At 42.7% G+C, this 60,079-nt stretch overlaps 2 protein-coding genes across 2 annotated transcripts; both read left to right on the top strand.

The window, feature by feature from the left end:
• Positions 1-1,945: 1,945 nt before the first annotated feature.
• Positions 1,946-20,645, top strand: LOC141105828 (trypsin-like). The gene is made up of 5 exons (XM_073595960.1): positions 1,946-1,991; positions 5,158-5,311; positions 9,361-9,614; positions 18,955-19,091; positions 20,480-20,645. The coding sequence occupies exons 1-5, from the start codon at positions 1,952-1,954 to the stop codon at positions 20,627-20,629; spliced, it is 735 nt and encodes a 244-aa protein (XP_073452061.1). The 5' UTR covers positions 1,946-1,951; the 3' UTR covers positions 20,630-20,645.
• A 22,018-nt stretch (positions 20,646-42,663) lies between these two features.
• LOC141105829 (trypsin-like) lies at positions 42,664-48,694 on the top strand. The gene is made up of 5 exons (XM_073595961.1): positions 42,664-42,724; positions 44,090-44,246; positions 46,126-46,379; positions 47,219-47,355; positions 48,529-48,694. The coding sequence occupies exons 1-5, from the start codon at positions 42,685-42,687 to the stop codon at positions 48,676-48,678; spliced, it is 738 nt and encodes a 245-aa protein (XP_073452062.1). The 5' UTR covers positions 42,664-42,684; the 3' UTR covers positions 48,679-48,694.
• Positions 48,695-60,079: the final 11,385 nt, after the last annotated feature.

Below are 60,079 nucleotides of genomic sequence, written 5' to 3' on the forward strand. Positions count from 1 at the left end.
ATGTGAACAGTGTTGCCAATCCCCCGAAGTAAAATTTACTGGCAGGACCCCAAAATTTACAAATGCCACCAATTTTTTACTGGCAAAAATCATGACATTTACTGACAAAGCCACATTTTTTTACTGACGCTGCAAAAAAGTACCTACAATGCCTGTTTTCAGTGCTAAACAGTGCAAATATCAATATTTAAACTATAAACAAATATAAAATATAGCTAGTGCTATTAGCAATGTGTTTATATTAAACAAGAGACGAAAAACATATTTCTTCATTTACATGGTTCAGGGGGTCAGAGGCTGTGCGGACATGGTACAGGGGGTCAGAGGCTGTGCGGACATGGTACAGGGGGTCAGAGGCTGTGCGGACATGGTACAGGGGATCAGAGGCTGTGCAGACATGGTACAGGGGGTCAGAGGCTCAGGCTGTGCAGACATGGTACAGGGGTCAGGGGCTCAGGCTGTGTGGACAATGGACATGGTACAGGGGTCAGAGGCTCAGGCTGTGCGGACATGGTACAGGGGTCACAGGCTAAGGCCGTGTGGACAATGGACATGGTACAGGAGTCAGAGGCTCTGGCTGTGTGGAAAATGGACATGGTCAGGGGTCAGAGGCTCAGGCTGTGCGGACAATGGACATGGTACAGGAGGGGGTCTATCTCTGTGGATGGCTCTGCTCCTGCATGGTCACTCTGTTTATCTGTCCTCCCTCCTCCTCCATACTTGGGTCAGGTTATAGGTAGGTCACCGTCATCACAATACACAATCTGAGGTCTGACTGACCTGGATAGATGGATGGTCAGTCAGTGCTCCGTTCCGGAATCCTATCCAGGCCAGGCACAGGCATCATCGACCTCCCCGGACCCCTGCTGTTGTGAGGCACCGCCGAGAACAAGCACCAGCCATTCAAAAATGATGCCAGGTGGCGAAATTAAATCACTGCGCATGCGCCCGCCCGTGGCACCCAACCGAGCATGTATGAGTTCTCCTGAGCTTGCCAAGCTTCGGAACGGCGCATGCGCAGTAGCGAAGTCGACCTGCAGCCATCTTTTTTTTACGGGCACTGCTGCCTGTAACGGACATTTATGGGAGCCCCGAAAATGGGGTGTAATTTACGGGCTGCCCGTAATTTAAGGGACGGTTGGCAACACTGCATGTGAAGTGTCTGAAAAACATCTGGTAAAGAATACATCTGCCAACAGCAAAGAGAAAAGCATGTGGATTACAAATGTATGAATATGGCCATATTTGCAAAGTCAAACCTCAAAATTAAAGGTCAAATATGGTGGTTTGAACATATTTTACTCATTTATTAAGACAAAGACTATAAACACACATTCAAGTCAGATACACTGGAAGTATTTTATATTAATATTTGATGTTACTATTTGTAGGTGGAGGCTCTCATTTTTGCTAAAAAAAAGGGTGATGGTTTCCAATCTTAGTGTGCCATTAGAGCAATGACTTGTCCCCGTATAGCTCCATCTGTGGTTTTAATTAAACAATTGGAGCCTCAACACAATCATTTTCTGTTGTGCTGTGTTTTAGCTAACCCATAACTTTCTGGGAGTTCTTCGTGGTACATTAAATGTTTATTTGTAAAAAAAAAAAAACAATTTAAAAATCATATAAAAAGAGCTAAAATAAAATAACCCCAAACCATTAAAGTTTGTCTTTAATTTAAGAAAAAAAAATGAACAAAAAAGAAAACTGGACTTTTAGTGTATATATGTTGAATGAGTTCAAGGGGCATACATTCAAGGTTCTAAATTATTTGTTTATTAGATTGTCCTTGGTAAATAGTCCTTCAACTCTCTAGTATACTATTTTTACATTGCCTTGTACAACGATAAGTTATCAAAAGTGTGAGGGCAGTTCAAGCTGAAGTATTTAATTTTTTTGGGTATAAATACTGGCTGCTACCACCGTCAACTCATCTGGCGTGGATTGCACCATGAAGTTCCTCCTGATCTGTATGCTCCTCGGAGCTGTTGGTGAGTTCTCCAATTTACTGCTCTCTGAACATTAGTTCTTCCTCATGTCCAAGATCTCAAAGTATTTTTTTTTAATGTTGCACTGCTCCCAGACATTATATAAGTGTGTCCTTTTTTCTCACACTTTTTAAACTGTCTTTAGTAATATGTCAAGTCACTTTGTCTTTTTGTTAAAAGTCAACTCCATCAATTTTTTTTTTTTTTTACATAGAACAGGGAAAGGTTAAAACCCATTTACATGTTACATTTTTTAATCTGGGTCCAATTTTAGGTGATGGCTCCCGCTTTTTGTCCCATAAATAACTGTATAGGCATTTAGAGGAAATTACTTTCAAGAGAAACACAATTAAAGGCAAAACATTTTTTTTCATCATTCCAGTGTATCTAAAGCAAAAACTTGTTTTAGTGTTGGATAAAGTTATTTTTCTCTCTATTCCTTTGGGAGATATTCCACCACTTCCTATCCCAAGAATGCAACAGAAAGTGAGGAGAAGTCACTCTAAAGTGAAGGAAATTCCCCACTTAGCCAGTTGTCCCTGGAAGTTTTTTTAATTGCTCTCTGGATACCATTTGAGGAGATTGCTCTAACTTCTTATTCCAAAGATATCTGTATAGGCACTTAGAGGAAATGACTCCAATAACAGGCTGGGATTCATTCACTAAAACTGGAGAGTGCAACATCTGGTGCAGCTCTGCATAGAAACCAATCAGCTTCCAGGTTTTATTCAAAGCTTAATTGAACAAGCTGAAGTTAGAAGAGTTTGCACTCTCCAGTTTTAGTAAACCAACCTTATTTTGTCCTGTGAGGCTCGATTCAGACCTATGCATGTTGCTTTTGAGCCTTTCTGCAGTGTTTTTTGCGGTGCTTGCCGCATTTTTGAACTGCGTTTTTGCTGCGTTTTTGCCGCTTTTTTTTTTTTTTTTTTTACAGTTTTTTTTTATGCTGTATACAGTGTAAAAAAAAAACCTGCAAAACGCGGCAAAAACGCAGCAAAAATGCTGTAAAAACGATGTACTTGCGTTTTTGATGCTGGTCCATTGAATTCTATTACATGCAAAACACTGGATTTTGCATGAAAACTGACCCTTTCCAAAAACGCAGAGGCACAAAAATGCATTGATGTGAACATGTTCCATAGGAACCCATGTTAAAAAATTCCCATGCATTTCTGCAAAAATGCAAAATGCATCAAAAAACGCATTAGTGTGAATGGAGCCTTAGGGATTTTTTTCATTTACAAAAGTTTTATTGTCATACAAACCAATATTATAGGTTTACAATAGAGCATTATAGCATATAATATACAAAACAAATCAGGGCCCAGAAGCCGTCTCCAGCGTAATGGAGGCAGGAATCGTGATCCCATGTAAACTTAAATGAAAAAATTCTAAGAACCAGTTGGTCCAGAACCCGGGCCATGCCTGGCTGCTTGCAAACCTGTAACAAGGGCGTACAATACACTACAGTTGAACCTGAAATTTAGCATCCTCGAGAAAAGTAAAGAAAAAGGTTGACTGAAAAGAAAGAGGTGATCAAGGAGTGGAAAAGATAAAAGAGTAGAGCAAAAAGAGAAGGAGGGTAGAGGATGAAGAGAGGCAGAAAGAGGAAGGGGGTAGGGGGGTCCACGGGGTGTGGGCAGGAGGAGTCCTATATTGATAGTAATGTTACATCAAATCTTGATGGGTGGTGATATGCAATCCAGGGTTGCCAGACCTTGAAAAACTTGTCATGCATATCAGAAAGAACAGCCGTCAGTTTCTCGTCAACCATGACATCATTCAGGCGATTTTTGACTGCCTCAAAGCTGAGTGTGGGGGTTTTCCATGCTCTCGCAATCGTCAATCTAGTTGCAGTAAAGAGATATTGGGCTAGTTGCCGTTCCGGACGTAGTAATTCAACAATAGGCTTACCAAGGAGAGCTTCATACGGGTGCCTTAGGGATTTTTTTTAATCATTTCTCAAAAGCTCTAGAATAAAGATACAAAAAAAAAACAATGAGAACATAAAGAAATTCTAAATGTTTCCACTCTAACCAAAATATAAATTTCAACTAGATGCCTTAATAAACATAGCCTTAGAGTTATTTAAAGTGTACATAAAGCAAAAACTTTTTTATGTATTAAATTATTTTTTTTAGTTTTGGGTAGCATATGAATGACATTTTATTTTTCTCTGTGTCCAATTGGGGAATTATTCCACCACTTCCTGTACCACAAACGCAACAGGAGATTAGCGTAAATGACTTCCCAGTGTTGGTGACTGTCGTCACAGAACAAATAGAGAATCTCCCCATCTGAAGCACAGACAGCAATAAAACATAACTTTCTGCTATAAAACATACCCAATAAAAAAATGTAAAAAAATCTAATTTCTTCATCAATTTAGGCCAATATATATTCTATTACATGTTTTTGTTAAAAAAACCCCCCAATAACCCCATATTGATTGGTTTGCGCAAAAGTTATAGCGTCTACAAACTATGGGATATATCTTTTAAATTTGTATTTATTTATTTTTTTTACTAGTAATGGTGGCGATCAGCCAATTATAGTGGGACTGCAATATTGCGGTGGACAATTTGGACACTCACTGACACTTTTTGGGGACCAGTGCTAAAAAAATCCTGCGTAGCAGAAACACAGGATCTCTATCTTCCCTTATCCCAGAACGGCGATCTGTTTACATTGCTGTTCTGCCTGTGTCTCGAATAATCGGTGGGTCCCGGCTGATTGGCTCCCGCTGTATCCAATCACAGTGGGAGCGGGTCGCCAGTGGTGTCCATGCGTGCCCCAGACCCAGAAGTGCAGAATCATGTACAGGTACGTGATTCTGCGCAGAGGAGCTGCTGCCCCATAGTAGATGTATGTGGGTCAGTCGGCAAGAGGTAAACAGAGGTTGAAACCCTTCCCACTCCATTCAAAACTTAAGAGATACACTAATTACAAACACTGCAAGGAGAAAAGTGCAGTACACAAATCAACCAATAAGAATCCATCTTTTGCCAGTTTGGCTTTGGCTTTTGCAAAGTGGATTCTGATCCTATATGTTGCTGCACTTTGTATTTACCACTTACATCCTTGCTTTGCTTATTGAAAAAACACAATTGGAATATGAAGTAAATTTCATAATGTACTCAATATGTTTGACCTCTCCTCTTTTCTACAGCTGCCCTTGATGATGATGATAAGATTGTTGGGGGATACACCTGTGGTTCACATTCTCAACCCTGGCAGGTATCTCTGAACTCTGGATATCACTTCTGTGGTGGCTCCCTGCTTAACAGCCTGTGGGTGGTCTCTGCCGCTCATTGCTACAAGGCGTAAGTTACCTCTCCTAAATATATAATGGCAATCTATAGTGTGTTTTTAGTGAGAACATAGCTAATGTATAAAACGGGTGTACTTCATTGGCTTCATATGCACGTTATTACAAGATGTAAGTTACTCAAACTAGGTATTTATAACACTTTTGGCAATTAAGCTTGAGGAACACACTGTTATCTGTCTTTTCATAACTCCCCAGAACTTGGCTGATAATACACTATATAGTCAAAAATTGGCTGATACCTGACCACAGCACCTGCCTATATGTCAGTGATTGTATCATTCAGAGGCGACACCAAAAGTATGTGAATACCCCTCCAATTAATTGAGTTCAGGTGTTTCCAATGAAGGATATAGTTAATAGTACAGCATAGAAAAACATTTTAGACAATTGTGCATTTCCAACTTGTGGTAACAATTTAGTGAAGACCCTTTCCCGTTCCAGCATCACTGCCCCTGTGCACAAAGCCAGATCCAGAATATAGTTTAATGAGTTTGGTGTTGAGGTATTTGAGTGGCCTTAGCTCTACTGAACACCTTGAGTTCAAATTGAGTTGAGTTTAAATTCTGATAATAAGCCAGGAATTGTCTAACATCAGGAGCTGATCTCACAAATGCTCTGGCAAATTGGGAGAGGGGTGGGGGCATAATTCCATATTAATGTTCATGACTTTGGAATGGAAGTCCAACAAACTTACTGCCAGGTGTTCACAAACTTTTGGCTAGTGCAAAACACAATATCTTAGGAGTTTCTGAGAATAAACGTGACATGGAATGTGGTTGGATGGTAAAATGGATATGAATAGGTCCACAAATGATGACCAATGGGTGATGTAATGACATCATCTTGAGTTTTGCCATTTTTCTTAAGTACACATTATCGTTTACATTTCAAACTGGGCACAATCCGCTTTAATGCCCTTACAGCATTAAAAACATTGGTTGACTTAAGCGGTTTATTCTCAGTACTAAAACTTAACACATGTGTCTAGCCTGCAGGGTCGGTGGAAGGATTTTTGTCTACTTAGGCAAAGGTGCATTTTGGAGCCCCCACAAACCGTCCCCCTGCCACCCCCCTCCCCCCCACAATGCAAACCCCCTCCTCACATTGCACAAGAGGTGGGCAGAGGCTGTGGGCATGGCACAAGAGGTGGGCAGAGACTGCGGGCATGGCATAAGAGAGAGAAGGTCAGAGACTGCATACATGGCACAAGAGATGGGCAGAGACTGTGGGCATGGCACAAGAGGTGGGCAGGGACTAGGGGTGCAACGGATCATCATTGATCCGTGATCCGTACAGATCAACCTCTGCGGATCGGGACACCCACGATCCGCGGATCGCTCTGTGGCCTCGGCCATAGGAAAGGCCGCGGCTTCGGCCTAGCTCCGGAGCAGCGGCCATCTTGGTACACCCGGCGGCCGTTTACCACGTGATCGCTCCGTCAAATGATGGAGCGATCACTTGTAACAAACCGGCGTCATGACATGACGCCGGTTCCTCTCTACCCTCTGTGTACTGATCTGTACAGTGGAGGGGAGAGTTCGGATGGCAGCAGTGCCAATATTCTGCAATGCCCTGAGAATACTCTGCAATGCCCTGCCAATACTCTGCCATACCCTGCCAATACTCTGCAATACTCTGCCAATACCCTGCCAATACCCTGCCAATACCCTGCCAATACTCTGCAATGCCCTGCCATTACTCTGCCATTACTCTGCCATACCCTGCCAAATACTCTGCCATACCCTGCCAATACTCTGCCATACTCTGCCAATACCCTGCCAATACCCTGCCAATACTCTGCCAATACCCTGCCAATACCCTGCCAATACTCTGCCAATACTCTGCCATACCCTGCCCATACCCTGCCAATACTCTGCCCATACCCTGCCATACCCTGCCAATACTCTGCCAATACTCTGCCATACCCTGCCAATACTCTGCCATACTCTGCCATACTCTGCCATACCCTGCCAATACTCTGCCAATATCCTGCCAATACCCTGCCAATATCCTGTCAATATATGCACCAATACCCTGCCAATACCCTGCAATACTCTGCCATACCCTGCTAATATATTATTACAGTGGGGGAGATTGTGGATATTACAGTGGGGGAGATTGTGGATATTACAGTGGGGGAGATTTTTTTTGTTGATCCGAAAATGATCCGAACCGTGACTCCTGATCCGAGGAACGATCCGAACCGTGAGTTTTTTGATCCGTTGCACCCCTAGCAGGGACTGTGGGCATGGCACAAGAGGTGGGCAGAGACTGTGGGTACGGCACAAGAGGTGGGCATAGACTGTGCGCATGGTACCAGAGGTGAGCAGAGACTGCAGGCATGACAGAGGTGGGCAGAGACTGTGGGCATGGCACAAGAGCTGGGCAGAGACTGTGGGCATGGCACAAGAGGTGGGCATAGACTGTGCGCATGGTACCAGAGGTGAGCAGAGACTGCAGGCATGACACAAGAGCTGGGCAGAGACTGTGGGTATGGCACAAGAGCTGGGCAGAGACTGTGGGCATGGCACAAGAGCTGGGCAGAGACTGTGGGCATGACACAAGAGAGAGACGGTCAGAGACTGCAGACATGGCACAAGAGGTGGGCAGAGACTGTGGTCAAGGCACAAGAGGTGGGCAGAGACTGTGGGCATGACACAAGAGGTGGGCAGAGACTGTGGGCATGGCATAAGAGAGAGACGGTCAGAGACTGCAGACATGGCACAAGAGATGGGCAGAGACTGTGGACATGGCACAAGAGCTGGGCAGAGACTGTGGGCATGGCACAAGAGAGAGACGGTCAGAGACTGCAGACTTTGCACAAGAAATGGGCAGAGACTGTGGGCATGGCACAAGAGAGACGGTCAGAGACTGCAGACATGGCACAAGATATGGGCAGAGACTGTGGGCATGGCACAACTGAGGGGGCGCTTTGAGAGGAGAGAGGACTTGCGCCGGGGTGGTGGTTTTCAGATTTTACATCCTTCTTCCCCCAGCACAAGTCCTCTCTCCTCTCAAAATGCCCCCCATCCTCTTACCCCCCCCCCCCCAAATCACTGCCAGTATTTATTTCCAGCTTGTCTCCCTCACCTTCCTACTGTGTTCCCCCCCCACAAGTGTCATCTGTATTTTGTGTCATAATCACAGACCTCAGATCAGCACAGAGCATGCTCTTATGTCTCTCCTCCTCCTGTCTGTGTACAGGAATACATCACAGCCGAGGAGACTCTGTGAAAGGCAGGCGGTGGACAGGAAGAGATGCCGGGTGCCATGCAGAGCAGAGATCACGGTGTGTGGGACACTAAACACCCTGCATAAGCAGCGGGACTGGTGACACTCGTGCCCATACTAGCATGCTCCTGCTGGGCAAGTGACTGGAGCCAAGTGCCGGAACCCACCACCCTGGCGCCCTCAGGTGACTGCCTGAACTGCCTTATGGTGGCACCGGCCTTGCTAGCCTGTCTAGTTCTGGCTGCACAACAGAATTCCTTTTTCACAGGAAAATAGATCTTGCATTAAGATTCCCTTGCAGTAAACATAGTTTTAACTTGCCATATCTTCCATCACACAAAATCTCACTATAAAGTAACATACTCTGGCTTTACTAAGATTTTCGAGATATGAGTGAGACCATCATGAAGGTAGCGCTCTCCTACTGTATATGGAGAACAATTACAGCATTGTCATAACAGCTCTTGAGCTTTATAATTTCTCAGGTACACACAGTCACCCTTTCCTAGCCAGATTGGCTTTCTGATTTCATCTCTCATGATGGAAACAAACTTGAGTGTCTGTTTAACTATAATATAGAACGTTAAAAGTTATCCCTTAATATGCTTCAAAGAATAGCATACGATTGATTTTCTAACTTTTTACATATCACTGAAATAGGAGCATGTACCAACCACTAGTAGTACATGTTCCATACTAAGCAAACCTACACTGCTGCTTAATTGAAAAAAAAATTACTGGCTTCTAGCCAGAATTCCTTTGTTTGAGATACAAATGTAAACTGATTATATTGAATTTGTCTCTATACAGGAGCATGCAGGTCAGACTCGGAGAGCACAACATCGCTGTCTCTGAGGGCACTGAGCAGTTCATCAACTCTGCCAAGGTCATCAGACATGCCAGCTACAACTCCAGAACCACTGACAATGACATCATGTTGGTCAAGCTGGCCTCTCCTGCCACCCTCAACTCCTACGTCAAGACCGTGCCTCTGCCCAGTGGCTGCGCTGGCGCTGGAACCAGCTGCGTGATCTCCGGATGGGGCAACACTCTGAGCAGTGGAAGTAAGTAGAAAGAAAACAACTTTGAAATATATAGTGCCTTGAAAAAGTATTAATACAGCTTGAAATTTTCCACATTTTGTCATGTTACAACCAAAAACGTAAATGTATTTTATTGGGATTTTATTATTATTATTATTATTATACAGGATTTATATAGCGCCAACAGTTTACATAGCGCTTTACAACTTGAGGGTAGACAGTACAAATACAAGACACTTTAATACAGTAGGAATCAGAGGGCCCTGCTCCTTAGAGCTTACAATCTAAGAGGGAAGGTCAAGAGATACAAAAGGTAATAACTGTGGGTGATGTGCTGATTGAGAAGATAAATGTACAGTTGTTAGGTGGGGGCCAGATAGGCTTCTCTGAAGAGATGAGTTTTCAGGGATCGTCTGAAAGTGGATAAAGTAGGAGAAAATCGGATGGATTGGGGTAGAGCATTCCAGAGGATGGGAGAAGGCGAGCATGGGATGAGGTGACAAAGGAGTTTGAGAGCAGGAGGTCTTGGGAGGAGCGAAGAGAGCGATTAGGTTGGTAATTTGAGACTAGGTTAGAGATGTAGCTGGGGGCCAGGTTGTGGATGGCTTTGTAAGTTATAGTTAGTATCTTGAATTTAATTCGGTGACTGAGTGACAGCCAATGGAGGGATTGGCAGAGGGGTATGGCAGATGCTGAGCGATTTGTGAGGTGGATGAGCCTGGCAGCAGCGTTCATGATGGATTGAAGTGGGGATAGCCTATTTCAAGGTAAGCCAATGAGGAGGGAGTTGCAGTAGTCGAGGCGGGAGATGACCAGGGAGTGGATTAGAAGCTTTGTGGTGACATTGGTTAGGAAGGGGCGTATCTTGGAGATGTTGCGGAGATTGAGGCGGCAAATTTTGGATAGTGATAGAATGTGGGGTCGAAAGGTTAGTTCAGGGTCCAGGATTACACCTAGGACCTTGGCGTGGGGAGATGGGTTGATAGTTGAGCCGTTGATATTGACAGAGAAATCAGGGAAAGTGGCACCTGAGGGAGGAAATACCATGAGCTCAGTTTTGGATAGGTTGAGTTTGAGGAAGTGATGTGACATCCAGGCTGATATGTCTGCTAGTAAGTTGGTAATGCATGAGGAGGCAGATGGAGAGAGCTGGGGGGGGGGATAGATTTGAGTGTCATCAGCGTAGAGATGATATTTAAAGCCGTGGGAGGCAATCAACTGACCCAGGGAGGAGGTGTAGATTGATAAAAGGAGAGGTCCAAGAACAGTACCTTGGGGGACCCCAACGGAGAAAGGAAGAGGAGAGGAGGAAGTAGAGTTGTAAGTGACACTGAAGGAGCCGTGGGATAGGTAGGATGAGAACCAGCGAGGAGTACAGTCACTGAGACCAAAGGAGTAGAGTTTATTGAGGAGGAGAGGGTGGTCCACTGTGTCAAAGGCAGCAGAGAGATCCAGGAGAAGTAGTACAGAATAGTGTCCACTGGTTTTAGCTGTTAGTAGGTCATTTGAGAGTTTAAGGAGAGCAGTTTCCGTGGAGTGTTGAGGGCGAAATCCGGACTGAAGGGGATCAAGAAGTTTATTCATGGTCAGATGGTCGCTTAGTCGGTTGTAGACCAGTCTTTCATGAAGTTTGGAGGAGAAGGCGAGTAAGGAGATGGGACGTAGGTTGTTGAGATTGGTGGGGTCAAGTGAGGGCTTTTTAAGTATGGGGGTGACTAACGCATGTTTTAGAGAGTTTGGGAAGATGCCACAAGAGAAGGAGAGGTTGAAAATGTGAGTTAGAGAGTGTAGAATCGAGTCAGAGGGTGAGCCTAGCATGTGCGAGGGAGCAGGATCTAGGGGGCAGATGGTTAGATGAGTGTTAGATAAAAGTTTAGCAACCTCAGTAATAGTAGCAGGGTTGAATGAGGGAAGTAATGATTGTATCTGTGGACATGGGGTGTTGCATGGGGGAGGTTTTTGCGCATTGGCGATCTCCTCATGGATTTTATGTGATAGACCAACACAAAGTGGCACATAATTTTGAAGTGGAAGGAAAATGATAAATGGTTCCAATCCACAGTTCAGGTGGGAGAATCTGTCCACAGGACAGCTATTAGTTGAGCACCCCACAAATCTAGCCTTTATGGAAGAGTGGCAAGAGGAAAGCCATTGTTGAAAGAAAGCCATATGAAATCCCGTTTGCATTTCGCGAGAAGCTATGTGGGGGACACAGCAATCATGTGGAAGAAGGTGCTCTGGTCAGATGAGACGAAAATTGAACTTTTTGGCCTAAAAGCAAAACGCTATGTGTGGCGAAAAACGAATACTGCCCATAACCCTGAACACACCATCCCCAGCGTGAAACATTATGGTGGCAGCATAATGTTGTGGGGATGTTTTTCTTCAGCAGCAGGGACAGGGAAGCTGGTTAGAGTTGATGGGAAAATGGATGGAGTCAAATACAGGGCAATCTTAGAAGAAAACCTGTTAGAGTCTGAAAAAGACTTGAGACTGGGGTGGAGGTTCACCTTCCAGCAGGACAACAACCCTAAACATACAGCCGGAGCTACAATGGAATGGTTTAGATCAAAGTATATTCATGTGTTAGACTGGTCCAGTCAAAGTCCAGGCATAAATCCAATTGAGAATCTGTGGCAAGACTTGAAAATTGCTGTTCACATACACTATCCATCCAATCTGACAGAGCTTGAGCTATTTTGCAAAGAAGAATGGGCAAACATTTCACTCTCTAGATCTGCAAAGCTGGTAGAGACATCCCCAAAAAGACTTGCACCTCTAATTGTAGTGAAAGGTGGGTCTACAAAGTATTGATTCAGGGGGGCTGAATACAAATGCACGTCACACTTTTCACATATTTATATTTAAAGCATTTTTGTGTTGGTCTATCACATAAAATCCCAATAAAATACATTTACGTTTTTGGTTGTAACATGACAAAATGTGGAAAGTTTCAAGGGTATGAAGACTTTTTCAAGGCACTGTAGTGTCATCTTGCAGGTAATCTTGAAATGCATGTCAATAATAGGAATGAGCCGAACACCCCCTGGTTCGGTTCGCACCAGAACATCCGAACATGCAAAAAAGTTCATTCGAACACGCGAACACCGTTTAAGTTTATGGGACACGAACATGAAAAATCAAAAGTGCTAATTTTAAAGGCTTATATGCAAGTTTTTGCCCTAAAAAGTGTTTGGGGACCCGGGTCCTGCCCCAGGGGACATGTATCAAATAAAAAAGTTTTAAAAATGGATGTTTTTTCGGGAGCAGTGATTTTAAGAATGCTTACAGTGAAACAATAAAAATGAAATATTCCTTTAAATATCGTGCCTGGGGGGGGGGGTGTCTATAGTATGCCTGTAAAGTGGCACAGTTTTCCCGTGTTTAGAACAATACCGCAGCAAAATGACATTTCTAAAGGAAAAAAAGTCATTCAACACTGCTTGCGGCTGTAATGTATTGTCGGGTCCCAGCAATATAGATGAAAATCATTGAGAAAAAATGGCATCGGTCAGCCCCCCCCCAGCCCATTACAAGGCTCTTTGGGTCTGGTATGGATATAAAGGGGAACACTGTACCCAAATTAAAAAAACAAAAAACAGAACAGAACAGAAGTATATATGCTATACGGCCTGCTCTATATACTCTGCAGAAAATTGGGCCTTAGGTGTTGGTGGTGCCAGAACACGTTAACCCCTCACAGTTACTCTTCGTTGGGTGCAGGAACAGGCCCTGCTGTTAAATATTATTTCAAAAATTGTAATTACATGTCCGTGTTAAACAGGGGCAGAACAATTTAGCCTTGGGTGGTGGTGCCACAACACTGTAAGCCCTCACAGTTACTCTTGGTGGGTGCAGGAACGAGCCCTGCAGTGAAATATTAGATCAAGAATTGTAATTACATGCCCCTGTTAAACAGGGGCAGAAAAATTGGGCCTTTGGTGGTGGTGGTGCCAAAACACTGTAACCCCTCATAGATACTTTTGTTGGGCGCAGGAACGGGCCTTGCTGTTAAATATTATTTCAAAAATTGTAATTACAATACAGTGCAGCCATAGTGCAGTTGCTACTACTTTTCTGGTGGTATACACAGTACACAATACAGTGCAGCCCTGGTGCAGTTGCTAATATTTTTTTGCTGGTGTACACAGTACACAATACAGTGTAGTGTGGTGTTACAAAACAAAATATACATCATGTCCGGAATGAAACCAAGGAGAGGCAGACGCTCACAGGCCAATAATAGAGGGCAAGCAGGCTCTGTGTCTACAGTCAACAGTGATGGTCGTGGATATGGTGCATCCTCTGCAGGTGGCCATGGGGCACGCTTTTCCATTTCTCTGCTGCTGTCCGTGTTATTGAGCTAGAACATGCAGAAGAGTTGGTGGAGTGGATAACAAAGCCGTCCCCATCCTCTGCCACCCAGGCTCAGAGTAGTTTGCCTTCCTATGCAGCTGCCAAAGCGGCCTATTCCACCAGCTCCTTGTCCACAGTCACTCCTTCCGTAGCCCCATCATCATGCACGGAGAAGTCCCCTGAACTATTCGACCACAGTGTCGGGTACATGCTGCTGGAGGATGTGCAGTGAATTGAAGGCTCCGATGTTGGTTCCCAGGTTGAGGAAGGGAGTAATGTGAGCCTAGAGAGAGGGGGTGTCCAAGAGGGACAAGAAAATGCCAGTCATGTTTCCCAAGCTGCAGCATAGTGCCAAGTTTGTTCCAGTGACGAGGAAGGAGGGGATGATGAGGTCACTGACTCTACTTGGGTGCCTGATAGAATAGAGGAGGAGGAGGAGGCACAGCTCCAACAAGGCAGGATGTCCTCTAGGGGCAGCTTAAGGACAGCCACCCTACTGCATCACACCGCAGAGCTCTGCAGGTGCAGGGCACTGCTGACTCCCCGCTGATTTTGAAAAGTTCCTTGGTGTGGGCCTTTTTTGACACGTGTGCAGCAGATCGCACCATTGCTGTTTGCAACCTATGTCTAAAGCGGATCAAGCGTGGCCAGAACAGCAGCCGCTTGGGAACCACATGCTTGACCAGACATATGATGACCTCCCGTGCAGTCTGTTTCCCGTATACTATATTTGAGATTTAATATGTCTCAGATATGATTTGGGTTAAATGAGAGTTCTTTGACCATGAGTGAAAGCTTTAACACAATAACAACATTTATTGGTGAGTAGTTGAAAGTCTATCTAATACACAACCATCTATCTATAGTCTACACACCAAGGAAGAAAATATTAGGTTAAAATAAGAGAATTACATGAAGGAATACAGAGTATATTCCTTAAAGCATTCATCTACAAACATATTTAGTTACAAGTAAAATGCAGACCTTTCCCATAATTATCCTTTGCACCAAGGTTCCATTCTGATGGCTGCTCTCCCATAAAAGTGTGTGTTTCCCTCCCATCTAGTCTGTGTATATCATTACAGGCTGATGCCTCATTGGTTGGTATAGCATGGCTCTGATTGGTGAGCTTCCCTATTCCTGGTTAAGGACTGGCTAAATCTGCAATCCCTATACTTTGCATAAGTCATCCCCCTTTAATGCAAATCCTTGTGACTATTCTGAGCAGGAGATTAACTTGAATTTTCCTGGGAAGTTAAGTATTGATTACTAGTTGGCCTCCCTTCATTGCATATCCCAGCATGGGATCCTTTGAAGTGAGTATTTAAAAAAAAAAAAAGAGGTTCGGATCCCATTGTTTGTATACACAAACCTAGGCATCGACTTGTCTGGTCTACCAGAGATTTATGTGAAGATAATATGTTCCGCCCTACATAGATACAAGCTAAATTAGATATATTCATAATTATAATATTTTACAGCTATTAATGGAGATTTAACATAAACTCATAAGGAAACAAGTCCGTCGGCAACAGCACTTGACCCACATCAAAGAAAAAAGCAGATTTCTCCTTACTCTTCATCTGGGATCTCCAACCCTACTATAACTCCAGTCCTCTCAAAAACCTGCACTGAGAGGAATTAAGGTATAGCAATAGGTGTCCCAAGTACTTGCAGCCAATCTGCTAGCAGTACACCACCTTGCGATTTTAGCAGGCAAATTTCCCTACCCCAGTTGCTAAACCATAAAAAGAAATTTGGTCCCAGCCATCCACATGCTCAGCGTCTGAATGCTAACGTGGCCAAATTGCTAGCATTGCCTTTTCAGCTGGTAGACTCTGTCCCCTTTCATGAATTGGTAGAATGTGCTGTACCTCAATTGCAGGTTCCAAAACGCCATTTCTTTTCACGGAAGGCCATTCCGGCTCTCTACTGGCATGTGGAAGGCAATGTTTTTGTCTCGTTGGACAAGGCAGTCAGTAGTAAGGTGTATTTTACCACTGACTCATGGTCTAGCAGGCATGGGCAGGGATGTTACCTTTCTTTCACGGCGAACTGGGTAACTCTGCTGGCAGCTGGGAAGGATGCAGGACAGGGTTCAGTATTGTTGGAGCTTATTCCGCCACCACGCCTCCAAAATGCTAGTGGTGATTCTGCCACAGCTCTCTCCTCCACCCCCACCTCTTCTTCTTCCTCTACGGCCTCTTCTGCAGATTTGTCCTCTGAACCAGCGGTGCTCCGTAAGCATTCAAGGGGCTATGCAAGTATTCAGGCAAAAAGATGCCATGCGGTGCATGAGTTACATAGTTACATAGTAGGTGAGGTTGAAAAAAGACACAAGTCCATCAAGTCCAACCTATGTGTGTGATTATATGTCAGTATTACATTGTATATCCCTGTATGTTGCGGTCGTTCAGGTGCTTATATAATAGTTTCTTGAAACTATCGATGCCTCCCACTGAGACCACTGCCTGTGGAAAGGAATTCCACATCCTTGCCGCTCTTACAGTAAAAAACCCTCTACATAGTTTAAGGTTAAATTACTGCTTAGAGGACAGGAGCAACACTGGGGCAGAGATTCTGTTAGCTCTGCAGGGGCAGGCTTAGAGGTGGTTGATGCCACACCAGCTTCAGCCAGGAATGGTTGTATGCGACAATGGCACCAACCTTCTCTTCACCCTCCAACAGGGACACTTGACCCATGTTCCATGTTTGGCACACGTCCTGAATTTGATAGTGCAGCGGTTCTTGAGCAGGTACCCAGGCTTACAAGATCTCCTGAGGCAGGCCAAAAAAGTCTGTGGTCATTTCCACCGGTCATACAATGCCAGTGCTCGGTTGGCTGACAGGGAATGCAACCTGCCCACCAACCGCCTCATTTGCGACATGTCCACCGGGTGGAACTGAACGTTGGCAATGCTGCAGCAGCTGCACACGCAGCAGAGGGCCATCAATGAGTACCTGTGTGAGTATGGCACCAGGACAGGGTCAGAGGAGCTTGGCTTCTTTTCGCCACACCAGTGGCTACTGATTAAGGATGCATGCACTGTCCTGTCACCATTTGAGGAGGCCACGAGGATTGTGAGCAGTGACAATGCATGCATCAGTGATACTGTCCCTCTTGTCTTCCTGTGGGAGCACACCCTTCATGGAATAATGGACAGGGCACTTGAGGCAGAACAGCGGGAGGAAGAGGAGGACTTCCTTACCTCTCAAGGCCCCTTTATCTAGATATTATTCCTGCGGGCCCGCCAAAAACACAGGAATAAGAGGAGGAGGATTGTGTCAGCATGGACGTGGAGGATAACACTCATCAGCAGTCTTCTAGGGATGGTTTTCAGTCCCCAGAAACCCAAGGAGTTGTACGTGGCTGGGAGGAGGTTGTTACTGATCATGTGATCTTTAGTGACCCAGAGGACTCAGAATTGAGTGGCTCTGCAAACTTTCACAGGCTTTGCAGAATCAGGGAGGCCATGCAGCTTAAGGACCCTAGGATTCGAGGTATCAAAGATAGGGATCATTACTGGCTGGCAACCCTTCTTGATCCACGTTACAAGGGTAAGGTTGCAGAACTAATCCTGCCTTTGCAGAGGGAGCAGAGGATGAAACATCTTGAGGAGGCCTTGAAGAAAGGTTTTTGCAATGCATTTCCTGGTGCTGGACAACGTATTGCTGAGGCTTTGTTCAGTCAGAGGAAGAGCGATGGAGAAGGTGGCCAGCTGACTGATGCCTTTAGACAATTTTTCAGTCCTCGGTGCCAAGGTCTGATTGGTTCAAGCAACCATCGCCAGCGTCTGCATTACATGGTGCAGAAATATCTAGGGGCAAGAGCAGACTTGGAGACCTTTCCAACAGAGTATCCACTGGGTTACTGGGTCTTGAGGATGGACCACTAGCCAGAACTTGCTCAATATGCAATTGAGCTATTGGCCTGTCCTGCATCCAGCATGCTTTCTGAATGCACATTCAGTGCTGCTGAAGGGTTTGTAACAGATCAAAGAGTGTGCCTGTCCACAGACTCTGTTGATAGGCTCACATTCATAAAAATGAAACAGTCTTGGATCAGCAGCTATCAAGCACCGATTTGATCTGGGATTCCCTGAAGACTGCCAATGCTGACTATCCTATTTCTCCCCAATCTTGATGATGCTAGCTTCCAACAATATTTTTGGTTTAGGGCACCACCACCACTGCCTAAGGCCCAATTTTTCTGTCCCTCTTTAACAGGGGCATGTAATTACAATTTTTGATCTAATATTTCACAGGAGGGCCCGTTCCTGCGCCCAACAAGAGTATGTGTGAGGGGTTACAGTGTCGTGGCACCACCACCAAAGGCCCAAATTTTCTGCCCCTGCCCCAGCAGCAGAAAAAAAGGACAAGCGTGCCCCACAGCCACCTGCAGAGGATGCACCATGTCCATGACCAGCACTGACTGAAGACACAGAGCCTGCTTTCCCTCTTTTAGTGGCCTGTGAGCGTCTGCCTCTCCTTGGTGGCCTTTCAGACATGATGGGGATTTTGTTTTGCAACACCACACTACACTGTATTGTGTACTGTATATACACCACCAGACAAGTAGTAGCAACTGTACTACGGCTGCACTGTATTGTGTACTGTGTACACCAGCAGAAAAGTAGTAGAAATAGTACACCACGGAATGCACTGTAGAATGTAGATCTCTAGGCTACACTGACTGGATGCTGCAGAGTATATATATACATGAACTAAGTTCACTATGATCTATGAACATGTCTTTTTTTCAGCCTAGCTATGGAACTATACTTAGTTTCTAAATCACTGCATCCCCAATAGATTGTACACATAATTGCTTAAAGGTTTACAGATTACCTGAAAGTGTTTATCACCTCCTTGTGATTTCATAGCGTTCAATTTACTTATTTTACTCCATTTGGTAGTGCTGATTGTTATTCCGTAGCACATTACAGAAATTGGAACCATTCATATTAGAAATCATTTAGTAAATGTTGTTTTATTTTATTTGTAGCCAGCATGCCTAACCTCTTGCAGTGTGTGAACGCTCCCATCCTGACCACCGCCCAGTGCAGCAATGCCTACCCCGGTCAGATCACCTCCAACATGATCTGTGTTGGCTACCTGGAGGGTGGCAGAGATTCATGCCAGGTAATATACCCTTTCTTTTATTTTACCATTAGGACAAAACATTATTACTGAATATATTTATTGATGAAAATAAACCTTTCTGTGCTAAGAGTGAAATGCATACAAACAGACTAAACTGTTAAAGTGGAACCAAACTCTCTCAATCAACACTAATTATTTTTATTCCCTATGCTGCTAGTATTAGTAAATCAATAGGAAGTTGTAATAAATGTACTTGCTTAGCACACCCTCCTGCCTGCATGCATAAGCTAAGGGAAGTGGAAGTAAATGCTACATGAATCATCTGCCCTTACTTAAGATGGCCACAACTAGAAATGCTGGAGGGGTGTTTTTCAAAGTGATTTCTCAACTAAATAAAGCATGGAGACATGGATGAATGGGTGAGCTTGCTGTTAATAATAAAAATAAATTTTAATAGTGTTTTCAGTTTGTGGTGATCAGATACAGTTTAGTTCCATTTTAAAAATGGCGTTTTTTTAATGTATTGGTGCTTTAGCCATATATTAAACTGCTCTGTGCCATGGCTATGTGTCTGAGCACTAGTCCAGATCTGCAGGAAAATGCTGGTCTGACACACCCCCATCATGGTCACAACTAGTTTGCTCCAATCAACAATGTTCATGGTCCCTGAGCATCATTGTTGATTGGAACACCATGTACGGGGTGTGTTGGTCCACTGGAGACCACTATGCTATGTGCAAGAGAAGCATTGTTGATTGGAGCACCGTGTATGAGGTGTGTTGGTGCTCTGGAGACCACTACGCTATATATGAGAGCAGCAGTCTGGATCTCCAACATACTGCTGGCACTGGGCAGTTTTGAAATATGGCTAACATATGGCTAACATATTTTTCATTCGTCATTTTCTTTTTGTGTCAGAGAACTAGTCCAGATCTCCAACATACTGCCAGTATGACACACCCCCAGCAGGGTCACAACTAGTGTGCTCCAATCAATAATGTTCATGCTCCCTGAGCAGCATTGCTTATTGGAATACCATATATGGGGAGTGTCCACTGAAGAACACTACGCCATGTGTAAGAGAAGCATTGTTGATTGGAGCACCATGTATGGGTGTGTTGGTCCACTGGAGACCACTACTCTATGTGTGAGAGCAGCAGTCTTGATCTCCAACATACTGCTGGCACTGGGCAGTTTGAATTATGGCTAACATACGTTTGCTCAAGTGTCCCATAGGGCTATATTCCCACAATTATTATAATTTATCTTCTACCTGTGTATACTTTCTCATTATTTTTCAACTCTTTGTTTTCTTTTTTTTTTAAGTAATTCTTAACCATGATATTCCTTTGCTTTCCATATGTTTCTATCAAACAGCCAAGTTTCAGTCATGTCCTCAGGTTCTAATAATTCTTATCTCTTCTCAGGGTGACTCTGGTGGCCCCGTGGTGTGTAACGGACAGCTTCAGGGTATTGTCTCCTGGGGATACGGCTGTGCCCTGGCTAACTACCCTGGTGTCTACACCAGGGTCTGTAACTACAACTCCTGGATTGCCAGCACCCAGGCCGCCAACTAAATATTCTTATTTAGTCTATTTATTTGTCTTACACTTTCTATTACTTTTTACAACTATGTATTAAAAGGTTTGTGAATAAAGAAAGAGTACCCTAAAAGTATTGTTTATTGTGTGGATTCATCAAAACCTTAAAAAAAAACCTAGAAAAGCCATATATGTGGATGAAAAACACAAAATGCTATTAATTTCAAGAAATATTTATTCTTAAAAAGGTTCCCAGCCAAAATGATTTATTGATCATATTGATCGCAGCAATGAGTAAAGATATAACACATAGGGATTTAACTGCACCTGATTTTAACAGATATTATAATGCCGTGTACACACGATCGGACATTCCGACAACAAAACCGTGGATTTTTTTCCGACGGATGTTGGCTCAAACTGGTCTTGCATACACACGGTAGCACAAATGTTGTCGGAAATTCCGAACGTCAAGAACATGGTGACGTACAAGACATACGATGAGTCGAGAAAAATGAAGTTCAATAGCCAGTGTGGTTCTTCTGCTTGATTCTGAGCATGCGTGGAATTTTGTGCGTCGGAATTGGGTACACACGCTCGGAATTTCCCACAAGTTTTGTTGTTGGAAAAATTTGAGAACCAGCTCTCAAACATTTGTTGTCGGGAATTCCGACAGCAAATGTCCGATGGAGCCTACACACGGTCGGAATTTCCGACAACAAGCTCCCATCGAACATTTGTTGTCGGAAATTCCGATCATGTGTACGCGGCATAAGGCTGTGTTGGTGTCACGGATAGCAGATTGGACACTTAATTCAAGAGAAAAGATTGGGTAAAGATTTAAAACACATTAAGCAAAGTGCCACTAAGTAAAGTAATATGGGTTCCACAACAATATCACATGTTTTCTAAGGACACAAGTGTTTTAACGTTTAATGTATTTAAGATTTGGGATTTGAGTCATAAACAGGCTATGTGGGAATATAATTCATTGTTAACACCACTCATAGGAACTAATTATTTCCCACCAGGAAATTAAATATCATTTAAGGCTTGGACAAAAGATAAAAATGCACAATTAAAAGATACTATAATGGGAGGAGGAATATGCACAATTCAAGAATAAAGACACAAATGGGGATCCTATTTGCTAGATGAGTGGCGGTATTTTCAGTTGGGGCACTTCGTAGCATCACTACCACAACCAATAAGAACAGAGGAACATTTATTTTTCATTTGAACGTTTATTAAGTTCAAGGGTTGCACCAAGGCATTGTATATCATAGATTTATAAGATATTAACTACTATGGCTGAACCAAAAATGCTGCCTTATGTGGAAAAATGGGAGAAAGAACTTGGTGCACCATTGAACGAACAACAGAAAGAGAAAATACTGAGATTGGTGTGTAGCACATCAATAGATATAGGGACGAGAGAGATGCACTTTAAATATTTGGCAAGATGGTACATAAAACCCTGATAAAACACATAGGTGTCGACCTGAAAAATCCCCACTTCGCTGTCGAGGATGTAAGACAAGGGTTACAATGGCACATGTATGATGGGAGTGTCCAAAAATACAAGAGTTTTGGCAGAAGGTGGCACAATTGATATCGGAAATACCCGGGGTTAATATTCCTAATGACCCATGGTCTCACCTATTTCATGATACCAGATTTATACTAAAGCAATATACTGTAAGAATACGTTGATTCCCTATCTACTAAAAGCAGCAAAATGTCTCATCCTGAAATTTTGACAGGTACAGGAAAGTCCAACAATAAAAGATTGGATCAAGAGAGTAGAAAAATTGTACTCTTGTGTAGTATTGTGCTGATAAAATGGGAATATTTGTAGAAAAATGGAGAGGGTGGCTTAAATTTAAGCACTCAAGGGAGTATACTGAAATTATAGGACTATAGAGAGAGGAATGAGTGGACCGAGGTGAGAAGAAAGGGAGAGGGAGACAGTTAAAAGAAAGTGGTTGGAAGGGGAGACATATGAGGTATATGGTATATTAGGCAATGCTGTGAAAAAGTATTTGCCCCCTTTCTGATTTTTTTTTTTTTTTTTGCTTATTTGTCACACTTAATGACTCAGATCATCAAACAAATTTTATTATTACACAAAGATAACCCGAGCAAATACAAAATGCAGTTTTTAAACAATGGTTTCATTTATTAAGGCAAAAAAGCTGTCCAAACTTGCCTGGCTTTATGTGAAAAAGTAATTGCCCCTTAAACCTAATAACTGATTGTGCCACCCTTGGCGGCAACAACTGCAATCAAGCGTTTGCGATAACTGCCAATGAGTCTTTCACATCGCTGTGGAGCAATTTTGGCCCACTCTTCTTTGCAGAATTGTTTTAATTCAGCCACATTGGAGGGTTTTCCAGCATGAACGGACTGTGTAAGGTCATGATACAGCATCTGAATTGAATTTAAGACAGGGTTTTGACTAGGCCACTCCAAAGCCTAAATTTTGCTTTGTTTGAACCATTTGGAGGTGGACTTGCTGTTGTGTTTCGGATCATTGCCCTGCTGCATAACCCAAGTTCACTTGAGCTTGAGGTCACAAACTGATGGCCGGACATTCTTCTTTAGGATTTTCTAGTAGAGCTCAGAATTCATGGTTCCATCAATTATGGTAAGTTGTCCAGGTCCTGAAGCTGCAAAGCAGCCCCAGACCATTACACTACCACCACCATGTCTGACTGTTGGTATGATGTTCTTGTTATGAAATGCTGTATTAGTTTTATGTTAGATGTAAACGGGACACACACCTTCCAAAGAGTTACATTTTTGTCTCATCAGTCCACAGAATATTTGCCTAAAAGTCTTGAGGATAATCAAGATTAGAAATGGCTTTGTAATCCTTTCCAGACTGATACATGTCAATGACTTTGTTTCTCATCTGTTCTTGAATTTCTTTAGATCACGGCATGATGTGTTGCTTTTTGAGATCTTTTAGCGTGCTTCACTTTGTCAGACAGCTTCTATTTAAGTGATTTTTTTGATTCCACAGGTCTGGCAGTAATCAGGCCTGGGTGTGGCAAGTGACATTTAACTCAGCTTTCCAAAAAATTGTGTTTATTCGCAGTTTATTCATGATTCAGCATGGGAGGAGGGGGCAATTACTTTTTCACATAAGGCCAGGCAGGTTCGAACAGCTTTTTTTTTGCATAATAAATTAAATAATAATTTAAAAACTGGATCTTGGCTTTACTCAGGTTATCTTTGTGTAACATTAAAATTTGTTTGATGATCTGAATCATTTAAGTGTAAGAAATATGAAAAAATAATCAGGAAGGGGCAAATACTTTAATACAGCACTGTATATACAATATATATGCAGGATTTGCACAGTGAAGATACATGTGATGAGTTCCCAGGTTACAGCTTCACTTCAGATATACTGTTTGACCGACCACCGCAGACGAGATCTAAGGCAGCTGCCCATCAGATATTCATCCAGGCGTGTCTGACCCCCTGTATTTAAGGGGTCCATCCTTTCCGGAAAGTGTACCCATACAATTTTGTATATGACATCTGAGACACAGGAAAAGGGGACCAGTCTGTTTGTGCCAAGAAGAATTTAATATATGTCTTACTAGATGGACTTTTAATTTAATGCTTTTATTTAATGCTTTTAACAGTTTGCGCTGCACTTTCATTTGTTTAGTTATGTATATATATATATATATATATATATATATATATATATATATATATATATATATACTGTACATATACAGTGCTCAGCATAAATGAGTACACCCTTTTGAAAAGTAAGATTTTAACCAATATCTCAATAAACACAAGAAAAATTTCCAAAATTTTGACAAAACTTAGAACATTTGTTTAGCTCATTATATGAAAATAAGGTTAATGTTATAACTCAGATTACAAAATCTTCAGTTTTACTCAAGTTACGGTAGTTAATGCAAAAATAAATACATCCCACAACAAAAACTACTAGATCTAGTATTTTGTATGACCTCCATGATTTGTAAGGACAGCACCAAGTCTTCTCTAGGCATGGAATGAACAAGTTGATGACATATTGCAACATCTATTTTTTTTCCATTCTTCAAGAAGGACCTCTTTTAGAGCCTGGATGCTGCATGAAGAGTGATGCTCAACTTGTCTCCTCAGAATTCCCCATAGGTGTTCGATTGGGTTTAGATCAGGAGGCATACTTGGTCACTGAATCACTTCGACGACCAAAGACATGGAGTGATGGTAGCATCTTCTCTTTCAATATGGAGCAGTAGATCTATGAATTCATGATACGATCAATGAAATGCAGCTCCCCGACACCAGCAGCCCCACAGAAAGACTTTGCCACCACCCTATTTCACTTTAGGCACCATGCATTTTTTTTGTACTCCTCACCTTTGCTACGCCATACAGTTTTAAAGCCATCAGTTTTAAAAACATTTATCTTGGTCTCATCTCTCGAGAGTACAGAGTCTCAGTAGTCTTCTTTTTCAGCATGGGCCTTGGCAAATTCCAGGGGGCTTTTTTGTGCTTTGGCTTTAGGAGAGGCTTCCTTCAAGGATGACATGCATGCCATTCCTTTACAGTGTATGTTGTATTGTGTCATGGGAAACAATTACCCCAGTTTGGCTTTCTTCTTCTTTAGCTAACTGCAGTGAACTTGCATGGTGATTTTCTTCAACCCTTCTCATCAGAAGATGCTCCTGTAGAGGTGTTAACTTCCGTGCACGGCCTGGACATCTCTGTGAGATGGTTGCAGATCCATCTTTGTTAAATGTTTGCTTTGCTGTTCGTCTTGTAGCCTTCGCCTTTCTTGTGTGAAGAAATTATTTTCTTTCTCAGGCCTTTCTTGTGGTGCCATTGCTGATAGCATGAAATGAGAACGTTTTTTCTTTGTTAAGTAACGCTCTTTTATAATCAACTGTCTGCTGGACACCCTCGGCGCAACACTGGAGCCAATGCGCGTGGCTGGCGGCCGCGATGTCCGCCGGCCACCTGCGATCGCTCCTGAGAGAGACAGAATGGGGATCTGTCAATGTAAACAGACAGACCTCCGTTCTGTCAGGGGAGGAGAGACAGATCTGCTGTTCCTAGTGATTAGGAACAGTGATGTCTCCAGTCCCCCACAGTTAGAAACACCTCCCTAGGGAACACTTAACTCCTTCCTTGCCAGTGACATTTATACAGTAATTAGTGGCTATTTTTTAACACTGATCGCTGTATAAATGTCACAACCAAAAAAGTGTCAAAAGTGTCCGATCTGTCCGCCTCAGTCCCGCTAAAAATCGCTGCTCACGGCCATTACTAGTAAAAAAAAAAATAATAATAATAAAAATACCCTAAATATATCCCCTATTTTGTAGACACTATAACTTTTTCACAAACCAATCAATATATGCTTTTTTGTGATTTTCTTTACCAAAACAATGTAGAAGAATACATATTGGCCTGAACTGATGAAGAAATTTGTTTTTTTTTACATTTTTTGGGGGGATAGTTATTATAGAAAATAGTAAAAAATATTGGTTTTTTTTCGAAATTGTCGGTCTGTTTTTGTTTATACCGCCAAAAAAAAACGCAGAGGTGATCAAATGTCACCAAAAGAAAGCTCTATTTGTGGGGAAAAAAAAGGACATACATTTTCTTTGGGTACAGTGTTGTATCGCAAAAAATGGCCTGGTCTTTAAGGGGGCAAATCCTTCCGATCCTTAACTAGTTAAGTAATAATTACATTCACCAGTTGAACTGTAGTTGTTAATTGGGATTTTGTTGTCTAAAATGTAGCTTTGCTCCTAAGTCTTTCATTGGGGTGTATTCATTTTTGCAACATGGTCTTGAGTGAATTTGTTAGAAAAAATACTTTTTTGTATGTGCAAATGAACAAATCTTGGTTTCAAGCAGTGTCCCGCATTTGTGGGAGTAGTTTGTAGTATAGCGTCCCATAGAAAATTATTCTGAAAGGAAAGTAAAGGTTTTCTGACAAATTTGTTGGGGTGTACTCATTTATGCTGAGCACTGTATGTGTATAGAGGGGATGAGGGATAAACATGGGGGAGGGAGGGAATATTAAAATGTTGAAATGATGTATGGAAATGTATGTGAAGATTTTGTACTGCCATTTTTTTTTTTTTCACAAGAAAAAAATTTTGTATTCAAGATATTTAACATTACAAGCGATGCATAGATACATTTAGGTATAGTAACAGTACATATGTAGTCACAAGGTAGATGATTAATTGTTTACATACTGACATTTTTATTTATTTACGTGGAAAGTTATTAAAAATATCATTAAGAAAAACACTAAAAATTACTACTACTAAAACACAAAATTTGCTGCTGATGAACAATCTTGTTTATATATTGCACATGTTTTGCAGGGCCACTTAAAAAAGTATCATCTACCAAGTAAGATGCACCCATTGCTGTGCCCTACACCAGTGATTCCTAACAGCTGCTGGGCCATGTGTGGACGGGGCCTACTAAATGCCCAGAACCAGGCGGAGACTGCAGTCATGTGAAAAATCGAACATTAAGGCAGTTCCCCAACTTAGAGATGAGCCTTCACTTTGTACAGTAAAATAACACACAAAGTTTCTTTTTAAAGTGCTGTCCCATGTCACCACATACTGTAACTTGATCTAGGTTGCATTAGGAGGGATGTGCTGATCCTGCACCCACTTCACCATTCCAGCGTGCCTCTATTACCTCACTCCCAGTAACAGAATGGGGTCCCGCCGTGCACATAGCATGAACCTCATGCATGCACTTATTAACCTTGTGACCAGGCCACAAATCTCTGTAACGCGGGATCGGATCCAGTTTCTAATAGATACCAACTGCTGAGGAGGGAGCCAGACAAAGACCACCTCGCTACCAGAGGACCTGTCACCTTACCAGGTACTATGCCTAACGAGTAGTTGCTTTGCATCTTGAGCTTGTACTTACTGTATTTATTGGTGTATAACACTCACTTTTTCACCCTAAAACTCAGGTGCAAATATCATGTGCGTGTTATACGCCAATACTTCAACTTTAGCTGCCTCGGAGGGGACAGGGAAGGGGGTGGGACGAGCGCTGTCAGATTACATACAGTGAGAATCTCCTGTTTACTTGGCAGCCTCTGTAATAGGAAGTCCCGTCTCCTGGGCCGCCATTGGACCACTGTTCTGTCTATCATAGGAGATTCTCACTGTATATAATCTGTCTGCGCTCATCCCGCCCCCCTCCCTGTCCCCTCTAGGCTGCAGATGGGCATCGATCAGGCTGCACTGATGGAAATGGTGAGGCTGCTGCATTGATGGCAATGGTGAGGCTGCTACATTGATGTGGACTGATGAGGTTGCATTGATGGCACTTGTGAGGCTGCAGATGGGCATTGATCAGGCTGTATTGATGGCAATGGTGAGACTGCAGATGGGCACTGACCCTTATTTTGTTTCAAAGTTCCTTATTTAAAATGTAAGTTTTTTTCCTGAAACTTCCCTCTTAAAATTAATGTGCGTGTTATACATCTGTGCGTGTTATACGCCGATAAATACGGTAATTACTCTTAGTAACTACACTCCTCTTCTTGTCTTGCCGAGTTAGCCCTTTGTGGTGGTGAACCTGTTCCTTTACTCTAAGCACATGTTCACTTATTTATTACAGGTATCTATAGAAGAAGCCTCTAATAAATTATGTTGTGAATAAACGTTGCTTTTGGATTTTAACCCAGCTAAGTATTTTTTCTTTTTGGCGTTATGTATAGTAATTTATAGCAGCATTTCTCAACCTTTTTTCAGTCAAGGCACCCTTTAAAATTATAGACAATCTCAAGGCACCCTTTAAAATTATGGACAGTCTCGAGGCATCCCAGTCTAAAATCTAAAAAAACTATTAGTAAATCGAATAGTTTTACATATTGCAGCAACGTCCACATGTAGGACACCCAACATTAGAGGTGATTTTTTCTTTTAAAGAAAATACATTTTGCACACTGGTACTGACTAGTATTTCTATGTTTCTCTTCTCCCTCAATTTCTCTCCATTAGTCAGCTAATATGACCCCAGTGCTGAGGGAGAGAGGCAGAGGAGGGTCAAACAAGGATGCTGTGGAGGTGACAAACTTCCTTCTTATCAACTGATGACATCATTGGTTGTTAGAATGCCAGTGTCCAGAAAGTCATAATGGTGCATAATGAAAACCTGTGGCTTTGTGTAACTAAAAGGCAGGCTTCATCCACCTGCTGGCTTGTATACAATTTGTATTTAATGTTTAGGCATTTTGCCAAGGCACCCTGATTGAAAAATGCTGCTTTAAAGTTCCTTTCCTTCTTTTTTAGTTTTCCATATTTATTACAGGTATTAATACAGCACCAACAATTTACAACACTGTACCATTCATATCAATCCCTTCCCTGAAGGAGGTTACAGTCTAAAGTCCCTGCTGTACAGCCATACTTTACTGACATGCACACACAGGCTAGGGCAAATTTACACAGGAGCCATTTACCCTACCAGCATGTCTTTGTAGTGTGGGAGGAAATCCAGAGCACTTGAAGGAAAGGTATGAAAGCACAGAAAGAACATGCAGACTCCACACAGATAGGGCCCTGGCTGAGATTAAAACCAAGGAACCCAAAATTACAAGGCAAAAGTGCTAACCGCAAAACTACTCTGCTGCCCAATTTAAGCACTTGCCGACCACAGAACGTCCTCTGTTTGCAGTGGTTATACCAGGATGATACCTGCAGGCATCATCCCGGTATGAACATTTTCAGCTGGCAATTCGACCGGCGGCGAAGGCTGCACACCATATAGAGAGAGGAACTGACGTTGTTCCTCCCTCTCTGTGACCCCGTAAACCAAAAGCAATGAATACGTCGTCACTTCCGGTTTCACTTCTCTGTTCCTACCTGGACAGGAAAGCAGTCAATCAGACCGATCTGTGTCTGATGGGCTGCATTGGGGGCCAGAGGAAATATTTGGGGTCTAATAGATCCCACATTTCTTTATAAAGAGGACCTGTCATGGCCCATGCTGTCACAAGGGATGTTGTTCATCCCTTGTGATAGCAATAAAGTTGATAAAAAAAATTAGAGACACCCCCATTCCCTCGTGCTTATGCACAAATGCGAGCACATACGTTACTCCAGCACTGTGAAACGGTGATCACAGCACACATGTGAGGTATTGTTGCGAGCATCAGAGTGAGACCAATAATTCTAGCACCAGATCTCCTCTGTATCTCTAAACTGGTAATCTGTAAAGCATCACCTATGGAGAATTTTAAGTACAGTAGTTTGCCACCATTTCACAGGTGGACCCAATTTTAAAGCATGACATAATAGGAATATATTTACTTGGTGTAACATCATCTTTTATATTTTATAAAAAAAGTATGTATTATATTGTGTTTGTGTGCAATAAAAGTCCTGAAAGTGTATTCTTTCAAAAAAAATTGCGTTTGAAAAGCTGCTGCGTAAGGCTCCATGCATATTGGAGCTCATAAACGGACGTTTTTTGGGAGTTTGGGCGTTTTTTTTTAAAACAGCCCATAAACTCCACTCTATGTTATCCTATGTGTCCATGCACACATGGACGTTTTTTAGCTTTTATCAGCAGTAGAGTTTATGGGCTGTTCTCTGAATGCCATAAAATCGTATTCAAAGTGCCATTTTTCTGACCACAAAAAAAGCTAACACTAAACGCAGATAAATGTTCATAAACGTGCATAAATGTGCATTAATTAGTGTTTGGCATTCTATTTTTTCAATGCATTGTGGGAGTTTGGGAATGTATTGTGGGATTTTTGGAGTGTCCTCTGTGTATTTTTATTAAAAACACCCATAAACGCTAACGCTAAAAAACGCTCATAAATGTCATAAACGCTAGTACAAAACGCTGTTAAGAGCGTGTTTTTCAACCAGTGTTTTCTGCCAGCAATCTGGCATCCAGAAAAAGCTTTTTTGAGCTCCAGTGTGCATGGAGCCTAAATACTGTGTGACATAAAAAATTGCAACACCCATCATTTTATTCTATAGGGCCTCTGCTAAAAATATATATGAAATGGTTGGGGGTTCTAAGTAATTTTCTAGCAAAAAAAATCCGATTTATACATGCATGTGAGTAGTGTCAGATTTGGCCTGGTTGGCAATGGGTGAGAGTGATACTAAAGTCTTTTAATTTAAAAATAATAAACATGTTATACCTACCTGCTCTGTGCAGTGGTTTTGCACAGAACAGCCCAAATCCTCCTCTTCTCGGGTCCCTCGCCGACGCACCTAGCCCCATCATGGTGGCGCCTGAGGCGACCTGCTGCTCGGAGTGTCCACAGTTAGACACAGAGCTGCAGATCAGCTCTGCCCCCTCTCTCTCCTCATTGACTCACTGACTTTGATTGACAGCAGTGGGAGCCAATCCCGGGCAGAGTCCCGGGCAGCCAAGGCTCTCGTGCAACATCGCTGGATTGAGATGGGCTCAGGTAAGTATTAAGGGGGCTGAGGGGGGTTGCTGCACACAGAAAGTTTTTTATCTCTATGCATAAAATGTATTAAGATAAAAAAACCTTCTGACTTTATAACCACTTTAAGTATCCCATTGTATAGACTTTCAAATTTTGACCAAGCTCATCTCCCGACGATTACAACCTATGATGTCCAATATTATTGACTCAGACTAGACGGGGTTCATGCCTGTTAGGGCTACGGATGTGAATTTGAGGAGATTATGTACTAATATTTATGCTTCACATATTAATATAGAATCTAGGGTCATTGCCTCCCTAGATATTGAGAAGGCTTTTGATACCTTGGAGTGGCCCTTTCTGTGGGAGGTACTTCGCAGAATGGGCTTTCCAGTGGGATTTATAAAATGGTTGCAGGTCTTATATAGAAACCCCACAGCTGCAGTAAAAATGGGGGGTGGGTTGTCATCTCCTTTTCCATTATTTAGGGGAACTCGACAGGGCTGCCCTCTCTCTCCAACCCTCTTTGCTATTGCTATGGAGCCAGTGGCGGAGGCTTTGCGCACCTCCCCCAATATTAAGGGATTGCGGATTGGTCGTTTGTAGGAGAGGGTAGCTCTGTATGCAGATGACCTTTTATTATTTTTGAATGGTGCTGGACCCTCGCTCCAGAGATACTGGATTCTTTTTCAATGGTAAGAGGGTTGAAGGTAAATTGCACTCCTTGCTGTTCCCAATTGATATGGAGGCCCGTAGCATGGCTTCAAATGATATTCCATTGCAGTGGGTAGAGAATTTCAAGTATTTAGGACTTGTAATTTCCCACCAAGCTTCTGAATTTATTTCCCTAAATTTGACTCAGATTCTAAGAAAACATTGGGTCAAAATTGAAAGCATTGGATTCTCTACCATTGACCTTATTGGGATGTATTAATCTCTTAAAAATGAAAATTGTACCAAAATTTATGCACTTATTTAGACATTCTCCTCAGTGGCTCCCTGTATCCTTTTTTACAATGACTAAAACAGCTTTTTTCATCTTTTTTATGGGGATCTAAGAACCCAAGGTATAAATTAACTTCCTTGATTCGCACTTGTGAACAGGGAAGCTTAGCCTTCCCAGATTTAAATAAATATTTTTTGGCCACTCAGTTGGTTACGGCCGTATGGTGGCTAAGCCCATATATATATAACGCCCCCACTCGGCTGGAAGCAGCAGTGGTAGGCTCTATAGAAGGTCTTAAGGTACTTTTATTTAGGGGCCATAGGGCAGCCTACAAGATGACTGCTTTAATGCTCAATACCATTCGAGCTTGGGTGGCTGGTCTCAGATGCGAGCATTATCCAAAGGGTGCAATTTCTCCAAATGCCCCTTTATGGTTTAATCCTACTCTCCCCCAATTTTTTAAAGTACCAGAGCCCATTGTATGAACTAAACATAATATCAAATTACTTTCTCAAGTGGTCACTGATCGCAAATTATCTACCTTTTCTACACTTACCTCAATCTTTAACTTACCTAGTCCTTATTTATGTAGATATTTGCAGCTTCTCCATATTTTTCATGCACAGTTTCCACAGGACAGCTTAAGGATTGTACAGTCATCTTTAGAATCGGTACTCAGGGTTGAGTGCCTGGATAAGTCCGCCTTGCAACTGTACTCTCTTACTTTAATTTCTATTTTGCCATTAGAAGGTCTCAGAGATAGGTGGATGTGAGATATACCAGATTTGGATATGGAGGACTGGAGGGGTGTGTGGGATTTCCCTCTGTGATCTCTGGTATCTTTGAGAGACTGCATGATTCAATTCAAATTGGTACATAGAGCATATAATAGGATTTTTAAATACAGCTTACCTGTAAAATCCTTTTCTTGAGAGTACATCACGGGACACAGAGTATTCATTACATAGTGGGTTAGATAGACACCATCGGTGATTGGACACTGGTTAACCCCAATTAAGGAGAATTCCTCCCCTATATAACCCCTCCCATACGGGGAGGACCTCAGTTTTGTAGCAAAGCAATAGGTAACCACGTAAAAACCCATAGAAGGATGGGAGCTCTGTGTCCCGTGATGTACTCTCAAGAAAAGGATTTTACAGGTAAGCTGTATTTAAAAATCCTATTTTCTTGATCATACATCACAGGACACAGAGTATTCATTACATAGTGGGATGTCCCAAAGCAATGCTCATTTGAGGGGAGGGAGACACAGATCGGAAAATATAGACCGCAAACGGACCAGAGGAACTAAACTGCAGCCTGCAGTACACTGCGCCCGAAGGCGGTATCCTCTTGCCCTCTTACATCCACCTGATAGAATCTGGTGAATGTATGGATTGAAGACCAAGTCGCAGCCTTACAGATCTGAGCCATGGAGGCCTGGTGATGCCTCCATGGCTCAGCCATGGTGACTGCCCAAGAAGCACTAACAGCCCTAGTTGAGTGCGCTTTAATATGAAAAGGAGGAGTCTTCCTCTTTATATCATAAGCCTGAAAAAATAACCTGTCTTATCCATCTAGAAAGAGTGGATTTCGACGCTGCTTGGCCTTTCTTATGGCCATCTGGCAGAATAAACAAACAATCAGTTTTCCGTATGTGAGCGGTTGCCTGCAGATAGACACTGACTGCTCTAACGACATCAAGAGTGTGCAAAGATTCTTCCTCCGCAGACTGCGGATCTGGAAAAAAGGATGGTAGGATTACATCTTGATTCAAATAGAATCCTGAAACCACGTTAGGTAAGAAGGAACGATTAGGATGCATAACAATCCTGTCCTTGTGAATAATTATATATGACTCTTTACAAGAAAAAGCTGCCAATTCTGATACTCTCCTAGCAGAGGATATGACTATCAAGAAGACTAATTTTTTAGTCAAAAGCGCCAAAGGAGCCAGGTGCAGTGGCTCAAAGGGTTGTCCCTGTAAAGCCGACAACACCAAATTCAAATCCCATGGACATACTGGAGGTTTGACTGGCGGATTCAACCGCAGTGCCCCCTGAATAAAGGCTCGGACAAGGGAATGTGAAGCAATTGGCTTCTGAAAAAATAAAGACAAAGCCGAAATTTGGACTTTGATAGTGCTCAAAGCCAATCTCATTTCTAGGCCTGACTGAAGAAAGGTCAAGATTCTGCTAATCATATACCTTCTATGATGCCATCCCCTGGGTTCACACCAGGAAACATATGCCTTCCAGATATTGTAGTAAATAAGCCTGGAGGCCGGCTTTCTGGCATTGACCAGAGTGGAAAGGACTGACTCCAAGAGCCCACGGTCTTTTAAAATGTGGGTTTCAGCAGCCAAGCCGTCAAATTTAGACTTCGTATAGCAGGGTGGCAAATCGGACCCTGTGTGAGCAGATCTGGCCGGAATGGGAGGACCCAAGGCCTGCCCACTGCCATCTTTACAATCTCTGCATACCAAGGTCGTCTGGGCCAAGCCGGGGCTACTAAAAGGACCGACTTTGCTTCCCTTTTGACCCTTCCCAGGAACCGCGGGTTCCTGGGTTCGGAGGGAAGGCATACATTAGATTGTACTGATCCCATGGGATAGTCAGAGCATCTGACCCCTAAGCAAGTACATCCCTTGTTCTGGACACAAATTTGTCCAGCTTCCTGTTTAATCTGGATGCGAATAGATCCACATCTGGTGTTCCCCACCTTTGACACATGGTTTGGAATATGTCAGGGTGTAGGGACCATTCTCCTGGGCATAATTGCTGGCGGCTTAAGAAATCCGCTTGCCAATTTTCCACTACTGGCATGAATACCGCAGACAGGCAGGGAACATGGCTTTCTGCCCATGCAAGAATGCAATTCACCTCCCTTTGGGCATCCAGACTTCTGGTGCCTCCTTGGTGATTGATGTAAGCCACAGCCGTGGCATTGTCAGATTGTATCCGAATAGGATAACCCTGTAGTCTGTAAGACCAGTCCATGAGGGCCAAGTAAATTGCCCGAATTTCTAGAATATTGATGGGCAAGCATCTCTCGGTTGCAGACCATCTTCCCTGCGTGCATGTTTCTTCCACAACTGCTCCCCAGTCTGTCAGACAGGCATCTGTAGTTATGATCTTCCATTGTAGTGGAAGAAGGGCTTTGCCTTCCAAAAGATTTTTGGTTCATAACCACCAATTGAGGCTTTTGCGTATCCTTGGGATAGGCACATCAGAAGATCCAAGGCATGAGTCTTTTTGTTCCAAGCTGCGAGAATGCTTCTCTGCAGGGGCCTTGAGTGAAACTGGGCAAATGGAACAGCCTCGAAAGTGGCAACCATCTTTCCTAACAGTTTCATATATAGCCGAATGGTTTTTGCTTAATACTAAGCGGACTAGAGCTCTTACGGCCTTGACCTTTGGCTCTGGTAGAAACACCCTGCCTTGAGCGGTGTCTATGATCGTGCCTAGATACTCCAACCTTGTTGAAGGTTGCAAAGAAGCCTTTTCTAGGTTGATTATCCAGCCTAGTCTTTCCAAATGTCTTACTGTCTTGAAGACAGTGCGGCTCAGGTGTGCCACCGATTGCTCTAAGAGTAGCAAATCGTCTAGATAAGCTACCACAGTTATGCCCTGAGCTCTTAGATTTGCTAAGAGAGGGTCTAGAATTTTTGTAAAAAATTCTAGGAGCTGTAGCGAGACCGAAAGGAAGGGCCACAAACTGGAAATGGTTGGTCTACCGCAAACCTTAGATATTTTGGTGAGCGGGAAAAATCGGCACATGAAGATATGCATCCTTGATATCTATTGATGCCATAAATTCTCCCCCCTGCAGAGTGGAGACCACTGAACGAATTGACTGCATTCGGAAGGATCGAATGTGTAGAAACTGATTCAGATCCTTTAGATCTAGGATGGGTCTGACATGTCCATTTGGCTTTGGAACGGTGAAGAGATTCGAGTAGAACCCTGAACCCTGATCTTTTGGGTTAATTTCTACTATCACTCCCTGGGATAGTAAGCGATCTAAGGCCAGCAGTAGTGGTTCTCACTTTACTGGATCTTTGGGAACTCTTGACCTTAGGAAACGAGCTGGTGGAAGCTCTAGGAACTCTATTTTGTAACCTAGAGATACTGAAGAGACCACCCACTTGTCTTGAACCTCTTCCCGCCGGGCTCCTGAAAACTGTAGGAGTCTTCCCCCCACTCGGCTGAGTGGGAGCGCCCCTTCACAGGGATGTTTTGGGGTTCTGCTTGGCAGGCTTTCGTCCCCAAGCCTTTTTCTGCCCTTGGGTGTGACCCTGGGCCTTTCCTCTGAAAGTAGATTGGGAAGGCCGTCGCCACTGCTTAGAGTCTGATGTTCCAGGGGAAGGGGAAAGAGACCATTTGAATGGTGGACGTTTACTCCTCTTAACTGGTAGGAGTGTAGATTTACCACCTGTAATTCTTTGGATAAAATTATCTAGGTCATCCCCAAATAGGCGTTCCCCTTTGAATTGGAAGCCAGCTAAATATCTTTTGCATGAAAGCTCTGCTGCCCCCAACTTTTAAGCCAAAGGGACCTGCGTATGTGTACCAACAGGAGAGACAAACGAGATGCCCGCTGGGCAGAATCCAGAATGGCATCAATCATAAAACACAGCACCTGTGGAAGGTCTGCATAGTTCTCTACTTCCTCACTGGGAAGGAGGCCAAGCATCTGCTTAACCTGTTCCTTGAGGAATTGACACAAACCCACAGTTGCGACTGTAGGTCGACCTACAGCGCCAGCCATGGAGAAGGAGGCTTTTAATAAAGTTTCCAGCTTTTTATCAGTTGGTTCTTTAAACACCTGAGCATTGTCCAAGGGACAGGTCAGGTTTTTATTCACACAAGAGACAGCCGCATCCACGGATGGGACCTCCCACTTCTTGGTGAAGCTTTCCTCCAGAGGATAAAGCATAGAAAACCTTTTAGGAGGAGTAAACAGTTTATCGGGATGTCCCCAGTCCTCATACAACAATTTATCCAATAAAGGATGAATTGGAAAGGAAAAGGCAGTCTGTGGGATCCTTCTAACCCCCAGGGAAGAAACAGAGGATGTAGCGGCCTCAGCAGAGGGCATTTTAAATGTGGAATGCACTAGTTCAGTATAATACTGGACCTGCTTCTATTAAAAAAAAGTATCGGTAATCGGTATCGGCGAGTACTTGAAAAAAAGTACTTGAAAAAAAGTATCGGTACTTGTACTCGTTCCTAAAAAAGTGGTATCGGGACAACCCTAATATATATATATATATATATATATATATATATATATATATATATATATATATATATATATATATGTGTGTGTGTGTGTTTGGTTTTTTTTGTCAATTATTATATTTTTATTTAAGCTGTCGCTTTGTTCTGAATTTTTACTCTGAATTGATAGTTGCCATGCCAGGTAATTGGATCCTGATAGTGTATTAATATACTTTAGGTTTCAATGTGTATGAAGTTTTGTTGCATTGAGCTTTGTTTTGTCTGTTTGTCTGTTAAGCAAATTAAATACAAAGATTTATTTAAAAAAATATATATATATCCCATTGTATACCGATTGCACCAAGGAGCCCACGGAGCAGTTTTAGGATAGAAACTGGTCTCAAAAAAGTATTGATCAAAGTAGAAAGGATTTATACTCAGTGTATCATATGATATCACTCCCATTAACAGCATAGATAAGCCTACAGTGTCCTGAAAAAGTATTCATACCCCTTAATATTTTCCACATTTTCTCATGTTACAACCAAACATGTAAAAATGTATTTTATTGGGATTTTATGTGATAGACCAACACACAGTGGCATAATTGTGAAGTGGAAAGAAAATGATAAATGGTTTTCAATTTTTTTTACAAATAAATATCTGAAAAGTGTGGCGTGCATTTGTATTCAATCCCCCTGAGTCAATACTTTGTAGAACCACCTTTCCCTGCAATTACAGCTGCAAGTCTTTTTGGGGATGTCTCTACCAGCTTTACACATCTAGAGAGTGACATTTTTGCTCATTCTTGTCTGCAAAATAGCTCAAGCTCTATCAGATTGGATGGAGAGCATCTGTGAACAGCAATTTTCAAGTCTTGCCACAGATTCTCAACTGGATTTAGGTCTGGACATTGATTGGGCCATTCTAACACATGAATATGCTTTGATCTAAACCATTCCATTGTAGCTCTGGCTGTATGTTTAGGGTCGTTATCCTGCTTGAAAGTGAACCTCTGCCACAGTCTCGTTTTTTGCAGACTCTAACAGGTTTTCTTCTAAGATTGCCCTGTATTTGGCTCCATCCTTCTTTCCATCAACTCTATTCAGATTCCCTGTCCCTGTATGAAAAAAAGCATCACCACAACATGATGCTGCCACCACCATGTTCCACAGTGGGGATGGTGTGTCCAGGGTGATGTGTGGTGTTAGTTTTCCGCCATACATAGCGTTTTGCTTTTTAGGCTGAAATGTAAAATTTTGGTCTCATCTGACCAGAACACCTTCTTCCACATGTTTGCTGTGTCCTCCACATGGCTTCTGGCAAACTGCAAACTGGACTTCTTATGGCTTTCTTCTTGCCACTCTTCCATAAAGGCCTGATTTGTGGAGTGTCTGACTAATAGTTGTCCTGTGGACAGATTCTCTCACCTGAGCTTCTGATCTCTGCAGCTCCTCCAGAGTTACCATGGGTCTCTTGGCTGCTTCTCTGATAAATGCTCTCCTTGGCCGGCCTATCAGTTTAGGTGGACGGCCACGTCTTGGTAGGTTTGCAGTTGTGCCATACTCTTTCCCTTATCAGATGATGGATTGAACACTGCTCTGTGAGATGTTCAAAGCTTGGTATATTTTTTTATAACCTAACCCTGCTTTAAACATCTCCACAATTTTATCCCTGACCTGTCTGGTGTGTTCCTTGGCCTTTGTGATGCTGTTTGTTCACTAAGGTTCTCTAACAAACCTCTGAGGCCTTCACAGAACAGCTGTATTTATACTAAGATTAACTTACACACAGGTGGACTCCTATTTACTAATTAGGTGACTTCTGAAGGCAATTGGTTCCACTAGAACCAATTGCCTGGGTCTCTTGGCTGCTTCTCTGATAAATGCTCTCCTTGGCCGGCCTATCAGTTTAGGTGGACGGCCACGTCTTGGTAGGTTTGCAGTTGTGCCATACTCTTTCCCTTATCAGATGATGGATTGAACACTGCTCTGTGAGATGTTCAAAGCTTGGTATATTTTTTTATAACCTAACCCTGCTTTAAACATCTCCACAATTTTATCCCTGACCTGTCTGGTGTGTTCCTTGGCCTTTGTGATGCTGTTTGTTCACTAAGGTTCTCTAACAAACCTCTGAGGCCTTCACAGAACAGCTGTATTTATACTAAGATTAACTTACACACAGGTGGACTCTTATTTACTAATTAGGTGACTTCTGAAGGCAATTGGTTCCACTAGATTTTAGTTATGGGTATCAGAGTAAAGGGGGCTGAATACAAATGTACGCCACACTTTTCAGATATTTATTTGTAAAAAATTTTGAAAATCATTGATCATTTTCAATTCACTTTACAATTATGTGCCACTTTGTGTTGGTCTATCACATAAAATCCCGATAAAATGCATTTACGTTTTTGGCTGTAACGTGACAACATGCGGAAAATTTCAAGAGGTATGAATACTTTTTCAAGGCACTGTATATACCAAGCAAGGTTTGAAGGCACAAGGAAGTTTATCAATGACCTTGTTTGCAATCTCTTTCTGTAATACATATTGACAGTGCTGTGTGAATAGTTTTCCAGAAGAGTGCACAGTGTACAATAACGTTGCAAAACAAGATGTAAAAAGAATACATTTTTACACATATTCTTTGGCATTAATAATTTCCAGGTGCCCACAAGTTCTAAATCTGCCTACAATTAGTTTAATTACAAATGTCTAAACTATAGGTAGGCTGGTCTAGGTCGCTCTATGTAACATGGACTGTAGCTGATAACTGCCGCAGAAATTGTTCTTTTGTCGCTGCTGTATTATCCTTTTGCAGCGTGGACAGGGTTAAACTGAACTGCAGAAGTGCAGCAGCCATCTTTAACCACTTCAGCCCCAGAAGATTTGGCTGCTCAATGACCAGGCCATTTTTTGCGATATGGCACTTCGTCGCTTTAACTGACAATTGCGCGGTCGTGCGACGCTGTACCCTAACAAAATTAATGTCCTTTTTTTTCCCATAAATAGAGCTTTCTTTTGGTGGTATTTGATCACCTCTGCAGTTTTTATTTTTTGCGCTATAAACAAAAGAAGAGCGACAATTTTGAAAAAACACAAGGGGGTTGAGTTACTAGAGGCAAATCCACTTTGCACTACAAGTGCACTTGGAAGTGCAGTCCCTTTAGATCTGAGGGGAAGATCTGACATGAGGGGAAGCTCTGCTGATTTTATCATCCAATCATGTGCAAGCAAAAATGCTGTTTTTTATTTTCCTTGCACGTCCCCCTCAGATCTACAGGGACTGCACTTGCAGTGCACTTGTAGTGCAATGTGGATTTGCCTTTAGTAAATAAACCCCAATATCTTTTACTTTTTGCTATAATAAATATCCCACATTTTTATTTTTTTATTTTTCCTCAGTTTAGGCCGATATGTTTAGGCCGATATCGCTCGTTACAGAGCAGGACCGTGGATCTGTGTGTGTGAACACACAGATCTACTTCCTGTCAGGGAAGAGGAGACAGATCGCGTGTTCCTAGTATATAGGAACACCGATCGGTCTCCTCCCCCCGGGAGTCCCCTCCCCCTACAGTTAGGTAACACATTTAACCCCTTGATCGCCCCCTAGTGTTAACTCCTTTCCTGCCAGTGACAGTTATATAGTAATCTGTGCATATTTATAGCACTGATCGCTGTATAACTGTCAGTGGTCCCAAAATTGTGTCAAAAGCGTCCGGTATGTCTGCCGCAATGTCACAGTCACAGTAAAAATCGCAGATCGCCTCCATTACTAGTAAAAAAAAAAAATAATAATAAAAATTCCATAAATATATCCCCTATTTTGTAGGCGCTATAACTTTTGCACAAACCAATCAATATATGCTTATTGTGATTTTTTTACCAAAAATATGTAGAGGAATACAAAGTATGCAAAATCTCGAGCCATTTCAGTCTAAAATATACCTGTTATTTATCAATGGGAAAACTGAGCCTGGGACAATGCACACAACTACATATGTATAAATACATAAGTGGTCCATATAGTGAACTTGGTGTTGAGTTATTCACTATAAGGTCATCATAGAGGACAAGGGGGCACTCTTTACGTCTGGAGGAAAAGAGATATAATCTCCAAATACGGAAAGGTTTCGTCACAGTAAGAGCTGTAAAAACGTGGAATAGACTCCCTCGGGAGCTGGTTCTGGCTCATCCAAGTGCTTAAAGAAAAAAAAAACAGCTTTTGCTGCAATATGCACCTTCTATCAGTTTCTGTCCTCTGTGGCATTTCTTATATGCCACTGGATGTCCTTTGTGTTTTAAGTTGAATGCCACTTGCACTCACAGTGTAATGTAACTGAGGACTGCCCATAGCCATAGAAGAGGAAGAAAACATTGTGCATTATGTGAAGGGCCTGAAAATATCTGGTGAAGGTTTCTATGAAAAAGAAAAACACAAATTAATTGTGGCTGGTCTCCAGAAAGCAAGGAAGATGGAGGGGGTGAGGTTGGGCAATGGTATCAGTATGGTGGGAACAATCAAGCCCCTACAACATGATCATGTTTTTTTGTTTTTTTTTTACAATTTTACAATTTGCCAAAAGCTAAAAGAAAAGCAAGTGGAATAAAAATGTATGCATTGGGCTATATTTGCCAAGCCAAATGTCAAAGGTAAAGGTCTAGTGTGGTGGTTTTTACATATTTTCCTAATTTATTAGGGCTAGGAGTATAAACATTACATTAAACTCAGATAAATTGTAGATATTTTTTATTAATATTTCATGTTATTTAGGTGGAGGTTTTCAGTTTCACATGTTAACATCTTTTTCAGTTTTGCAAAAAAAGGGTGGTGGTTTCCAAACTTATTGAGTCATTAGAGCGCTGACTTGACCCCATACAGTTCTATAACTCATTTTAATTGAACAATTGGAGCCTCAAAGAAATCAATTTCTGCTGTGCTGTGCTGCTAACCCATAGCTTTATGGAAGTTCTTTGTGGCAGATTAAATGTTTATTCATAAAAAACAAAACAAAAAACAAAACAAAACATTGAAATACATTTAGTAAAAAAATACATAGTATATAGCATCAGTTAAAAAAAAATCATAGAAAAGAGCCAAAATAAAATAACCCCAAAACCGTTATAGCTTGCCTTTAAAGAGATTAGCTTGTCTATTCCCTATACATTATTTTCTTTAATTCAAAAAATAAAATGACTAAAAAGAAAACAGTATTTTTAGTGTATATATGTTAAATGAATTCAATGGGCATTTATTCAAGGTTCCAAATGATTTGCTGATTAGTTTAAAATAGTCCTTGGTAAACAGTCCTTCAACTCTCTAGTCCTTCTCTCCCTGTATACTATCTTTACATTGCCTTGTTCAAAGATAAGTTATAAAAAGTTGAGGGGAGTTCAAGCTGAATTATTTCATTTTTTGGGTATAAATACTGGCTGCTACCACTGTCAACTCATCTGGCCTCCTGGATTGCACCATGAAGTTCCTCCTGATCTGTATGCTCATCGGAGCAGTTGGTGAGTTCTCCAACTTAATACTATCTGAATGTCTGTCCTTCCTCATAGTCAACATCTCAATGTATTTTTAAAAAAATGTCACTGTTAATCCAAGACATTATATAATTGTGTCCTACTGTATGTTCTTACAAGTTCTAAGGTGTCTTGAATATTCTGTATGTTCAAGTCACGTTGTCTTTTTGGTAAAAGTCAACTCCATCAACATTTTTTTTACATAGATTAGGGAAAGGTTTAAACTAATTTATATGTTACATTTTTTAATCTTGGTCAAATTTTAGGATATTGCTCTCTCTTAATGTCCCAAAAATAACTGCATAGGCATTGAGGGGAAATTACCCCAAAGAGGAACCCAATTAAAGGCTGTGTCCTATCATTTTTCCATGAATTCCAGTGTATCTAAGGCAAACCTTTTTCTTAGTTTTGGACAGAGTGGGGAATGTTTAATGACCTCTGTCACTCTTTTTATTTTTATCATTTTGGGGAAATATTTCACCATTTTCCTATCCCAAGAATGCAACTGAAAGTGAGGAGAAGTCACTCAAAAGTGAAAGAACTTCCCACTTAGGCAGTTGTCACTGAAACAAGTTTTTAATTGCTCTCTGGGTCCAATTTGAGGAGATTGCTCTCACTTCTTATTCCCGGAGATACCTGTATAGGCATTGAGGGGATGATACTTCAAAGAGGAACATAATAACAGACTGTGTCCTGTTTGGGAATTTTTTCCACAAACTCTCCTTCCACTGCCACCAGTTAGAAGGACAGGAAGTAAAGAAAAAGCTCCAGAAAAAGGATACAAAAACCAGGACCAGAGCCTAAAAGAAATTCTAAACTTTTCCCAATCTTAAGTGAATGCCTTAATAAACATTACCTTCGATTTATTTAAAGTACACCTAAAGCATATTTATCTATTTATTTATTTTAATTACGGGTAGAGTATAGAATGGACAATGCCCCATCATTTGTTTTCTCTATGTCCCATTGGAGAAATATTCTACCACTTCCTGTCCCACAAATGCAACAGGAAGTGAGGGGAAATCACTCCAAAGTGAGGAAAAATCTACACTTAGCCAGTTCTCCCTGGAACAGGCATCCCCAGATTTACCCTCACTATCTGCTTCATTCACAACCGTTATGTGTGAGATTTCCCAGTTCTGGTGACAGTCGTTGCAGGATAAATAGAGAATCTCCCCATCTGAAGCACAGACGGCAATTATAAACTTAACAGAGATTGTATTTAGTTCCTTTAAGTTGCTACTTTGTATTTAGCACTTACATCTTTGCATTGCTTATTGAAAAAAGACAATTGGAATATGAAGTAAATTTCATAATGTACTCAATATGTTTGACCTCTCCTCTTTTCTACAGCTGCCTTCGACGATGATGATGATAAGATTGTTGGGGGATACACCTGTGGATCACATTCTCAGCCCTGGCAGGTATCTCTGAACTCTGGATATCACTTCTGTGGTGGCTCCCTGCTTAACAGCCTGTGGGTGGTCTCTGCCGCTCATTGCTACAAGGCGTAAGTTATCTCTCTTAAATATAAAATGGCACATTTTAGTGTGTTTTTTAGTGAGAACATAGCCAATGTATAAAACAGGTGTACTTCATTGGCTTCATATGGACATTATTACAACATTTAACTTACTCAAATTAGGTGAGTAACATTTAACAATCTTGGCAAAAAATAACTAGGTCTTTTCATAACTCCCCAGAATTTGGCTGATAATACATTATATAGTCAAAAATTGTCTAATGCCTGACCAAAACACCTGCCTATATGTCAATGATTGTATCATTCAGAGGTGACTCCAAAAGTGTGTGAATACCCCTAGAAATAATTGAGTTCAGGTATTTAGTTTTTTTCAGCATAGAAAGACATTTTAGACAATTGTGCATTTCCAAGCTTGTGGTAACAATTTTGTGAATACCCTTTCCTGTTCCAGCAGCCCCTGTGCACAAAGCCAGATCCAAAATATGGTTTAATGAGTTTGATGTTCAGGAATTTGAGTGGCCTGCTAAGTGCTGGCCTCAGCTCTACTGAACACCTTGAGTTTAAATTGAGTTGAGTTCAAATTCCGATAGTAAGCCGAGGCTTGTCCAACATCAGCACCTGATCTCACAAATGCTCTGGCAAATTGGGAGGGGCGGGGGGCATAATTCCATATTAGTATTCATGACTTTTGAATGGAAGTCCAACAAACTTACTGCCAGGTGTTCACAAACTTTTGGCTAGTGCAAAACACAATATCTTAGGAGTTCCTAAGGATAAATATGACATCACAGAAATGGTTGGATATAAATAGGTCCATGAATGATGACAAATGGGTGATGTAATGACATCATCTTGAGTCTTGCCATTTTTTTTTCTACACATTGTTGATTACATTTCAAACTGGGCACAATCAGCTTTACTACCCTTACAGCATTAAAAACATTGGCTAGCTTATTCTCAGTACTAAAACTTAACAAGTGTCTAGCCTGTCTAGTTCTGGCTGCACAACAGAATTCCTTTTTAGCAGGGAAATAGATCATGTGTTGAGATTGCCTTGCAATAAACATAGTTTTAACTTGCCATATCTTCCATCTCCCAAAATCTCACTATAGAGCAACATGGTCTGGCTTTACTAAAATTTGCGAGATATGAGTGAGACCATCATGAAGGTAGCTCTCTCCTATATGGAGAACAATTACAGCATTGTCATAACAGCTCTTGAGCGTTCTAATTTCTCAGGTACACACAGTCACCCTTTCCTAGCTAGATTGGCTTTCTGACTGCATCTCTAATGGAAACAAACTTGAGTGTCTGTTAAACTTTAATATGAAATGTTGAAACTTATCCCTTAAAGTGATTGTAAAGTCTTATTTAATAAAAAAAAACAAAAAAACAACAAATATGTTATAATTACCTCCTCTCTGCAGTCGGTTTTGTACAGGGCAGCCTGGATCCTAATCTTCTTGGGTACCTTTTTGCTGCTGCTGGCCCCTCCCTCTTGACAAATGCCCCCACAGCAAACAGCTTGCTATGAGGGGGCACCTGAGCTGAGCTGCAGCTCAGCATGTCCATTCAGACACAAAGCTGCTGTTCAGGCCCATCCTCTCTCTCTTCTGATTGGCTAACTGACTTTGATTGACAGCACTGGGAGCCAATGGCTCTGCTGCTGTGTCTCAGCCAATCAGGGGGGAGAGTCCCTGATGGGTGAGGGATCATGGACATCGCTGGACAGAGATGTGGCTCAGGTTAGTATTAGGGGGTGCTGGGGCAGCTGCTACACACAGAAGGCTTTTTATTTTAATGTATAGAATGCATTAAGATAAAAACCCTCCTGCCCTTACAACTCCTTTAATATGCTTCAAAGAGCATCACATGATTTTCTAAATTTTACATATCACTGAAATAGGAGCATGCAGGTCAGACTGGGAGAGCACAACATCGCTGTCAGTGAGGGCACCGAGCAGTTCATCAACTCTGCCAAGGTCATCAGACATGCCAGCTACAACTCCAGAACCACTGACAATGACATCATGTTGGTCAAGCTGGCCTCTCCTGCCACCCTCAACTCCTACGTCAAGACTGTGCCTCTGCCCAGTGGCTGCGCTGGCGCTGGAACCAGCTGTGTGATTTCCGGATGGGGCAACACTCTGAGCAGTGGAAGTAAGTAGACAGAAAACACTGTTAAATATAGTACCATCTTGCAGGTACATTTTTTAATAACTTTGGAAGTATAGTATAATAATATTGGTAAAACTGGTTTTAGATAGTCTAACATCTTGCCAGATATAATATTTGTTTTGGATTTGTTTGATGCCAATAAATCAATTGCCAATGAATTTGGTGCATTGGTTATCTAACGATATTCTGTGCCTTTATCTCTTGTAAGTTTTGTGAGTTTTTTTTTTTTTTTAAGACACCTGGTCTAGTTTTAAAATGAAACTCACCCATAACAATTTGATAAAAAAAATAATGTTCTTTAGCAAGGAACATAAATCCTAGATTAATAATTATGCTACCAAAATAAGTGTGTGCCATAAATTGCCTCCAGCATTGCTCCTGTTTCTTCTTGTCAGAGGCTGCCATTTTACTGAAGCCCAGGGCCCTTAGGTAGCATACATCTTTAGGCTGTCAGCAAATTGGCCTCTAGTGGCTCTTATTTCAGCACAATGCCAAGGTTTATAAGGATTTGTGCTCTGCAGGTTTAAGGTTTTGAAGATACTTTTCTTATTTTATTTTTTTATAACTTGATGAACACATCTTTTTTTCTTAGTCTAGCTATGGAACTATACTGAGTTTCTAAATCACTGCATCTCCAATAGATTGTACACACTATTGCTTAAAAGTTTTAAGATTACCTGAAAATGTTTATCACCGGCTTGTTATTTCATAGACTTCCATTTACTTATTTTACTCTATTAGGTAGCACTGATTGTAGCACAGAAGTTGGAACCATTCATATTAGAAATAATTTAGTAAATGTTGTTTTCTTTTATTTGTAGCCAACATGCCTAACCTCCTGCAGTGTGTGAACGCTCCCATCCTGACCACCGCCCAGTGCAGCAACGCCTACCCCGGTCAGATCACCTCCAACATGATCTGTGTTGGCTACCTGGAGGGTGGCAGGGATTCATGCCAGGTAATATACCCTTTCTTTTATTTTACCATTAGGACAAAACATTACTGAATATATTTATTGATGAAAATAAACCTTTGTGTGCTAAGAGTGAAATGCAGTCAAACAGACTAAACAGTTAAAATGTAACTAAACTTTCTCAATCAAACTAGTTTTAATTCTTATGCTGCTAGCATTAGTAAATTGTTAGAAAGCTGTAATAAATGTACTTGCTAAGCACACCCTTCTGCCTGCATGCCTGAGCTAAGGGCAAATGGATGTAAATGCTATATGAATCATCTGCCCTTACTCAAGATGGCCACAATTAAAAATGCTAGGAGGTTATTTTTCAAAGTGACGTCTCAATGAAATGAAGCATGGAGACATGGATGGATGGGTAAGTTTCCTGTGAATATTAAAATTAAATTAAATAGCGTTTTAAGATTGTGGTGCTCAGATACAGTTTATTTCTGTTTTATAAATGTCGTTTTTTTTCAATGTGCTATGGCTTTAGCCATATATCAAACTGTCCTGTGCCATGGCTATGTGTCGGAGCACTAGTCCAGATCTCCATCATGCTGTTGATCTGACACACTCCCAGCAGAGTCACAACTAGTGTGCTCCACAATGTTCATACTTCTTGATTGGAGCACCATGTACGGGGCGTGTTGATCCACTGGGGACCACTACGCTATGTGTAAGAGCAGCATTGTTAAATGGAGCACCATGTACCGGGCATGTTGGTCCACTGGAGACCACTATGCTATATTTGAGAGCAGCCTTGTTGAATGGAGCACCATGTACAGGGTGTGTTGGTCCCCTGGAGACCACTACGCCATGTGTGAGAGCAGCCCTGTTGAATGGAGCACCATGTATGGGGCATGTTGGTCCACTGGAAACCAATACAATGTGTGAGAGCAGCAGTCTGGATCTCCAACATACTTCTGGCCCTGGGCAGTTTGAAATATGGCTAACATAAGTTTAGATAAGTGTCACATAGGGCTATATTTCTACAATTAATATAATTTATCTTCCACCTGAGTATATTTTCTCATTTTTTTTTCAACTCAAGCCATGCTTTTCTTTTTTTAAAAAGTAATTATTAACTATGATATTCCTTTGCTTTCCATATGTTTCTATCAAACAGCCACATTTCAGTCATGTCCTCAGGTTCTAATAATTCTTTCCTCTTCTCAGGGTGACTCTGGTGGCCCCGTGGTGTGTAACGGACAGCTTCAGGGTATTGTCTCCTGGGGATATGGCTGTGCCCTGGCTAACTACCCCGGTGTCTACACCAGGGTCTGCAACTACAACTCTTGGATCGCCAGCACTCAGGCTGCCAACTAAATTTTCTTATTTAGTCAATTTAATGGTCTTTCTATTACTTTTCACACCTATGTATTAAATGTTTTGTGAATAAAGAAAAATTACCTTACAAGTGTTGTTTATTGTGTAGATTCAACACAACACAAACAAAACTAGAAAAGCCACAGAGGTCGCATCCACATAGAAATGCACAAAATGCTATTATTTTCAAAAAAATATTTTTTTCTAAACAAAGTTCCCAGCCATAATATTTTATTGATAGGGGATTGAAAAAAAAAACACTAAAAATGACAGCTACTTACACACAGAATTTGCTGCTGATTAGCAATCTTGTTTATATATTGCACATGCTTTGCGTGGCCACTTAAAAAAGGGTCATCTACCAGGTAATATGCACCCATGCCATTTCTGTGCCTTACACCAGTGGTTCCCAACAGCTACTGGGCCAAGTGTGGGAGGTGCCTACTCGGCCTGAATGCGGGGGTACCTGTCGCGCAGAGTGTGCTCATCAATGCCTGGGACCAGGTGGAGACTATGGTCATGTGAAAATCTAACATTAGAGAATTTAGAGATGAGCCTTCACTGTGTGCAGTAAAATAACATACAGAGTTCCTCTGGAAAGTGTATTGTCCTGTGTCACTACATATTGTAACATGATGTAGGTTGCATTGCACCAGTCCAGCATACCTCTGTTACCTCATTCCCAGTAACAGAATGGGGTCCTGCCGTGCACATAGCATGGACCCCATGCGTGCACTTACTAACTCTTTCACTTCTCATACTTCGAGACCAGGCCATCAATCTCCTTAACCACTTACAGACCGCCGCACGCCAATATACGTCCTAAGTTTGAAGAGAAATATTGTTGTTATGGCAGCAGCTAGCTGCCATAACCCCAGTATCCTCTTCTTCAGCCGGCGGTCCGCTTTCAGATAAGAGTGGTCTCTGCGGCGGATTCACTGCATGATCACTTTTATCGGCGGCGGGAGAGGGCACCCCCCCTCCCGCCATGCTCCGATGCCCTCCGCCGCTTACCGGAGCCATCGGCAGCGGCGGAGGTGATCAGATGTTACCCCTTGCTGGGTATGGAGACGAGTGAGTGGAAGATGGCCCCCACCCGTCACCATAACATTGCATGGCGGAATCGACGTCAAAACGTCACTTCCGCCCACAGCTCTTAAGGAGTTATTTTTTAAATTTTTTTTTTATATGGCAATTTTTTTTTTATTGCATTTTAGTGTAAATATGACCTTTTTGACCACAGATCTCATATTTAAGAGGTCCTGTCATGCTTTTTTTCTATTACAAGGGATGTTTACATTCCTTGTAATAGGAAGAAAAGTGACACATTAAAAAAAAAAAAAAAAAAACAGTCTAAAAATAAAAAAAAAAAAGGTCAAATAAATAATAAAAAAAATTAATACATTTTTAAACGCGCCCTGTCTCGCCGAGCTTGAGTGCAGAAGCGAACGCATACGTGAGTAGCGCCCCCATATGAAAACTGTTTCAAACTACACATGTGAGGTATCGGTAGAGTGAGAGCAATAATTCTAGCCCTAGACCTCCTTTGTAACTCTAAACATGCAACCTGTAGAATTTTTTAAACGTCGCCTTTGGAGATTTTTAAGGGTAATTGTTTGTCGTCATTCCACGAGCGGCGCAATTTTGAAGCGTGACATGTTGGGTATCAATTTACTCGGCGTAACATTATCAACAATATAAAAAAATTGGGCTAACTTTACTGTTGTCTTATTTTTTAATTAAAAAAAGTGTATTTTTTCCCAAAAAAGTGCACTTGTAAGACCGCTGCGCGAATACGGTGTGACAGAAAGTATTGCAACAACCGCCATTTTATTCTCTAGGGTGTTAGAGAAAAGAACATATAATATTTGGGGGTTCTAAGTAATTTTCTAGCAAAAAAAACCTGTTTTTAACTTGTAAACAACACATCTCAAAAAGAGGCTCAGCCCTTAAGTGGTTAAAGTGGGTTCAGAATCAGTTGCTAATGGATACTCACCACTGGGGAGGAATCCAGACAATGACACCCTCGCTACTGGAGGACCTGTTTTCAAGATTGCTTTGCGTGCACTTAGTTACTTTTAGCAACTACACTCCTCTTCTTGTCTTGTCGAGTTAACCCTTTGTGGTGGTGTTACGTCATACATGCATTTACAGACCCTGGTCCTTTTGATATGCTAGAATCAACATTCACCCCCTTGAATAAGTTCAGATCAGGCTCAAAACAGTTAATATAACTTTAATGAACAAGTGCGGCATAACAGTTCAGTATGATCAACATCTTTCCCCTAATCCTAACTAGGGGAAGGGATGGCCCTCACCGAACAGGCCCCAAGACACAGATCTGTACTCACTGTAGGCTGAAACAGATCCTTCCTGGCGTGTCTCCATTCCAGTCAGCTCTGCAGGACATCTGGGTTGCAGCTATTTTCAGATTCAGGCCCTTAGGTCAGCTACCGATGGCCGCATGGCAGCTTCTACAGAGGAGGGGCAGCCGCCCCCTCCCTCCAGGACCCCGCTCCCCAGCCGAATAACCCGAGCACATGTACCCTTGGCATATATACAGTCACGCAGCATGCACTGAGGTACTTTCCTCGGCCATTTACCAGATCTGTAACTATGCCTATGCTCTTATTCGTCAGTTTTCCTCCCACTGTCCAATATGCCCCCCTATTGGACCAGTGTGAAACATTCAGACAACATGAGCAGCATCTGAGCACCATAAGCAGACCCTACCAATGGATCCCTGCTCCCTGGTAGGCAGAGAGCATCTAAATGTACCTGGAAATATTCCTGGTAAGTAGAAAGACCCAAAAACTATACTCTCTTTCAACACCTACCTAGGAGTGTACACTAGGTTATTTTGTTAGTGTAGGTAAAATGTTTGGCTTGACTGACAGCCAAGCCTGTGTTTGAATTTGGGTCAGGGGAAAGATCCAGGGAGGCTGTTATGACTCAGCAAGCAGCATCTCTGGTACCTCCCCCTACTTCTGGAATTTGCGAGAAACTTTTAGAAGAATGGGAGTGGAGGGTAGAAGCTGCCTGGGGTATTCATGAGGGCTCTGACCAATCCCCAACAGATGGGTTGGCAGGGGGCAGGCCACCTCATAAATACTCCGGCTCAGCCCCGCTGGAAGCTGGAGATGGAGAGCTAGTCTGGGAGGGGGGGTGACCTTGAGTATGGGGTGCTGGAAGGACCCTCTACAGCACACAGAGGAATCCTTCCTGGATGCACGTAAGCAGGTGTGAGGACAGCAGGAGCCAGTGAGCATGTCCAGGAGATCTCCAGGGAGAAGACAGCTGGGAGGCTGCTGTGTGTGGCAGTCAGGGATGGCTGTGGGAAGATTAGCCATGAGGGATAGTGAATGGGGCAGCTGCAGCCAGGTGGGCTGGCAGTGCCTGTAGTGGTGGTGCTGGGATCAGTAGCCACAGGAGAATAGCTGGACATTGGGACCTTTTCTACACACCAAAGGGGCCCGCAGTCCCTGCCTGTAATAGGCAATTGCTAGAGCTGACAGAGTGCCCTGTCAGATCCCATTCAAACAGTGTTCCAGCTGGATCTGTGATTTGTTCTGCAGGTACGTTTTGTGCAGGAGGCAGAAGAGGAGTGTATATAGAGATTGTGTATAGTGTCCCTGAAGAAGTTTTGCAAGTCAAGTGGGCATCCCATAATAACCCTATTCCCATCCAAGTTTATTTCCCTCAATAAAACAAGAAAAAAACAAAGCACTGGACTGTTTCCTGACTGCAGTGTGCTTGTGAAGATGCAGTGTGCCTGGCTGTGCGGGGTGGGGGATCCCTTTGTACTTGCAGCTCCTTAGGGGGTGCGCTACATCAGCATACTTAAAGGGTAACTCCACTTTCATGGGGGAAAACAATAGCAAATAAAGAAAAAATAATATAGTGTATACAATTGCGACACAAGTCATATTGTGATTGAATGTTATAAAAGTTACCTTTCCTTTTCAATCTGCAGCCGCTGTAATTTTCTGAAAATGCAATATGGCTATCTAGAGGTGTTCTGTACACAGAATGTGTACTGAACACACCCCAGAAACATAATTTCCTGATTGTGTGATTGGCTCACCAATTTTCCCAGAAGTCTGCACTAAGATACAAATCAGATTTCAGGCCTGCAACAAATATGTCAATATGTCAGACCCTGCAGCTTTCCTCATTAGAGCTTAGGAGGTGCACAGCTGATTGATAATTATGAAACCACTCCCATTAAATTCACTTTCCCACATGGACACAGAGAAACACACAGGGATTTCTTCAGAATAACAAAAGGTAGGAATCTGCAACATAGTTTGTTAAAATCCTTGTAATGTACATATTGTAATGTACAAATATCACCCAAAGGGGAATTTTTTTTTTCTAAACAAAAGTGGAGTTACGCTTTAAAAACAATAGTAAACTGATGCACTTAATACAACACTGAAAAAATACAAAGAGGTGAGACAGAACAACTAAGATTGTAATAACAGTATCACTATTCTACTACTGAAAGATAAAGGGCTTCTGCATCTCTTTCATAATAAGGGCTAAAACAGCTAGTAAAATTTATACAAATTACATACAGTAGCTATATAGTGTACACAGTTGGTAAGATTGAATATAGGCATCAGTCCATCCAGTTCAACCTGTGAACAACCAGTTCAAGTGTGTGTGTGTACTGGTTTTCATACCCCTGTACATTGTGTTCGCTAAGAAACACATCCAAGTGCGTCTTTAATCTATCTATGCTCCCCACTGACACCACCAACTGTGGAAGGGAGTTCCACATCCTTACCAATTTAACAGTAAAGAACCCCTTAAAGTGGTAGTAAACCCCACTTGGTCATTTTTACCTACAGGTAAGCCTATAATAAGCTTAACTGTAGGTAAAATGAATATCTCCTAAACGTGCACCATTTAGGATTTACCCTGCATGCAGCCAGTGACATCATGTGCTCTAAAGGTCCGGCATACCTTGCCGTAACTTCAGAGCTTTGTGCCAGAACCGAAAGAGTGATGTCATTGCGGCTCTGGCCAATCACGTAGCCTGAGCGCAACAACCCAGAAGACAGACCAGGGGGAACATGTGAAACAGACCAGGGGGGAACATGTCAGCTTTCTCAGAGCTGACATTGCAGCATTGGAGGGCTTCGTCCCAAGGTGAGTATTTCATAATTTGCTAGTATGAGATGCATACTAGCAGATTATGCCATAGCCTTGCAGGTGTTTTTTTTTTTTTTTTGCAATATCCACGAATAGATTGAACAGCTTCTGATCCAACATTAAAATGTGTCTTCCCCAGGGAGAATAAGTTTAATGTTTGAATCTTTTGTTATAACTAAGGTCCACCAGTCGCCTTCTGTGGACTCTCTCCAGTTCCAGCACATCTTCTTAAGGACTGGTGACCAGAACTGGATGTCATACTCAAGATGCATCCAAACCAGAATTTTGTAAATCGGTAGAATTATAGTTTTATCTCTGGAGTGAATCCCCTTTTTAATGCACGCTAATTGTCTGTTGGCTTTGCTTGATGCAGTTTGGCATTGTATGCTATTGCATGCTATTGCTGAGCCTATTATCCAGTAGGACCCCCAGATCCTTTTCCATCCTGGATTCCCCAAGAGGTTCTCCCCCTAGTTAGTAACTTGCAATCATATTTTTAGCTCCCAAGTGCTTTACTTTACATTTTTCAATATTGAACCTCATCTGCCATTTAGCTTGCCCTCCTCTGTTCTAAGTAGGTCACCTTGTAAAATTGTTGTATCCTGTTGTGTAGTTACTGCCCTGCTTAGCTTTGTATCTTAAATAAACACCAAAATTGAACTATTTATTCTAACCTCAAAATTGTTTATGAACAAGTTAAACAGAGTTGGTACCATGTCAGAGTCCTGGGGAACCCAAACCACCACTCCTGATCATTCAGAAAATACGCCATTAAAAGCCACCTTCAGGACCAGTTTTCTTTCCAGGTACATACCTTATTATCAATGCTGATAGGTGGCACTGATGAGGCAGCACTGGTGCACTCTTGAAGCTGCACTGATAGGTGGCACTAATGGGCACTGATAGGTGGCACTGATGTCCTCTGATAGGCGGCACTGAAGGGCACTGAGAGGTGAACTGATAGGCAGCACTGGTAGGCAACACTAATGGGCACTGAGAGGTGGCACTGATGGGCACTGATAGTCAGCACTGATAAGTGGCACTGATCATGAGGCACTGATGGGCACTGACTGGCAGCACTGATGGGCACTGATTGGTGGAACTAGTGGCCACTGATTGGCAGCACTGGTCGGCACTGTGGGACCAATGCCCCTTTAACAGAAGCTGTCAGCGTGAGGAAAGAGAAGGAGATAACCGGCTTGTGTTTACATCTTGTGATCAGCTGTAATTGGCTGACAGCTGCTCACGCGGTAAGGGGACGCTATGATTGGTACATTCATGTACGTCTATGTATGCCCTTCCAGCAAAGTAAGCTTTAGCTGTCTTTTGGCTATAGTGCGGGTGGCAAGGTGTTAAACCCAAGAACAAAAATGTATTGTATTGTAGCTTCCCAGCCCTTAGATGAGGTGTTAGTTCTCTTTTTTTCAGGGCGAGAACGATTTTAGCAGGTACAGAAACAGGGGTGGACTAACAACACTCAGGGCCCCAGATCAAATAAAGCAAGGGCCCTCCTGTCAGGCCCTACCCATGATCCACTCGTGATCACGCCCATGACTGCCCCTGACCCCACCCCTACATTTTTCACAAAGTACAACTTCTGCCTTTTATTTTTATTGAGACCTGGAGGGGGGTCTCTCTCTAACAGTGTCCATTAGAGATTCTCTGTTAGAGAGAGACCCCCCCCAGGACCCAGTAGAGACTACGAAGGAGTCTAATGGGACCTGGAGGGGGGTCTCTCTAACAGAGGCCCTTTCAGTGTCCATTATAGAGTCTGTTAGAAAGAATCCCCCCTGTCCCATTAGAGACTACAAAGGGGTATAATGGGACCTGGAGCATGGCCTCTTTCTAACAGAGTGTACAGTGAACACCTTAATTCATGGGGCCCCCTCCTTGTGCCATGACTCTCTTCCCTGCCCAAATTGGCACTGTGTAGCGCTCCTCTTACCTTAACTATGGGTACTGTAGCTGTGGCTGATTCCTGCGTCCTCTGCTGCTGGCTGACTCCTGCATCCTCTATGGCTGGCTCTTGTGGGTGGCTGGCTGGCTCCCTGGTGTGGGTGGGTCACCGTGGGTGGCTGGCTGGCTGGCCCTGCTGTGACTGGCTCTTGTGGGTGGCTGGCTGGCACCCTGGCCCTGCTTTGGGTGGGTCACCATGGGTGGCTGGCTGGCTCTGCTGTGGGTGGGTCACTGTGGGTGCCTGCCTGGCTCACATCCTGGCCCTGCTGTGGCTGGCTGGTGTGTCCTCTCCTTTTCTGCCGTTCTTGGCACTGTTTGCCGAGACGAGGGAGGAACTTGGATGGAGGTGGTGGCCTTTGCCCTATCTGGGATGGTAGAACTAAAAGGTTTGCAGCAGGCTCAGTGCACGGAGGCACGTGGCACAACACATAATGATGTTGCGTGAGTGTGTGCAGGTTCTCTCTGTGTCCATTTGAGAGTCTATATTTGAAAGAGCCCCCATCAGTGCCCATCAATGCAGCCTCACTAGTGCCCCTCAATGCAGTCTCACCAGTGCACATCAATGCAGCGCCTAATTAGTGTTCATTAATGCAGCCTCTCCAGTGCCCATCAATGCAGCCTCACCAGTGCCCATCAATGCAGCCTCACCAATGTCCCCTCAATGCAACCTCACCAGAGCCCATGAATGCAGCCTCACCAGTGCCCATTAATGCAGCCTGATCAGTGCCCATCAATGAAGCCTTACTAGTGCCCATTAATGCAGCTTTACCAGTGCCCATGAATGCAGCCTCACCCCCAGTGCCCATGAATTCATCCTCACCACCTGTGCCCATGAATGCAGCCTAACACCTGTGCCCATGAATGCAGCTTCACCAGAAGTGCCCATGGATGCAGCCTCACCACCAGTGCCCATGAATGCAGCCTCACCAGCAGTGCCCCTCAATGCAGCCTGATTAGTGCATGGGGGTTAGAGAGGAGAGCCGCTGGATCATACAGATCTTCCGCTATGACACCTGGTGGCCGCTGTCATCCGATGTCCCACCTGATAGATGTCACTTGTTCCCCGGCATTGGACAAGTGTAACGTCTGTCAAAAGAGCCAGGAGGTGGGACATCGGATGACAGCGGTCGCTGGGTAAGCGGGACATCCCCGATCTATATGATCCATCGGCGCTCGCCCTCCCCCTTACCCTCTGAGGCAGCGCTGGGGCCCAGGTGGGCCTGAAAGGATGGTCGCCGGGGATCACGCAGGGGCCCTGAGAGTTTCAGCAGGTTCAGCTGGCCCTCGGACCACGGCCAAACTGACAGAACGGTCCCTGTACAGAAAATGCAGTGTCAATGTAACCTTTTGTTAGCTTACCTAGAAGCGCAAACAATGTTATCTTCCTTCAGTAATCTACAGTATTTACCCTCAATGTAATATAGAGGAAGATTGGAAGAACCTGGTTTGACGTCCAGCCTTGCTAACAACCAGCACTTCCTCCGTAGATACAGTGGAGTTAGCGTAACCACCCAGGAGTAGAAAGTGTGTTATTAGGATAGTCAAGTGAAAATAAAGGGAAAATGTCTAGAAAAAGAAAAAATGAATGCATTCACTTTGGAGAGGTTTACGCTAAATTCCTGTTGTATTGCAGGACAAGAAGGCCCCTTCACACGGTAGAACCATCTGTCTGTTTTTCACCCATCCGCTGACAGCTGAAAAATGAACAGCAATGTATTTCTATAGCCCAAAAGATGTGAACAGATGATCATTTTTTTAACCATCCGTTTACATCCGCATCCGTTCTGGTCCGGTTTTTTAAACATCCAGATCCGTTGAAATGGAACGGATGTAAACGGATGCAATTTGTTTAAGTTTGTTCTGTTTATGTCTGTTTTTAGGCTAGACACATTTTTTTGTTTATACTTTTGGCACCTCTGATTGGTCTCTGCAACAACTAAGAAAAACAGGATGTTGACTGATGTAAACTGAACTGAACTGAAGTGCAAAATGAAATAAACTGAACTGAACTGAAAGATGGATTAGCAAACTGATGTAAACTGAAACATTTTTTCTTTGAAAAAACGTGACTGAACAGATGATGCCCTTGTGAAAGGAGCCTAATACCCCAATCACACGATCAGAAATTCCGTCAGAAAAAACTTGGATGGTTTTTACGACAGAATTCCGCTCAAGCTTGCTTTGCATACACACGGTCACACAAAAGTTCTCTTAACTTTCGACCGTCAAGAACGCGGTGACGTACAACACTACGACAAGCCGAGAAAATTAAGTTCAATGCTTCCGAGCATGCGTCGAATTATTACCAAGCATGCGTGATTTTTTGTGCCTCCGAATTGCTACAGACGATCGCATTTTTGGATAGGAACTTTTTCTGACCGAAAAATAGAGAACCTGCTCTCAATCTTTTGCTGGCTAGAATTCTGCCAGCAAAAGTCCGATGGAGCATACACACAGTCGGAATTTCTGACCAAAAGCTCACATCCGACTTTTGCTGGCAGAATTCCTGATCATGTGTATGGGGCGTAAGGCCCAAACTAACTATTTACTGCAATAAAAGGTGCGCTTGCTGGGCACACTATGTACACTGTATGCAACCTTAGCTACATACAATATACAGTGCTGTGCTGATCAGTGAGACAAGATCTTCCCATCCCACTCCCGGAGCAAAATAGAGTCAGGCTGAGCAATGCATTGCTCAGCCTTTCACAGGAAGCTTTGTATTCTATGAATAAATACAAAGCTTCCTCTGAATGGCTGAGGTGAAGCGGTGGGTGGATGACATTATGATCTCCACCTCAGCCAATCAGAGGAAGCCTGAAAGTTGAGACAGAGGCTGCTAGGGCTATTGAGGGATGCAGGTGCCAGTAGGCTGTAACCAAAGAGATTGACTTGGGAGCTTGGGACTTTGACTTGCACTTTTTCTTCAAGCCAAACCTGAACACTTTAGCAGCATGCTGCAAATTTTTTTTTGTAGTACAAAACAAATGAAAAACAAAATGTAGTAACAACAGATGTAAAACTCGTATAACCTTTTTCAAAATTCTGCTGCACCAAAACACATGGTATTTTGTTACCATATGTTTTTCTGCAGGTGAATGAGCACAAAAGCAAAGTGTGTGGTTGTGCAATTAAGACTTAATGGCACCACTGCACGCCTGCAAGAGGGCTGTGTGTTTTTGTGCATTGCAGGAATCCACAGAATATTGGGCACATTCCTGCAATGCACAAATGTCTACCTAGGGCAGGGGTAATGAATTAAACTTCGGTTGCTAAAATTTTCTTCCAGCCGAGTTCTGAATTGCTGTCTAATATAACATAAACGTTGGCCGCTCATCCATATTTCAATTAAAAGAAAGCAAAACCACCTTTCATAAGGTGTCCCCATCAGAGTACCCCCTTACATCTGGTGTCCCCATCAGAGTGCCCCCTTACATTAGGTGTCTCCATCAGAGTCCCCCCTTACATCTGGTGTCCCCATCAGAGTGCCCCCTTACATCTGGTGTCCCCATCAGAGTGCCCTTACATCTGGTGTCCCCATCAGAGTGCCCTTACATCTGGTGTCCTCAATAGAGTGCCCCCTTACATCAGGTATCTCTATCAAAATGCCCCCTTACATCTGGTGTCCACATCAGAGTGCCCCCTTACATCTGGTGTCCACATCAGAGTAACCCCTTACATCTGGTGTCCCCAGTAGAGTGCCCCCTTACATCAGATGTCTCCATCAGAGTGCCCCCTTACATCTGCTGTTCCCAGAAGAGTGCCCCCTTACATCTAGTGTCTCCATCAGATTGCCCTTTTACATCTGGTGTCCCCAATAGAGTGCCCCCTTACATCTGGTGTCCACATCAGAGTGCCCCCTTACATCTGGTGTCCTCTTCAGAGTGCCCCTTACATCTGGTGTCCCCAGTAGAGTGCCCCCTTACATCAGGTGTCCACATCAGAGTGCCCTTTTACATCCGGTGTCCACATCAGAGACATGTGGCAACCCCTACTTGGGAGCGCCAGTGTTAGGCAAGCAGAAGCACAGTGATGAGGGCCCCCAGGACTTTACCCAGACCAGTAAAGGGCAGAGCTGGGTCACAAGCCAAATTCAATAACGACTGGTCAGGACGACACCAAATCATGAGCAGAATCTATAGGCAGAATCTTGGTCAAGAGCCCATGCCCAAGTCAGTACACAGGTAGGCAGCAGATATAATTATGCAGGGGTAATCCACAGGCAGGTCAGATGAAAGCCAGGTCAAAAAAAGTATCAAGCAGGATTCAGGATCACGGATAGCAGAAA

The sequence above is a fragment of the Aquarana catesbeiana genome, linkage group LG08, assembly GCF_042186555.1.
Source record: "Aquarana catesbeiana isolate 2022-GZ linkage group LG08, ASM4218655v1, whole genome shotgun sequence".
In the NCBI taxonomy this organism is placed as follows: Eukaryota; Metazoa; Chordata; class Amphibia; order Anura; family Ranidae; genus Aquarana; species Aquarana catesbeiana.

Coding starts and splice junctions, on each gene's coding strand:
- LOC141105828 (XM_073595960.1), top strand. CDS start 1,952: ATGAAGTTCCTCCTGATCTGTATGCTCCTCGGAGCTGTTG. Junction 1,992..5,157: donor TATGCTCCTCGGAGCTGTTG/GTGAGTTCTCCA, acceptor TCTTTTCTACAG/CTGCCCTTGATGATGATGAT. Junction 19,092..20,479: donor GTGGCAGAGATTCATGCCAG/GTAATATACCCT, acceptor ATCTCTTCTCAG/GGTGACTCTGGTGGCCCCGT.
- LOC141105829 (XM_073595961.1), top strand. CDS start 42,685: ATGAAGTTCCTCCTGATCTGTATGCTCATCGGAGCAGTTG. Junction 44,247..46,125: donor GCCGCTCATTGCTACAAGGC/GTAAGTTATCTC, acceptor TCACTGAAATAG/GAGCATGCAGGTCAGACTGG. Junction 47,356..48,528: donor GTGGCAGGGATTCATGCCAG/GTAATATACCCT, acceptor TCCTCTTCTCAG/GGTGACTCTGGTGGCCCCGT.